Source organism: Ictidomys tridecemlineatus, chromosome 10 (assembly GCF_052094955.1).
Source record: "Ictidomys tridecemlineatus isolate mIctTri1 chromosome 10, mIctTri1.hap1, whole genome shotgun sequence".
Classification (NCBI taxonomy): Eukaryota; Metazoa; Chordata; class Mammalia; order Rodentia; family Sciuridae; genus Ictidomys; species Ictidomys tridecemlineatus.
Window position 1 is genome coordinate 131570023 of NC_135486.1, and position 70167 is coordinate 131640189.

At 51.2% G+C, this 70167-nt stretch overlaps 2 protein-coding genes and 2 long non-coding RNA genes across 10 annotated transcripts in view; 1 reads left to right on the forward strand and 3 right to left on the reverse strand.

The window, feature by feature from the left end:
* Positions 1–18970: 18970 nt before the first annotated feature.
* LOC120887321 (uncharacterized) lies at positions 18971–22320 on the reverse strand. Of its 2 annotated transcripts, none has more exons than XR_005730519.2 (3): positions 22034–22320; positions 19595–19821; positions 18971–19178 (listed from the first exon to the last, which is right to left on the reverse strand). It is a non-coding gene; the product is annotated as an uncharacterized LOC120887321 (long non-coding RNA). The 2 variants fall into 2 exon arrangements; XR_013427029.1 differs by lacking the exon at positions 22034–22320 and adding an exon at positions 20817–20973.
* Positions 21026–40671, forward strand: Gprc5b (G protein-coupled receptor class C group 5 member B). Of its 3 annotated transcripts, XM_040277389.2 has the most exons (5): positions 21026–21216; positions 30149–30264; positions 30519–31549; positions 39264–39424; positions 39905–40671. In XM_040277389.2, the coding sequence occupies exons 3-5, from the start codon at positions 30544–30546 to the stop codon at positions 40037–40039; spliced, it is 1302 nt and encodes a 433-aa protein (XP_040133323.2). In that variant the 5' UTR covers positions 21026–21216; positions 30149–30264; positions 30519–30543; the 3' UTR covers positions 40040–40671. The 3 variants fall into 3 exon arrangements, with proteins under 3 accessions (XP_040133323.2, XP_040133322.2, XP_005323771.1); XM_040277388.2 differs by lacking the exon at positions 30149–30264; XM_005323714.5 differs by lacking the exon at positions 30149–30264 and having other exon boundaries at positions 21028–21216; positions 40580–40671.
* LOC144367539 (uncharacterized) lies at positions 23628–27008 on the reverse strand. The gene is made up of 3 exons (XR_013427030.1): positions 26548–27008; positions 24038–24177; positions 23628–23901 (listed from the first exon to the last, which is right to left on the reverse strand). It is a non-coding gene; the product is annotated as an uncharacterized LOC144367539 (long non-coding RNA).
* Positions 40672–43472: 2801 nt separating the features above from the next.
* The window catches only part of Iqck (IQ motif containing K), a 120738-nt gene continuing 94043 nt past the window's right edge, over positions 43473–70167 (reverse strand). For all 4 annotated transcript variants that reach the window (XM_040277396.2, XM_013357877.4, XM_040277395.2 and 1 more), the window contains one exon: positions 43473–44470. Coding sequence is in view for 2 of the 4 variants with exons in the window: in XM_013357877.4 (XP_013213331.2) it covers positions 44415–44470 (56 nt within the window). In the remaining 2 variants the exon portion in view is untranslated. The remainder of the gene's footprint in view (positions 44471–70167) is intronic.

A 70167-nucleotide genomic window follows, 5' to 3' on the forward strand; every position in this document is an offset into this window, starting at 1 on the left:
CCACGGGTGCACCTGGCCTGCAGATCACCGACCTCAGGGGCAAGCTAGAAGCAAGGTCTCAGGTGGCAGGTGCCATCAGGGAGCCAGGAGACCCCTGGGCACTCTCCCCACTTTGCCCACAGAGCGAAGCAGCTCGGCCTTCCTGCGCTGGACTTTAGTCTAACCCACTGCGGAAGCCACCTCCATTTATATCCCCATCGATTTTCTAGGTCTATTTTTATTATTCCTGTTCCCGGTGAGGGCTGGATATCTTTGGGGGCTGAGTTCCTCTCATAAATAAGTAAACATGTAGGTAAATATGAAGGAGAACTGCTAACATCTATTAAGCACTGGGTGCCGCGCCAGAGATGGCCCCAGGGCCTTTGCTCCATGGCTTTATTTTGCCATCACAACTACCCAGTGGGGGACCCCCATGTTGCAGAGGAAGAAACCAAGGGTCGGAGAGGTGAGTGGAGGAGAGGCCGTGGAAACAGTCCGAGGGCTCCTTCCAGGGCTGGATGTGGAGTTGCCGCGTGACCCAGCAATTCCACTGGTGACACGCACCCAGGAAAAATAAACACCAGCTGCAGAGGGAGGCTGCTCCCAGGAGTCCAAAGGGAGGAAACCCACACGTCCATCGCGGATGAAGGGAGCGTGAAGGGCCACGGAGCCTCGTGGTAAGCGCAGGGACCAGGTACCAGCGACAGCATGGATACACCTTGCAAATACCAAGCTCAGGGACAGACGCCAGACGGAAAGACCACCCAGTGTACCTCCCGATTCCTCTGAAGCTTCCAGAAGAGGCAACTCTATAGCGACAGAAAGCAGATTGGTGGCTGGTTGCTGGGGGCGGGGCCCGGGCGGGAAGGCGTGGCCCAGGGGGAAGGCGTGGCCCAGGGGGAAAGCGTGACATGGGGAGGCGTGGCCCAGGGGGAGGGCGTGACCCGGAGGAAGGCGTGGCCTAGGAGGAAGGCGTGGCCTAGGGGAAGGCAGGCCCAGGGGGAAGGCGTGGCCCAGGGGGAAGGCGTGGCCCAGGGGGAAGGCGTGGCCCAGGGGAAGGCGTGGTCAAGGGAAGGCGGGGCCCAGGAGGGAAGGCGGGGCCCAGGAGGGAAGGCGGGGCCCAGGAGGGAAGGCGGGGCCCAGGAGGGAAGGCGGGGCCCAGGAGGGAAGGCGGGGCCCAGGAGAGAAGGCCGGACCCCTGCAAATAGCCGTAGAGTTTTTTGGGGGTTTTTTTTGCAGAGGCGATAAAAATGGAATTAGTGGAGATGGTTGCATGACATTATGAATACACTAAAACCCACTGAGCTGGACATTTTAACATCATGAACTTTATGGAAGTGAATTATGTCTCCATCATTAAAAAACAAAAAAAAAGGGTTTAACCTCAGGCCTCTGACTCAAAGCCTGGATGAGCAAGTTCCGAATTTCCGAATAGTTCACGGGAACAAGACCCAACTGCACCTCCCTTCCTGGGTGCCCGCCCGCCTCTGGCCTCAGTGACTGAGCTCCTGGAGTCCATGCCAGGCTGCACGGGGGAGGCCAAGTGTCCAGACTCGGGGCCAGCAGCCCCGCGATCCTGCTGCGCACCGTGAGCCTGCGGCCCCCGGCAGAACGGGTGAGCTGCTGCGGTGAGCCGTGTCTTATGGCCTTCAGGAGTCGAGTGGTCAGTGTGCTAATTACCGCTGCCCACCCGGGGCCCACTCACCCATTAATGCCAACCAGCCGATTCCAGGAGGAAGAGCCGTGGGGCCGGCGCTTAGGAATCTCGTGGGCTCCATGAGACTAGATCAGATTCCTAACCACGTGGGCGCCCACCCAGCCCCGATCTTCACGGCTATAAAGCAATCCCTACCCTGCAGCGTCCACCCCAGCTCTGCCCCGGGAAGTCCCCAAGTTCAAGGTGACATGCCTGGTACAAAGGACCCAAGCTTCAAAGCTAGAGTCTTGGGGTCAGGTCCTGGCTCTGGTGCATAATGAGCAGGGCCTCGGGCCCATCCGTGTCTCTGAGCCTCAGTTTCCCCATTCTATCAAGTGGAGCCCCCCTGGGAACAGGAAGGTGCTGCTATGTGGATGTCACTGCTTACAGTGGCGCTCGGCACGTGGTTATTATTAAGTGTGTTCTCGGATCACTGGGGTCATCTCCACGTCATTGGGGCCAGAGAGGGAGACTCACGGCTCTGGGCACCCAGAGGCTTGCTCACGCAAGAACCCGCCCCCGGCCACTCTGATCCAGGAGAAAAGCCCAAGACTCTGCATTTTTGATAAACAGTTCAGAGTTTGAGACTTAGAGAGTAGTTCTCTGTCCTGGGTACACACTGGAGTCCCTTAGGAAAACAGCTTTGGTTTTGTTTTGGGTTGGGGGGGGGTCGTTTGGTTTGGTTTTTCTGAATGCCTAGATCCTAACCCCCAGAAATCCTGATATCTTGGGCCCTTCTGTGTCCAAGACATCAGGATTTCTCAAGTTTTCCAGGTAATTCTACTGTGCACCCAGGGCTGAGCGCCCTGCTGTAAGCCAGTGGTTCTGAGTCAGGTCCTGGGACCCACCGCCAGGAATATGTTAGAAATGCAAATTCTCCATCTGTCCTACCCCAACCCACTGAATCGGAAATCCTGGACCCAAGACCCAACACACTGGTTTAATAAACCCCCAGGTCATTCTGATGCACACTCAAGTTGAAGAGAAACACACACACACACACACACACACACACCTGACACCCCCAAGTTGCAAGGTGAGGGGAGGTGCCTATCATTTTTGGCCCCACCCCAAGATTCTGATCCTAAAGTACAGGATGGCTGCCTGGGCATGTGCCTTTGAACAAGGGTCCCACGTGAGTCTTATCCTCTGGGAAGTTGAGTCAGCAAAGAAACATTATCAGCTGGGCCTGATGGTGCACCTGTCATCCCAGGAACTCCGGAGGCTGAGGCAGGAGGATCGCAGGTGCAAGGCCAGCCTCAGCAACTTAGCAAGACCCTGTTTTAAAATTAGATAGATAGATAGATAGATAGATAGATAGATAGATAGATAGATAGAGGGCTAGGAGTGAAGCCCCCTGAGTTCAGCCTCCAGTACAAAAGAAAGGGGAGGGGAGGGAAGAGGAAACATTAGGTAGAGGATTGACACCCCCCCCCTCCGCAGCCTCTTCCCACCTTGCACAGCCTCAGACCTCACTGGTACAGCCACTGGAGGAACATGAACACTGTAATGTTTCCGTGTGTGTTTACTGAAGTTCGGGCCAATTTAATAAGAACCTCTGTGCATGGGGTCTAGAGACCAGCATTTTCTTTTTTGGTGGGGGGGAAACCAGGGATTGAACTCAGGGGCCCTCGACCACTGAGCCCCGTCCCCAGCCCTATTGTGTATTTATTTAGAGACGGGGTCTCACTGAGTTGCTGAGTGCCTGACTTGTTGCTAAGGTTGGCCTTGAACTTGTGGTCCTCCTGCCTCAGCCTCCTGAGCTGCTGGGGTGACAGGCGAGAGCCACCATCCCAGGCAGCTTTTCTTAATATTTTTTTGGCGTTTGGGATGGAACCCAGAACCTCACCCAGGTTCTCTGAGCCCCGAGAACCCCCCACCTGCCCCACACCCCAGGTTCCTGCTCTGGCTCCCCCCAGAGTGTTCCACGCCTGGTCTAGCTAAAGACCGAAGCTAGACAAACTCCCCACTCTCCAGCTCCTCCCGCCCCTCTGGCCCTCAGCCCTGGGGGCCTGGCCTCCTGCCCAGGCCCTCCCTCCAAGCACTTCCACCGAGTCCTTCAGGAGCACAGCCCCCTCCACCGGAAGCACTTCTGGAAAGCCAGCCCCACGCTGTGCTCCATCCACACTCCTCTCACTACCCAGCCGAGCCTCGAACTTATCACCCTCAACTGGCTCTTCCTGAGCCACCCAGGGGCCTGGACATGTGCCTTTGAACAAGCGGCCCCCTTGCAGATCATTTTGACAGTAAAAATATTCCCTGACATTTCTGAAAACACTCCCTGGAATCGGTACCGTCTCTATGGAGAAGTACAGGTTCAAACAGAAGATGGCTCTTACTCCCTCTCCCCACATTTTCTGTTTCAAATGCTGCTTGTGAGGATGTGATGCCTGGAGATTTGGCAGCCATCTTGTGACCAAGAGATAAACACAAGACTTCACAAAGATCCCACCCTAGAGCCTCGCAATCATGAAGTCACTGGGCCACCCTCTAACTGCCTGTGTCCAGACATCCCACCATATGAAGGCCTTGCTTGTCCAAGACCCCACTATCTGAGTTTTCTTTTAGTTGCAATGGGATACATCTTTATTAGTAAAGCTAGGTCCAACAGGCCAGTGTGGGTACAAAGAACCAATTTAAAACATCCAGGCCATAAATGACAGGACGCCCGAGATCTTACTTTAAACCCTCCCACTTGGGGGCCGTGGGGGTGGGGGGATAGCATGTGGAAGAAGGAGTGGGTGGGTTTGATCAATTTGTAAATAAAATCTTGAGAAACCCCTGGGAGGAAAAAAAAAAATTCTGAATTCTTGCTGTGGGTGTCGATGAAATAAGACGGCAAATCTTGTGAACTGTTAAATCCGGGGGGAGCTGGACACACTAGACACATGGGGTCCGGTTTTGAAAATCACCGCAATAACAATTTTCAAAAGATGGACCCGAGGCAACCAGGCGGTCGTTCTATTTAATTATTTATTTATTCGTGTATTTATTTGGGGCCGGATCGAAGACTTGGGGCTGCTGGTCAGAGATCCGCGTTCCTAAAGGGGTCCCGTGGCCTTTACCCTCTGGAGCACGCTCCCCAGCGCACATCAGGGGGGCCCAGGGTCAGGGAAGCAGGGGGACGCGGTGGCAGACTTTGGCTCAAGCTCAGGTGTTGCCATTCACCCGTCAGGGACCCTGGGCTTCACTGAACCTCGGTGGCCACGGCCAGTGCGCCAGGGTGACAACAGCTCCCTGCCCTCAGTGACAGCACCCACGAACCAGGGACAGCGGCTTCTGAGGGGTCACTGTTTGTTAAATCTTCGCTGCTGGTTTGAAGACCGCCTTCTCCACGTTCCCTGGCCACCCAGGGGGGTGAGGATGTCAGACCCATTTTCCTCGGGAAGAAACTGAGGGTCACCAGTCCCAGGCCCACCCCAGCAGCAGGGACAGACGGGCCTTCTGATCCCACTCCTCAAGGTCAGCTCTCGGGACCCTCCATCCAGGGCTCCCCACCCCACCCCACTTCCAGGGAAGCGGAGGAGGTGGCGTGGACAGTGAGAGCCGGTCCAGAGATCCGAAGGTGCGATTCTGACGCACTCAGCTGTGACGCCTGGGGTCACTTCCTTCCCCTCTCTGAGCCCCAAACTCTTCATCTCACCCACACCCTAAATCTGTGATCATGGGGGGGGGGGGGGAGGATGCCCCTGTCCTCCCAGCCCCAATCCTGAGCTGCAGAGAGCCCTAAAGCACGGAGACGCCTGCTCTTTGGAGCCCAAAGTTGCTGTCCTTTCAAGGACAAATAGCCACGGACCTGCCTTAGTTAACCACCTCCACCCCGAGCGCCCCAGGCGGCAGGAGCCTCATCGGTGGGAAACACTGCCACCCTGTGGCCACTGCTCGCCACTGCAGGCCTCCTCCCGGGACTTCAGCCTTCGCCCAGACTCCCAGGGCTCCATCTCAAGACGCCTCGTGCCTCGGCTCAGAGGTGGCCTCGCCCCACCCTATTTAAAGTGGCAATGCCAACCTCACCCGTCCCATTTTCTCCACACTGTTCCTCACCATCGGAGACCACAGACATTGGTACCTTTGGTCCACATGTCCTTCACCTGACCTCTCCCTCCCAATTAGGATGTCGGCTCTCTTTTTCTTTTTGATACTAGGGATTGAACCCAGGGTCACTTAACCCCTGAGCCACATCCCCCAGCTCTTTTTATCTTTTATTTAGACACAGGGTCTCACTGAGTTGCTGAGGGCCTCGCTACGTTGCTGAGGCTGGCTTTGAACTTGCGGTCCTCCTCCTCGGCCTCCCCGGTCGCTGGGGCGACAGGTATGCACCACCGTGCCCGACTTAGGATGTCCGTTCTAAAAGGACAGCGATTTTTGTCATCTCGTCCTCCACACCTGGGACAGTGCCTGGTCCCTAGCATGTTGATCTGTTAAATGGGTGAAGGGTTCCATGACTTGGAGAGGCTGTTGGACTCTCTGAGCCTCAAAAACCTCAGAAGAACCCTTTCTTTACAGGCCTCGGTGAGGATCCAACGAAGGCTTAATCATGGAGCCCCACGGGGGGTTGGGTGAGTGTCCCCTAGAATCAAGCCTGCTCCAGAACGTGTTCCCATTTATTAAGCAGGGAGTGTCATGACACAGATGTCACTGCGGTCATGTGCCAGGTACAGGTATTTCAGTCAACAAGGTGCACCACCCCTATGGTCCTGGGCCAGAAGTTTCCGCCACCCAGTGGCGCTGTGGCCATCGCGGTAGGTGTAAGTGACACTCCAGGATGTTCACGCGGCAGCGGAGTCGGCTAACAGCGCCTGTCTCAGAACATAGCCATCTTTAAGAGACGCTTCACTGCAGGTGAGACAAAGTCCCAATGCACAGCACAGGCCCCAGAGCCAACGCCCGGCATCCTTATGAGATGAAGAGAGGCCAGGCTCAGTGGTGCATGCCTTGTCATCCCAGCAGCTCCGGAGGCTGAGGCAGGAGGATCGTGAGTTCAAAGCCAGCCTCAGCAATTGGGTGAGGCACTAAGCAGCTCAGTGAGACCCTGTCTCTAAGTAAAATACAAAATAGGGCTGGGGATGGGGCTCAGGGGTCGAGTGTCCCTGCGTTCGATCCTGGGTACCAAAAAAAATGATAAAGAGAGGACACAGAGACACACACTGGTGCTCAGAGAAGAAGCTCTGTGAAGTCAAAGGGAGCCTGTGGGATGCGGCTGTAGCCAAGGGACCCTGGCAGCCTCCGGAAGCCAAGAGGCCAAAAAGGACTCTTCCCCAGAGCCCCCAAAGGGAGCAAAATCTTCATGACACCTTGATGGTGGGCTTCTGCCCCCAGAGGTGGAAAAGATCCCATTTTTTTTTAAGAGAGAGAGAGAATTTTTAATATTTATTTTTTAGTATTTGGAGGACACAGCATCTTTGTTTGTATGTGGTGCTGAGGATCGAACCCGGGCCACACGCATGCCAGGCGAGCGCGCTACCGCTTGAGCCACATCCCCAGCCCAAGATCCCATCTTTGTGGTTTTAAGCCACCTTGAAGTTCACGGTACTTTGTCACGGCCGCTAACACAGTTTCCTATTTCCCAAATCACAGGCGTTGGTGACGGAATTACACGCGCATCCTGCTTGGTGCAGCTGCGCCCTGCACAGATTCTGCACAACACCATTTTCCTCTGCAATACTTTCTCCTCTAAAAATACATGCTTCACCCCACACTAAGCACAACTGTACACATGGCCAGAGTCCCTCCAGAGTCCCCTCGCACTCTGCAACCTCAGTCGATGGGCTGGCTCATGCCTGGCCACCTCTTCCTCAGGGATCCTTGAGTTTGGTGAACAAACTTGACCAACAGCGAGAGGGTGAGAGGCAGAGCAGTAAGGAAGCCAGGTCTGCCGGGCGGGAAGTTTCCCAGAGAAACTTTACTCCTTCGAGGAAAGAGTGTGTATTAGTTCCATACTGCTGCTGTAACAAGTGTCCACAAGTTTCTCACATATTTACTCTCTTAGAGTTCTGGAGGTTGAAAGTCTCAAGTAGGTTTTCCTGAGCTGCAAGTGAGTGTGTTGGTTAGGACTGGTTCATTCTGGAAGCTCCAAGAGCAGAATTCATTTCCTTATCCTTTTTAACATCTGGGGGCTGCCCACATTCCCTGGCTCCTGGTCCTGGATGGGAGGAAAGATTTATTTTCTCAACTGTCTCTTGGCTCATGACTGAGGCCTCTATAATAAAAGCCAAATCATCAAGAGACAAGTATATGAATCACTATTATTTTATTATGTATTATGTTCATGTGTAAGTTTTATGTTACACTTGAGCCTTCAGAAGTTAAAACCCAGAGGAGAAACCTGGGCACTTTTATGCTCAGTTTGATGAAGAGTGGACAGGTGTGGACCAGCATGACTGGGCACAGGGGGCCTCAAGTGATGATAATAAAGGGGGAAGGGTGCTTGGCAAGACCCCTCTTGGCCAAATTCTATGAAGGCCTTTATCTCCAAATAAGGTCACTTTCAAAGGTCCTGGGGCTTCCGCCTTCCATGTAGGAACAGGGGCGGGGAATGCAATTCAGGCTTGAATGGGGCAGAGGTGGGATCTGAACCTGAGCCATCTAACATGTCATTGCAAAAGAGATGGAAGTGACTGTAGCGACCCGCGTGGCTTGCAAGGCTGTACTCCAGGCCTCGCACCCTTGGAGGGTCCCTCCCAAGCGGCCTTGACCATGTGACTCACATCAGCCAATAGGACGTCGGCGAGCATGAGGTCTGCAGGGCTTGCCTTGCGCTCCTGGCGTTGGGGCGCTTGCAGGAACCCAGCCCCTCGGGTGTAAGGAAGTCCATGCCGGAAAGAAAGTCCACATGAACACAGGGACCCGGGGCAGGAGGGTTGTCGTGGACTGTCCAGGCCCAGCTGAGCCACGGTGGGCACCCGCAAGCCCTGTCCAGATTGCGCAGCGGGGAGCAGCCAGGTCAGAGGCTGTATTTAAGCTGCTGCCTTGGGGACTGGGCAGCTCAGTGACACCCACTGATATCACCCACCGACTTAGACCTTCCAGCCTCGGGGACAAGGAGACCACAGCATCCTCTGATCTGCCTATTTACCACCTCGCCTGCTCGCCCTGTTCCTCCCAGGATTGGACCAACAATGAGCGAATTAGCAAACAAACAAAGAGCTCTTCTTATGTTCCCACACACTGTCAATCACATGGTGCATCCTCAGAAGGTAGGTGCCCTCGGACACCTTGGGAATGTGTCATAAATGTGTCATTATTTTTTTTTTAGCATGCCCCAAGCCAGCAGGACAAAAGGAGATGGCGCCCCCAAGTGGGAGTCGCTGAGAATGGCGCAGGAGAGAAAGGACAAAGGAGGCGCCTTGGTTCAAGTTGACCAGAGGACACCATCCAGACCGAGGCTGAGCATCCAGAGTCTCCTGAGGCAAGCAGGGGATGGACATTTTGTGACAAGAGGGGGCATGGGGACAGGACAGCTGCCTCTGCTCAGTTGCAGACCTGGGCTCCACGGGGCATTGGGGTCCCGGACCCTAGAAGGACCATGTCCAGGAGGCTCCCAGACAATGTCCCACTAAACTTCAATCCACAGCCCCTTTGGGGTCCTGGTAGAGACATGAGCAGGCAGAGAGAGGAGCCTCTGTGTGGGCAGGAAGAACCGTGGCAGATACCGGAGGAGCTAAGGTGGTGTGGGGAGACCCTGCAGTGGGAAGTCAGAGCCTGAGACGACAGGGACAGTGACTATGGGCTCAGGACCCATGACGCCCATCTATAATCCCAGTGTCTCGGGAGGCTGATGCAGGAGGATCGAAAGTTTGAGGCCAGCCTGAGGAACTTACAGAGACCCTGCCTCAAAACAATCAAAAGGGCTGGAGATCTAGCTCAGTGTAGGGTGCCCCTGGGTTTAGGCCCTGGTTTTGCCAATACACATGACCTTGGCCTCCTACATGATGGTGTCAGGAGGCACTTTGAGTTTAGATGAGGTCCTGAGCATGGTGCTCCGAAGATGGGATCGTTGTCCTTGGAAGAAGAAATAGCCCAGAGCTCTCCTGTCTGTCTGTCTGTCTGTCTGTTTCTCTCTCTTCTTATGTGGCAGCCACCTGGAAGCCACTAGGAACGCCCTCCCTGAACCTGGTCACGTTGACACCTAAGTTTGGAATTTGCAGGCTCCAGAACTGGGAGAAGTGCATTTGGTGGTTTAAGCCAACCAGCCCCTGGCACTTTGTCACCGCAGCATGAACGGGCAAGACGCCTTCCCACACCATTGTGCGTTTTCATCCAGGTCTCTGAGAACTCGAGGCTGCCTCAGAGCCTCCGACACCCACACTCGCCCACATATTCCCTTCGACCCCTGTCTCAGAGGGCAGCGCCTCCCAGAGAGGGAGAGGAGGATAAACCACGGAGACTCGGGAGGCTCCAGGTGGAGCCCGCAGGAGGGGGCCGCCTCCCCTCACCCACCGCTCTCCCCTTCCAGAAGGACGTAGGAAGCCCCTTCTCCAGCCTGCGACCCAGGGAAGTGGGAGGAGAGAGGCGAGGAGCAGCGTGATGGGCAGTGTAGGAGATGAAGGTCAGCAGGGAATTTTTTGCCTTGGAGTCGAGAGAGAGAAAGTTCATAGAATATACTGGAAGATCTGAAAATGCACCCTTGCACCCACCCCCACCACCACCATGTGCCCCCAGCCCCCCGTGCATACTCACCTGTTCAACCGCTGCTCCCCCCGCATCCACAGAGGGGCCGTGTCCAGAGGGGCTCCCAGCCTGGGGCCTGCTGTGCCAGAAGGGCCCCCCCCAGAGAAAAAGCCACCCAGACGCTGAGTCCAGGGTACAAGCCCAGACTCCAGTTCTGCTGAAGACCACCCCAATACACGGAAGAAGTTCTAATCTCTTGGTCTTCGTCCATGGGGTGGATGGCCACGGGGTCAGAGGACAGGTCTGCCACAGTGAGACTGTGTGAGAACCACACGGGACCCGGGGGCACAGGTGGAGATGGGCCCAGGGCACGCGCAGAGCTGTGGCTGCTGGTGTGTCCACCAGAAGAGAGCTGCACCTTCCTCACCAAGCCGGCCAGCTGTCCTCCGTGGGAACGTTCTCTATCCCCCCTGTGGAAGTCAGCTTTTGCCACCGTAACCAAAATATCTGACCAGAACAATTGGTTTCAGATATTTGGGCCACGGTCAGCCAGCGCCATGCTCTAGGCCCAAGTTGAGGCAGAACGTCATGGCGGAGGAGTGTGGTGGAGGGAATCTGCCCTGCTCTAGACGGCCAGGAAGCAGAGAGAGGGGAAGGGGCTGGAGGGAAGATGCACCCTCCCAGGGCTCACCCCTGGGGATGCAGCCCCTCCAGCCCAACCCCACCTGCTGCAGTCACCACCCTGTCAGTCCGTTCAGACTAGGATGGACTCATGAGGTTGCAGCTCTCAACCATTTCACCTCCTGCATTAACTCAGGAGCTTTTAGGGGACCCCTCATATCTAGCCATAATATCCCCTGTATGAGGTTATGGGTTCCCTAGAGGAACAGAATCAACAGGGAGTGTAATTAGAAAAAGGGGACTTACTAGGTTGGCTTGGTGACCAGAAGTGGGTAGTCCCCAGTGGCCGTCTGCAGGCTGGAGAGCTGGAGGGACCAGGAGCTGCTCAGTCCCAGAGGCTGAAGCCCCAGGACAGGAGGGATCAAGGTGCTACCCTAGTCTGAGACCAAAGGCTTCTGGAGAATCACTGCAGAGTCCGTTTTGGAAGAGCGAAGAAGCCAGAGTCTGAGCTCCTCAGACGATCACAGCAGCAATCAAGACCCTGGTTCAAGAAGAATTGAACTTGCATCTGTTGCTGCTTCCTTGTTCTTCCGACTTTTATTCCATCCAAGCCATCATCCTATAGGACGGGGCTGCCGGGGCTTAGGGAGGGTCTCCATTTCAGTTGGCTAGCCCAGATGCCAATCATCCCTAGACACGCCCTCATGGACACACCCCCAATCCTCTTGATCCTTGGCATCTCTTAATCCAATCAAGTCGACAATTCAAATTAACCATTACACATGAATATCCAGCAAAAAATAAGCAAATTCTTAAATGGCAGTAATTTTATTTTAAAGAATTTGTGTTGTTACAAAACCTTCTGGATCTTTATATAATCTCAATACAGAAAACCTGTAAATCAAGATCAAATAAATAGTTTTAGAAAATGCCAATAAGTACTTTTCCTGCAGGGCTGTTGATCTACAGGGAAATTTTTGAAAATAATCTTAACTAAACAACAATAATGAAAGAGTGATACAATTGTCAATCCTGGGAGAAAAAAAAACTGGTGCTTAGAAACTGTTTTTTTAATAAAATTTCTTGTGTGAAACTGATTTTAAGAATACATGGTCAGGTTAGTTATCTAATTAGCTATCTAGGTTGACAACCAAATACAAGGCAGTACTGAAAGTATTATAAAATAAAATGCAACTATGTGCCAAAATGTTAAGGGTACAGTGTAAAATGTTTAAATCAGAACTTAAAGCCATACTTAACTATTTCAAGTACAGAAATGTAATATAAATTCAATAAAATGTGTAATAAGAGAAAACAGTTCTTTCTCAGTGGGATGATCATGGTGAATATGTTTCACTGGAAATGTATAGAACTTTCTGGACTTTTCTATGATCAGGATGTGTTTGATTTTTTTAACTGGGGAAGATATTTCACTACAAATGATAGTCATGAACCACATGACAACGTTTTGGTCAATGACAGGTGGCGTACACAACAGTGGTACCATTATGTCATCTGGTGACATCATAGCCATCTTAGTGTGTGGACGGGCTCTATGATGTTCTTGCAATAGAAAAATCTCCTACCCACGTGCTTCTTAGAATAAAACCATTGAGCAACACACAACTGTATATTAACACGAAAATAGAAAGTCGGGTGCTGCTTGGTTGAGCACCTGCCTGGCATGCATGAGGCCCTGGGTTCAATCCCAGCACCCACCAAAAAAACTAAATTAAAAATTAATTTAAAAAAAGGAAAAAGGGGAAAAAAAGTGAAAGGGTGAAGGTCACAGTCTCCCAGCACCTCCTCTGTCCCTCTGCAGCCACCTAGATCCTCCTGGCAGTGGAGATCTGCTGAGGACCCCAGCGAGATTTACTCAAATGCAGACATGCGTCTCTGCAAGTCCTGGATCTACTCCCTCCCAACAGACAGAAGGAAAGCACGGAACAACTTTTGGTGGCCCCCCCAGCCGAATTCCTGACCCTGGCAGGCCACCTAGCCACCCTCCCGCCCTCCTCTAGGCTGCCTGCTCCCTGGGCACCGGCCTTTGCCTGTGCTGTCCCCTCCGCCTGGAGCACCGATTCCCTGCTCTCTCACCCAGCTGGCTGCCAGCCACCAACAGAATCAGCATAGGTGTCAGCACCTCTCTGGAGTCTCGTGACGCCCCCAGCCGGAGCTAAGAACCCCTGTTCTGAGCTCCCCCGGCCCCATGCTGCCTCCCTCTGATCTCGTGCCATGTGTATTATAATTGTCTCTCTATGGCCATGTGGCATTCCTGAAGCTCATCTCGACCACTGAAGTGGGCTTCAAGCAGAAAAGTCACCACAGTATGACGAGAAAGTGTGTCAATATCCATTGTGCTGTTACTCACTCAGCCTGCATACATTGAGCACCTGCTGTGTCCCTAGAAGTTCCCAGGCCCTAGCCCTTCTAGCCGTGCAGCAGAAGCAGGCTCTGTAATAATCAAGGTTCTTGCTTGCAAGCAACAGAAACTGGCTCTTGTTCATTAATCAGGGAAGGAGTTTGATACAGCAAGACTTTCAGAGGGGCCAGCAGAGTGAAGGATGGCGCCTACAGGACGGGGGCACTAGGGGAGGTGACAGGACAGAGGAAGCCCCGTTTGGCCTGCCCTAGCGCCCCCCTGCATGGTGGCCGCTGGTGACAGCAGACACATTCCGTCCATTCTGTCTTTGCTCCTCCTCCAGCTCCTGGTTTCTTCCTGTGCCCTGACTCACGGTGCCATCCTGGGCCTCCTCTCCCCCTGTCCTTGTCTTTACATAACTGTCCCCTGTCCCAGGGGTCCTTATGTAACTGAGTCACCTCAGGCTCCCAGGCCCACCTCGCAGCTCCCACCTCAGCCTCGCCTGTCTGGAGGAATCTTTCACGGTTGGCTGGGCCTCGCCATTGGCAAGAAATGTGAAGAGAGAGAGGAGGAGGCCAGTCCTCACCCCAGCCAGGGGCCTGCCCACGGACCAGGCTCACCTGGCGGCAGGGGACCTCAACAGAGGCCTCTTCTGCAAACCCAGGCCCCTGTCCTCAGCAGGGAACCCCGGTGGTTTCTGGGTAATTGCTCTTTCTGGGGTTCAATTTCAATGGGGAAGTAGTACACCTCATAGGGCCATCATGAGGATCAGGAAGTCTGTATTATTTGGAACGGTGCTTGGTAAACTGCAAATGCCATGTAACTGTGGGCTATTCTTTTTAGAAAGATGTTTCTAGAAAAGTGTGGCTCAGATGGTGGTTCTTGGAAACCTCTTCCATGTTAATATTCATAGAAGACAAACATGCATCGTGGCACACACCTGCAGCCTCAGCTATTAAGGAGGCTGAGGCAGGAGAACTGTTTGAACCCAGGAGTTCAAGGCCAGCCAGGACAACATAGAAGGACACTCTATCAAAAAAAAAGGGGGTGTAGGGGTGGAGCTAAGGATAGCTCAGGGCTCGAGCATTTTCCCGGCACGTGCAAGACCCTGGGTTCAGTTACTCCAAAATAAAAAATTAGCCCAGAAGGCTCTATGTACTTCATGCAAATACTCTGGATCCTGCTTTTAGCAAAGCCAGCACCCGCTAGGGGCTTAAATGCTTCTGTTGGTCAGCTTCGCCTCTGTGGGGTTCATGGTTTCAGAGGTCTCAGTCTAGAGAAGGTCCACTCCATTGCTCTGGGCCAAGATGAGGCAGAATATCATGGTGGGAGGGTGTGGTGGATGAAGACTGCTCCCCTCATGACAGCCAGGAAGCACAGAGAGAAGAGGGAAGGTGCTGCAGCGAGGAGGAACCCTTGGGGCAGCCGCCAGTGACCTCCTCCAGCATGCCCCACCGTCCTGCAGCCACGCCCACCGTCCTGCAGCCACGCCCACCGTCCTGCAGCCACGCCCACCGTCCTGCAGCCACGCCCACCGTCCTGCAGCCACGCCCACCGTCCTGCAGCCACGCCCCACCGTCCTGCAGCCACGCCCACCAACCTGCAGCCACGCCCCACCGCCCCGCAGCCACGCCCCACCTACCACCTGTCAGTCATCCAGGCTAGAATGGACTGATCAGGTTCCAGCTCTCAAGACCCGTTTCACCTCTAATATTCCTGTACTAATATAGGGGCTTTGGGGGTACACCTCATGCCCAAACTCTTACAGTGCTATTGTTTTGGTTTAAAAGAATTTGAGCTGGGCAGAGTGGCGCTCACGTGTAATTCCAACGGCTCGGGAAGTGAGATAGGAGGATCGAAAGTTCAAAGCCAGCCTCAGCAAAAGCGAGGCCCTGAGCAACTCAGGGAGACCCTGTCTCTAAATAAAATACAAAATAGGGCTGGGGGTGTGGCTCAGTGGTCCATTGCCCCTGAGTTCCATCCCTGGTACTAAAAAAAAAAACAAACCTGGAGGAGGTTATATTGGCAATCAGATACCAATATCAACCTTAGTTAAATTAGAACAAGGAATTTTTAAGATTCATTTACTTAGAAACAATAATAAACCCATTACATGTTAACATTAACTCTTTTATTAAAAAAAAAATCTGTATTTTCCAAAACAAAAAATAAGAAGCACAGGATAATTACATTCTTGAAAATCTCTCTGAAGTCTGACTTAATTGAAGACAGCTGGAGCCTTACAGCTGCTGCCATCAGTCTGTAGCCCCAGGTCTCGAAGCCACTGCGCACTCTGACCGTGACCTCATATTTTAATATTTTCACCCAGTTTATATTCAACCAAAGGAACCACAAAGGAAGAGGAGTGAGACACCAGTTTTACCGTCTTGACCCAAATCCCCTCTGAATCCTTCTAAATCCAAACAGCAGCACCTACTCCCTTCTGCACACTGGCTGTGCTCCAGGTCAATGGACAGTCCTTTGACGGAGGAGTCCCTCAGTCACGCTCACTAAGCTCCTACCAGTGGGGACTGTTGTGGTCACCCTAACCGCCACCCCCTCCCCCGAGCAGATGCAGAAACTGAGACACAGACCAACCAAATGACTCCTCTAAAGTCACATGGCCATCCAGAGGTTCTATCCATGTCACCTCCCAGCTGGCTTAGCCATAGTCTGAGCCTGACTCAGTCTTCCACGGCTCGCTGGGCCCCATCCCCTGGGATCCTAACTCACTGGGCCTGGGAAGGACCAGGAACCCTTTATCCACGCTCCCTTTACTCCTTCGCTCTTTCATCCTTTCTGACTCAGACGATTGCAGCGAGCAGCCAGAATTGATAACAACTGGCCTTGCTACTCAAAGTCCAGGTCCTAGGACCTGGGACAACCCGAAAGTTCAATTGAATGCAGAACACTCTCCATCCCTCTGAACCAGATTTGCATTTTGGCAAGAGCCTCAGGTGATTCATGGGCAACCACCGTGTGAGGGGAAGTGCTGCTTCTAAGAGGGTGTGGGCTCAGGGGTCGATGGCAGGATAAAACAGTGGTTAGAGCGTGGCCTCTAGGACTGGCACAGCTGGGCCTCACCTCCAGCTTCTCTCTTGACCTTGACCTTGGAGCCCACACCACTCTGAGCTTGATAACCGAGTGAAGATAAATGTTCCGAGATTTCTGAATCTCCACTGGGAAGGCTCAGGAAGACCTATAAATAAGTAACCTGGAATTGCAACAATTCAGTCTTACTTTATACAGTGGTGACAGTCAGAAGCCCAGAAGTCACCCTCCTGGGTGGCTGGGTGGGACTCTGGACAGGCACATTGCTGAGTCAAACCTCTCCTGGCTGCCCACTCTGAGGAGGGACACCTGGGGCAGATGCCGGCTGCTCCTGCCTCAAACCCCTTTCTCTCACCCTCCGTCTTTACTGAGTCTTTTTGTACCAAGTTGTCACTTCCCAACTTTCTTTGCAAGATGGGAGGCTGTGTGACCCTTTCTGACCACCTGCTATGGCTCCAAGGACAATTTTCTTTCTGATTAACAAAAAGGCTCCTGGGAGAGCTCTCTTCCCTGAACACCTTTCACACATTGGAAACTGTCACTTAAAGACTTGATACTTGGTGTGCCGTGGCAACTATCTTGTGACCATGAGGTGCCCAGCTAAAAACAGCAGAGCAGAAGGCTGGAAAGCATCTGGGCCCTTGTTGACATTGTTGAGCAACAAACCAACTGTGAGATCACCCACATCTCGGCTTGAATGATAACAGAAATTCCTACTGTCGAGGCCATAACAATTGTCCTGTTATTTGAATGTTTCCTAACTAACACTTTTGGGGCATTGGGAGCGTGTCTCCACAGTAGCCTCACAGGGAACCACAATCGGGTGACCCGATCATGGAAGTCAATGCAGGAAAGGAAGAGTCGGTGGCTGCCACGTGGTGACTGAAGCGGACACACTGACTTGTAGCTGTCTGTGGGGGTGTCCTGCTGTGCACCCCCAGAAATAACTGGAAGAGGAGGATATTTTGCAACAGTGACTAAATCCTCGAATACAGACTGGGTAGCATAAGTCACAGGCTGAGGCATGAAAAGCATTGAAAATTTTTAGCAATCAATTGGTGATATCTGTCACGGCCACAAAATGGTGAAGCGGTAGCAATGTTGGGTCCCACCTCAGTTCTCTCAGTGCCCCTGACTGCTCGCTCCAGGGATGCATCCAGGGGTGGAAACAGCTGGAAGTCTCCCATCCCCACTCCAGGAGGGGACAGTCAGGAGCTAGAGCCTCTGAGGAGCCCGAGTCCCTTCTCGGCCTTGCCAAGGAAGGGCTCCCAGGTCTCCAGGAGGAGTGTCCAGCCTCTTATACCAACCAGGAAGCCCCGGAAACCAGGATCACCTGGCCTCCTCCAAGGAGCCACCAACAGGGTCTGTCTAAAAACCAAACCTGGGTTTTGTCGTGTGCAAAACAGGAGACACCTACCGAAAGTCCCGTGATTTAAGTAAAATGATCCACCAGAATGCACTGGCCACTTCAAAGCCAGGAGCAGCAAACCCCTCTGGGAAATGATCTCCTGATTCACTAACAGAAAGAGGGTCGTGAAAGGTCTGAACATGGAATACGCACGCCTTTGAGGGTTGGCAAGGCTGGGGTTTGATTCCTTTTAGTCAACCAGTATTCAGTGAGTCCTTCCCTGTACAGGTCACAGGAGAACCCAGGCACTGACCTGACCAACTCCATTTGTCTTTCCACCCCACCCCCGCCTTGGGAGTCACTTTCTTCTGCAGTTTTCTTGGATTCCAGGAACCACAGGTCTGATTGATCAGCATCTTTAGGACAAGCAACTCAAACTTACCCCCATGCAACAGGGAGCCTTGCGGAACAGATCACCGGCAGCTGAACGGCCCCACCCCCAGCAGGAGCAATTACCCCAGGAGCAACCTACGTTGCTCCTTAAGCATTAGGAGCAATCATCTCATGTTGGGAACCGAATTGTCCCCTGAAGTGATAATGACTTTCCCAGAGCTCCCACACCATCACCTGACCAAGCCGATCTAATCCTCCAGGTAGAGCTCCCAACCAGGGTCTTTTCCTATAAAACCTCAAGGTTCCTGTCAGGCCCTTGGAGACAGATCTTTGGTCACCTGTTCTTCCCAGTGTGGCCACGCTGCTTAAATTTCCTTTCCTGCCCTTCATAGCCGCTTGCCCTCTTTGACTGGCATTTTGGGACAGGTGGCCAAGTCTGGTCCGCTGGGGTCCCTGGATCTGAGGCCTTTGCCCTAGGACTTTGGTAACACAAGGATGAACAAAAGACGTGGGTTTGGGGTTTTGTCCTCATCCAGCTTAGGGATGTGCTGTGTAAACAGTAGCCACTGGCCACATGCAGCTATTTAAATTTAAATTAACTGAAAGGAAATAAAAATACCAATCACATGTAAAGTGCTCCGTAGCCACGGGGCCACTCTCCAAGGCTGGACATGCAGCAAGCCCTCCAGAGACCTCTGCGGGGGGCAAAGGGTGAGGGCTGTCTGACCTTACAGCAAATGATACCAGTTGAGCCACTAGATGAGGACAGGAGCCAGACGCCTGGATTGGATCCCAGTTCTGCTGGCTGATGAACTTGGCCTGTACTGAATCCCTCTGGGCCTCAGCGTCTTCATGGGTAAAATGAGGCAAATAATGGTATTTGACCGAAAGGATTGCTAGGGCAGTTAAATAAGTTAAAAGATTTAAAGTCCTTAGAACAACTCTTTACATACAGCGAGCACTATGTAAAATGCTAGCTATCTCGTGGACACTATCATCTTCCATGGGTCTTTGAACATTTTAGGGAGAGAGGGAGGGATGCACCTGCCACTCATTCTACTTCAGTTTCACTCTTTGCTCTCCAAGTAGCAGCAGCATCCAAAGTCATCAGAATCCCTCTGAAATAAACCCAGAAAAGGGATGTAACCATCACTATCATATTAATCAACTCGTGCTAAGAGATTTCCACATATCAGATCCCTGCACGAAGCCCTTGACCTGTGCCCCGCGTTTACCCATAGGAGTGTACTATTAAAACAATCTCCCTTTTACAGATCAGGACCCAACCCGCCCACGTTTACAGAAGGATCTCGAGGCCAGTTCCACTGGATACCACCAGGTGGCAGTGGCCATCCACTTTCCAGTTCCGCAGTCTGGCGGGAGTACTCTGCAAACGCTTGATGAGCGCCAACTGTATGCCAAACACTATTCTAGGCGTTCACAATATACGATTTCAGCAAATTCGGGGAAGAGGGAAGAGGTCTGCCTTTCCATTTTTTCCTTAAGAATAAAAGGTATTCGTGGAAATGCTTACCTAAGGGACACGTGACCTGATTGGGAGAAAACTGGCTTGGAGAAAATGGAACTGACAGCCAGAAGGGTTGCGAGTATTTCGGAAGGTCAGCGGTCCCCAAAACTCAGAGACTATGACCATCCCTGGAAGGAGTGTTACTCTTCAGCCCGCCTGCCGCGGAGGTGCGGTCATCTCCCTGTTGTGTCTTCACATATTTTGTGGCTGGGATTAGGAAGGGTGGTGTCAGCCTGAGAAATCAAGAATGGGGAGAAAAGAGTGACCCTCAACGACCCGTTTTTTGTCCCCAGAAAGAACCATCTGAGACAAGCCCCAGCTTGCAGATCCGAAGGTCACCCAGGGAACCAGCTCGAAAGGAGTACTGAAGCTCAGACACACACACACACACACACACACACACACACACACACACACACACACACTCCGCCAGCCTGGTCGGGGCAATGCCAACCCCAGGCCGCCCGGTGAACGAGGAGGGGATTAAGTGCCCAGGCTGGAGGTTGCCCTGGACCCCTTCTTCACACAGGTCCCAGCAGTCCGGTGGACACGTGCCCTGGTTGTGCCCTCTGTCTGCGAATCTCACAGCTGGAGGCTAGAACCTCTGAAAACGTGCGCTGGAGAGAGTGGTGGACGCGTGCGTACGTGGGTGATGTGCGCGGTGGTGGCGGTGGGAATCCTGCGTACGACCCACGTGAGGGGTGCACCATGTTGACGTGTGGGGGAGGTGTTTGGAGTGGACAAGGCTATGCGTGTTGAGCTTAGTTGAGCAAAAGGGCAAGGACCTGTGGGAGCGGGGTAGAGGAGGGCAGGGAGTGTGCTCAGTAGGGACCACCCTAGAGGAGTCCGAGCTGCGTGTGTGCCTAGAGGTATACCCGGGTATACCGGTGACTTTGGAACGCGCGGCAAGATCCTCTCTGCGTCCTGGACTCGGTGCTGCTTACGAACCCACATTGGAATGTATACCCTGCAGGAGAAGGCCCCTGCCCCAGGGCCCCCGTGGGAGTATGCCCCAGAGTGTGTGTGAGTGTGTGTGTGTGTGTGTGTGTGTGTGTGAGAGAGAGAGAGAGAGAGAGAGAGAGAGAGAGAGAGAGAGTGTGTGTGTGTGTGTGTGTGTGTGTGTGTGAGAGAGAGAGAGAGAGAGAGAGAGAGAGAGAGAGAGAGAGAGTGTGTCTGGGTTGGGGGATGTTTCTGCAACTGGATCAACTTGGGGGTGGCGCGTCCGTACCGTTTATGGGTGCACTGTGACTGTGGGGCAGTGTCTTCGCATTGGGGACGCCGGACGCTGGGGGTCATCCCAGCGCTTTGGGCAAGGAACGGAGAGCTTGCCCGCCTGGGTGCTCGCTGACAGCGCCAGGACTCGCACCCAACAGCCCGCGGGGGCCAGGGGAGGGGCTTGGAGGCCAGGGGCGGAGCCGGCCGGGGCGGGGGCGGGGCCGCGGTCGCTGCAGCAGCGCGGGCCGGGCCAGGGGGCGCCTCGCGCGGCAGCGGCTCGCCAGGGCAATGCAGTGAGGCTGGATCGGCAGGCGGGCGTGCGCGCGCGGAGCGGGGGCCGCCACCGCGCTGCAGAGATGTGACTCCGGCGGAGGGCCAACTGGAGAGTCGGCGCTGCGGGGCCGCGGGGGTCGGTGAGTGCGACCCGCGCCGACGCAATGGAGGGCGCTGCGGGGACCCCAGAAACTTTTCCCGCCTTAGGCTTGGGAAGACTGCGGGGGTCCTGGTCGTGTGCTTCTCTAACTCCCCTCCTGGGGTTAATCTGCGGGGGGTTGGGTGGGGGGAGATGAAGGATTCGGGTGAGGGGAACCACAGTGCGGCGGAAGAGGAGCCGCAGAGGGCGGGGCAAGGGAGGAGGGGCTGGGGACCTTTATCGGGGAGGGGGACCTGCTCCCCTCCAACTGGAGATCAAGTCTCTGGGGAGGGTCTGGGGTGACCTCAGGTAAAGGCAGCTGGGAGCGTAAGGCAGTCCTGGCGTGCCCGAGTGACTCGTGTGAGCAGAACCTTGGAGAGGACCCGGGGGTCGCGTGGCAGGCGGGCCGGGGATGACTATGGACAGGACAGAGCCCAGAGAGCAAGGGCCAGACTCGGGGGGCGAGCAGCCAGAGGCACCTGCCGTAGGGCCTGGGGGCCAATCTCGTAGCCGGCGGTGGCCGCACACTGCTGGGCAAGGTCGGGGGCGGGGAGAAGGCAGGGGAAAGCGACCGAGCCAAGATCTGAGGCTGGGGGACAAATGGGGGGAGGCTGCATACAATGGAGGGGGATAGTTTCCGTTTCAGACGCGGGGCACTTGGCCTCTGAGAAAGGTCGACCAAGCTAGAGATAAGGACTAACCCTGTGCTGTGTCCCCACTTGTGCGGGGACATGGACTCCCAGCCCCATGGAGACCCCACACATCCCGGTGTCCCTGCTGCCTGGGCGGATAGGCCAGAGCACGGCCGGAGCCCTCACCAGGCTTCGCCCCGGGGAACGGCTTGACCAGCCCTGGAGGGGCGCGGCGACCTTGCCCCAGCGACGCTTCAGTGCAGCGGACTCCTTCCCCAGCCCTTGCTCTGTCACACCCAGGCCTCGCCGATTCCTTCTTCCTCGTCCCGGGTTCGCTAAGGGGGCGGCTCCTTGGAACGCGGACAAAGGCCCCTGGAGTGTGGCGGGCAGCATCCTCCCCGCCTGGGGCCCCAGCACACGCGCCACATTGGCTGTCCGACTGCGCCAAGATGGGGGGCACCTGAGCAGAGCCCAGGAAGCACCGGGGGGGTCTCTGCAACGACAAGAGAGGTGGGGGAGGGGCCTGGCACAAAATCCCGGGCGCTTCAGCCAAGGAACGTTTTTCAGAAGTTTCTTCGGTGGGGACTAGGGGCTTTCGGGAGTAGCCAGACTTCGGTTAAACTGCATGCAAATGGCATGTAAATAGAATGCAAATCGGCATCTGCTGGTTGGGAGCCCTCCCAGTTTTCTATCCAAACTGTGGAGTGAACATTGTTTCCAAACCGTTCTCTGCTCTTAGTGAAAAGGGGTCAGTTGAGTTGGAGGAGGAGGAGATGCGAGGAGGAAGGACTCGCCGTCTGGGGCCCAGGCAGCAAGAGGCACAGTTTTTTTAGAAACACAAGCTCGAAATCGATATTGGTTATTTTTTAAAAATATAATTTCAACAAATGTTCTGGTCGCAGAACAGGGTGTAAAAGGGACTGGCTCTTGCTTTTATTGGGGGCCGGGGGGCGGGGGGGGGGGCGGAGACTGAAGGGGTCGGTCAAGAAAAACTAAGAAAACAGGAATGGCAAATAGATACCACACAGTCTCGCCATCGGGCTGCCCAGAAAACAAGACAGAGTGATGTAAAAGAAAGTGACAAGGGTGTATATGAGAAGACTTCTGGCAAGTGACATTTAAGTGGAGCCCAGCAAAATGGGGGCCCACCATCAGGAAGGAGATCTTGGGGCAAGACTGAACCAGGCGAGGCGTGGAGTAGCTCAACAAAGGCCCCGGTGGCTGGGGCAAGGAGGCAGATTTGGGGTGGGGGTGGGGGAATGGCGGGCACCAGCCAGATCACCATCTTTGCAGAGGTGCAAAAGAGTTTAGGGCTTATTCTGTTTGGGCTAGTGAAGTCTCTGGAGGAGGGTTCTGAGCGCAGAGCCTCGGGATCTGAGCTTTTCAAAGCCCCCTTGACCTAGACAAGGAGACCCACAGATGACAGCTCCCAAGGCACAGGGCACCTCTAGGGACTCTGTGCCGTCTGTGGGGACCACTTTGACCCTGGCCAGCCCTTTGAGCCACCTGAAGGTGTGCCTGAGCTGTGGAGACCCACTCCTCACTTTGTAGCAGTTCTTATCCATCCTCCCCAGAACCGAGAGGCCTTATAGCACTTCCTGCCCAGAGCTTCTTCTGGGGTTGGGACTTAAGTCACATTTTCTTCTTAGAATTACAGCCCTAGAGGAACGGTCCACTGTGGAACTCGCAGCCAAGGATGCAATTTGCATTTAAATGATTGCTTTTATTTAGAGGCTGGGAGCTGCTTTGCATATTCATAGAGCTTGTTCTTGCAAATCCCCCCCACCCCCAGCCCAACTAGCCCCCCTCACAGAGCCCTCCCAAACAGCCCCGTGTCTAGTCGGGCGTTGGGAAATGAAGATTAGGAACTTGGAAAAGATATCAGAGGCGGGGACTGTGGGATCTGGGAAAGAGCTTAATGTCAGGAAACCTTGTAACTGTTTAATCCAGCCAAGCAGGAAGTGCACCGTGGGTCCCAGTGGGAGTGGGCCGGGACACCGTGTGATGCTGAGGTGGTGGGGAGACTGGTTCCTCCACAGCCCCTTCCTGGGCATCTGCCAGACATGGGGGAGGGTCAGAACAGGGGTGCAATGGAAAGGCCTTGGGGGGTCAAGGTCTTGGGGGAAAATGGGTTCTCATCCCACCTTGGCCTGTAAATTCCAGTAAGCCTCTGGCCAAGTCCCTCCTTACCTTCCTTGTCCCAACAAGAAACTGGAAATCGAGAATCTTTTTAAGAAGCAGATACCCCTCGCTTCCTCTGGGCCAGGCCCCAAGCCCAGTACTTTTCCGGTACTTTTCATATCAGCTTAATGAAGGTTGTTCGGTGAACCCTGTTTCATAGACAAAGAGACTGAGGCTCAGAGAGGTTAAGTAATGCCCAATGTCACAGAGTTCGGTCAGATTCCCCTCTTCTGGCCTCCCTCCTACCGAGGTCTTCCACTCTCCTGGAGTCTGAAGGGACTAGAAACTGTGCCAGGTATCCATCTGGGTACTGAACTATTAAATATGCCCAGGGCTAGGAAAGCTCCCCCCCCCAACTCTCTCTCTCTCTCTCTCTCTCTCTCTCTCTCTCTCTCTCACACACACACACACACACACACACACCTGCTTATTTTCTCTTTCCCTTCCCAGTTCCAGTGCCTCCCCCCATCTTTAGAGAGGGTGGAGTTGGGATGCCTCTTGACCTGCCAGGCACAGGGAGGGGACCCTGGGTGTAGAACAAAAGTCCTGCAAACCCTTGCAGAGAGCAGTCTAGCCCAGGCAAGGCCAGTCAGAACGGGGTGTTCCAGAGTGGGTTTTGTTTCTCGGGTCTCACGGGTGGTTGGGAAGAAGGGGATCCTGGGTCCTGGGAGAAGGGCTAGTGTCTGGTCTGCTGGAGTCCCCGCTTTGCCTCTGCAAGAGGGACCTCGGGTTTCAGGGCCCCCAGGCTGGCCTTAGGCCTCCCAGGGCCTGGGTCCTACCCTCCCAGCAAGGCTCCTGCTTAGAGCAGCTGCTGAGGGGGAGCAGGGGCTTTTGGGGTTCCTCTGGGTAGACCACCCTCAGAGGCATCTACTCTTCCTGCCACCTCGAGACCTCTTTGCTTAGTGTGTGCTGGGGAGATTGGACACCAGCACTGGACAAACTCCCCGGGAGCCTCTTCCTTCTCCGTCTCCATGGCAACTGCCCCTCCTAGGAAATCGGTTTTGGAAGAACTCGCTGCTTTGACAAGCCAGTATTTGCCCATCTTTTTTATTTACTTAACATATTTTTATATAGTGCTTGCCCCATGTTAACTGCTATCCTAAGTCCTGATTATTAATTATCTTAAGCCCCACCACAACCGCACAAGGTAGGCACTGGCGTCACCCCCATTTTGCAGATGAGGCAACTGAGGCAAGAAAGACTAAGTCAGCTACCCAGAGTCGCAGGGCGCTAGCAGGTGACACAAGACAGTGCTAGGTTTTGGGGGGTCTTTGCTTTGGTTTTTACTTGGTTGGTTGTTTTTTTGTGGTCCTGGAAATGGAACCCAGGGCAAGCCTACATGCCAGGCAAGCCTCTCCCACTGAGCTGCACCCGCCGCCCAGGGGCAGGATTTGAAACTGGGAGGTCTGGCTGTGAGGTTCACAGCACGCTGGAAGGAGCAGGGCTGGAGAACCCGGGCAGACCTTGCTGTCCTCACATGAGGGATCCTGCCTGCATTCTTTCCAGCCCCTGCCTGCCGCCTGTGTGTGTGTGTGTGTGTGTGTGTGTGTGTGTGTGTGTGTGTTGTGCAGTATATTTAAGAACATCTGAATGAGTCACATTTCTGGGATCCTGGCTGGCAGCAAAAGTAATTAGTATGTGCGCCGAGTCTTGCCTCGTTCACATTTATTCATTACTCCTCTGGAGGAGCCGCCCGCCCTCATCCCGCGGATTTGTTGCCTAGTATCCCTGGCCTCCCAGCCAGCCAGCCTGGAGCTGCCTTGAAACCTCTAATCTGGTTTTGTTCGGTTGGGGGCTTTCTGCAGAGCTGCCCGATTACTGCAGGTGAGAGAGACACCAGGTGGCTAATTTACCAGGATGGGGGCTCACCTGGTGGTGGTCACGTGCACCCGGGAGAGGGCACTGACTGCTTGGTCTGGCTCAGGGCAGGGCTGGTGAAGCGGAAGAAAGGAGATGGCCCCCTGCTGTCGTGTCCCTGTGCACCCTGCCTCAGTGTGCCCAAGCGTGGCCTGCAGGGCTGTGGAAGCGTACCCAGCCCCTGAGAATCTATTTTCCTAATGAGCTCCCGGGCACTGCTGCTGTGGGCATCCTGTGATCAAATAACTGGGCATGAACACCCACCCTTGCAAGGTGACGACAGTAGGGTTAGAGATGGCTTTTATGAATCCACTCTCTCGGCGACTAAGCACCAGAACAAAACAGCCCAGAGCCTGGGCTGCAGCGGGGAGGAAGAGATCAAAAGTGCAAAAAAATAAAATAATGGAAAACCGTGATGCAGGCTACAAAGACAGTGGTCCATGGAGCTGGCCCAGCGCGGTGGGGGCCAGGAGAAACTCACTTAGATTCACTGGCCAGTAAAAGTCTCCCCCAAGGGACACTCTGCAGAAAGAGCCCAGGAACAGTAGTACCATTGTTCGCCAATGGGCTCCACCTTTGTCCAAGGATGACCTTGGACAAGCCACTGACCTCCCTGAACCACAGCGTTATCTCCTGTCGAATGGAGGCAGTCAAGTACTCACCCTGAAGGGATGTTCCCTAGATCCCCGGGAGTTAAGGAGCAAGGGTAGTGTGCACAGGAGGGTGCCCGAACAGTCAGCAGGGACCATGGTTGTCCATGACGCCGAAACCCCTGGAAATCCTACATGAGCCAGTGGCCTTGGCTTCCAGGGGAACACCTTGTTCCGTGGCGTGGGGTGGCCGTCGCCTCATGGACATCCTCCTCGCTCCCGGTTGCCTTCAGTTTCATCTGCGCACTTAGATTTTGACCAGGGAGGCCTTCCTGGGGAAGGGGGGCTGATTGAAGGGGGGGAATTCGAGGACTTGACAGTGACAGAACCCCAGCTCCAGTTGGCTTAGTTTGCCCTGGGGAAGCAGCTACGGCTTCACCCATCCCATATGGCTCCAGCCGTGGGAGAAGGGGGGAGGACTCGGTGCTTTACTTAGCTATTTCCTCTGGGTGAGCTCATACCCGCTCTCCCCCCCCCCCTCGTGATGGGAAATGTATCCCTCTCCAGCGTCGGGTCTGGGTCCCTCCATCTTATCAGCCAGCACAAAGAGACACGCTCTCTCCAGTTAACGCCAACCAGAATCCTGGGGTCGATTCCCACAGGTCTGGTCCAGGCCATCTGCCTTCCTGTGAACCAGTCAGTGTGGCCAACGGGGAGGACCGAGGGGCTGATTGACCAGGCCTGGGCCAGACGTCCAGGCCGGGTGCTGAGGCTCAAGGCAGCTTCTCCAAAGAAAACTCAGGAGCTCTTCACAGAAATGGGAGAATGGACGCCGGGCAACGTAAACACCAGCTGTCCCGGAAAGAGGAGTGGGTTCCACCTGCAGGAATGGAAGCAGAAAGCAAGAGTGAATCCGTTTCCTGTGTCAGCCAGGAGGCAGGAACTGGTGTCCGGGGGTCACAGCCGTGAACACTCTGCGCGGTTTCGGTAGCGCAGGCGCCGTGATGGTGCGCCCATCATCTCTGCAGGTTTCCTGTTGTGGCTTCAAGGCCCAGCGGGGAGCAGGAGGAGGAGGAGGGAGGAGCTGGGGAAACCAAGTCCCATCCGCAGCCAGACCTGGAAAGAGGAGGACCTCTCCTGAGACCGTGAGCAGACACAGTTAGAGACGGCCATGTTCTTCTTGCAAGGAAGGGCCTTGGGGTGCAGGCCTGAGGCTGGGGCCTGGCAGGCTGGCTGCCGTCTTCCCCTCCTGCTCTGCTCCCGTCTAGACCAGTTTTCCCAGCCTGGGCACTGCTGGCTTTGTGGCCTGGATAATTCTATACGGCGGGTTTGCTCTTTGCCTTTGTGTGTAATCAGCAGCATCCATAGTCTCTGTCCATGTATCCAGTTGGGCTCCTGTCCCCAGTTGTGACAAGTGAAAATGTCCCAGAATGTTGGCAACTGTCCCCATGGCAAATTGTCCCTGGTTGAGACCCCCCTGGCCTAGGGGTACATGGGTAGGAGGCATTGAGGGAGGGGTGGTGGTCAAGACCCCACAGAGGCTGCCTGAGGGTTTGGGTTGGGACTCTCCTAGTCAAGTTTGCCGTGATGAGCTGTCATTGATGAGATCCACCCCCGGGCCCCTTTACCCTGTCAGGGACTGGTGGCATTTGGTTCTGACAGATCCAGTTCTTAGATTCTAATTCCCAGCATGATTCCCAGACCTGTGATCTGCATTTCTGTCTCGGATGATGTTTCTGCCGAGGGACATTGGGACATGCCCAGCGAGGGTGCAGGGAGTCACGCCATCGCGTGGTTTTAAAATGTCAGGAGAGAAGTGTTTTAATGTGTTGGGTTTTAAGTGGATCGATGTAAAGGACTGAGAGTCCCTCCAGCCAGTCCCTGCACAGGCTGAACCTGTGGACACAACCTAAATGGCTGTGGCCGGGCTCCAGCGAGTGGACTGCCGGCCGGTGGTCCTCACCCCTGCCTTGGCCTGGGCGGGAGGCCGGGGTGCTTTTCTGAGGAGCCCCTCCCGCCTGCTGCCGCCGGCTCGGAGCTTGCCTTCTCTCCTTTGGAGGCAAAGGCGGTGATCCCGCCACCCCAGGCACTGCCTCCTGGAGCAGCATCAATAATGGATGCCAGTCAATGGCCTCGCGGCCAAGGCAGGATCTGAGATGCCCCTGGGATCTCCGTCCAGGAGCAGAGAGACAGGGGTCGATACTGCATTTACTTAAGAAGCCCTGGGGACAGGCGGATGCTGTGGAGAACACGGCCAGTTACAACCCCACGCGTGGGCTCAGTCGAGGACGGGGGTCCAGCTGGCTGGGAATGAGCATCGAGCCCAGAGGTGCCGGCTCCGGCTGTCTCATGCCCAGGCCCCTTTCAAAGGCAGGGAGCTGGTGGCAGAGAGACAGACCAAGTCACGTTCCCTCAGGGTTTGCTGAGCGCTCCTTCTTGCCAGGTAGTTTTGGACAGTGGTCCTCATCCTGTAAATCCCCCCCCGCCCTGGCCAGGGGACATTTAGCAGTGTCCAGAGACATCTTGGATTGACGGTCACAATTGGAAGAGGGGACGTGCTACTGGCATCTAGTGTGCAGAGGCGGGGCTGCTACTGGACCTCCTACACCTCACAGGACAGGCCCCCACAACCAAGGGTGACCAGCCCAAGTGCCCATCATGCCAAAGTTGAGAAAGCCCGGTCAACTGATGAGCAGGAGACAATGCCCCAGCCCTGCCACGTCTTTCAGCAGAGGAAGAGAGGAGAGGGGGAAGGAAAGTTTGAAACAGACCAAAACCCAAAAGGGCAGTTACAATTAAACGGAGAAGGAAGTAGATCAGAAGCTGCTGGAGAGAGGAGGGGAGGTGACCTTGACCCAGGTCTCAGCCGGAGGCTTTAAAGCAGAGCCTGGCGTGTGGAAGGAGCAGCTTTCCCTGCCCAAGCAGAGGAGGCCCGAGGGCAAGAGGAGACTGGAGTGAAGGCCCTGCCCGAGGCTGGCCTGTGGGGTCCAGCTGGCCTGGGGTGAGAGAGGGTGGGAGGAGGATCCTGCAGGCCTCCCTGGGAGGGGAGGGAGGAATGAAGGGCAGATCCTCCAGAAACCCTTAGAGGAGGAAGATGGGGTATTGGAGGGAGCCAGAAGCAGGGAACCAAGGACGACGGCTCCTTTCCGGTGGCCAGTCCCCCTCGGTACCCACAGAAGTGCCACAGTTCCCGGAGTCTGCAATACCAACATCTAGGGCTCCCTCCAATCCCTCACCTGGGGCCTAGGCCGCTGCCCGGCTCCCTCAGTCCTCCCTAAATTACTCACAGCGCCTTACACAATGTAAACAGTTGTCACAGCACGTCACCTAGGGGACAGTAACCAGAACAAACGTCTGGGCACTTTCCCCATAGCCTCCATCCGGGGTGGGCCGACTCCATGGGTACAGGAGGAGTGACTGGACTGTCCCCAATGCTGGGGAACTTCTCAGAGGGGTTGCTTCCAGGAGTTGGGTTGTGTGACCTGGTGCCAGTGTCACCCGCTGGGCACCCTGTGGGTCACCTGTAAAATGGAGGTCACAATAGGACCCGCCTCATGAGGAGGCATTGTGAGGCTCAGATGGGCCCAGTTTTTGGCTGGAGTGGGATCGGGGACTGTTGGCTGAGGGTACTGAGCGGGAAAGGGGCTGATGTGTGCCGTCCTTGTCCCCCCAGCACGGCGCCTGGCCCCCCGCCGTCTCTTGACGTTTCGTGGTGGTCCTCTGTTTTTGAGGAGGTTAGAGGTGGTGCAGAATCTCACATTTAAAGAATACAAAGAGTGTCCAGGGAAGGTGAGTCCCCCGCCCACCTGGCCCTCCAGCCACAAGTGACAGTGATTCACGGTTGTTCGAGACACGGGGGGGTGCAGGTGGCAGGCGGAGTCCCCCCACGAGGGGCCCCAAGACCTGCCTTTACCCATGTGTCTCCAGGGCACCAGGTGGACCCAGGGTTGGAGATACGGTGGGTCTTCTTCAAGAAGTCAGGAGAACGGGAACCTCACGATGAATTCATCTTCCTCCCCAACCCCCCCCCCCGCCTTTTCTAGAACGTTCCTGGTGCCAGAGAGAAAGATGAGAACCCACCAGGTACTCGCCCTCCTCCTGCTCGTGGCGATCCCCTCCGCGGCCTCTGAGAACTCCAGCACGTCCCGGGGCTGCGGGCTGGACCTCCTCCCTCAGTACGTGTCCCTGTGCGACCTGGACGCCATCTGGGGCATCGTGGTGGAGGCGGTGGCCGGGGCGGGCGCCCTGATCACACTGCTCCTGATGCTCATCCTCCTGGTGAGGCTGCCCTTCATCAAGGACGTGGAGAAAAGGAGGCCCGTGTGCCTCTGCTTCCTCTTCCTCCTGGGGACCCTGGGCCTCTTTGGACTGACCTTCGCCTTCATCATCCGGATGGACGAGACCATCTGCTCCATGCGCCGCTTCCTCTGGGGGGTCCTCTTTGCGCTGTGCTTCTCCTGCCTGCTGTGCCAGACGTGGCGCATCCGGAGGCTGGTGCGCCAGGGCACGAGCCCGCCAGGCTGGCAGCTGGTGGGCCTGGCGCTGTGCCTGATGCTGGTGCAGGTCATCATCGCCACTGAGTGGCTGGGTCTGACGGTGCTGCGAGACTCGAAGCCGGCCTGCGCCTACGAGCCCATGGACTTCGTGATGGCCCTCATCTACGACATGGTCCTGCTCGTGGTCACCCTGGCCCAGGCCTTCTTCACGCTGTGTGGCAAGTTCCTCAGGTGGAAGCTGAACGGGGTCTTCGTCCTCATCACATCCTTCCTGTCGGTGCTCATCTGGGTGACCTGGATAACCATGTACCTCTTCGGCAACGCCATGATAGAGCACGCGGACAGCTGGAGTGACCCCACCCTGGCCATCGCGCTGGCGGCCAACGGCTGGGTCTTCATCGTCTTCCACGCCATCCCCGAGATCCACTGCACCCTTCTCCCTCCCCTGCAGGAAAACCCACCCAACTACTTTGACACGTCTCAGCCCAGAATGCGGGAGACGGCGTTCGAGGAGGACGTGCACCTGTCGCGGACCTACATGGAGAACAAGGCCTTCTCCATGGACGAGCACAATGCAGGTAGAAGGGGCAGAGCTAAGTGGGGTAGGACCTCAGGTCACTTGTACCACAAAGACTATTATTACCGGTGGAGATAGGCAGCCCCAGACCCGGGCACCGTCCTAGCAGAGCAGAATAATCCCCGACGTTGGCCCCTGGGCCCACACTGGCTTAAAGATGGATTTTTTAATTTAGCTGTTTTGTCTCCCCTCCCAGTTTCTTACTCATGATATTACAAAAATTCAGCTTTCTGGCTTCTTTTGAAAAGTCAGGGTCTGGGGCTATGCAGGAGGCACCCTGGGTATGATTTCCCATCACTGCCAAGAAAAAAGTTGGATCTGGCAGCAACACGGGACTGACCTTCCCACGGCTCTGCCTGTCACCCTTCCCGAGGGAGGGGTGACTGCACCAAGATGGGGGTCACCTGCTGCCCAGTGCTCTCTGTCCCCTGCCAGGCTCCTGACCCGCCACCATACCACATTCACATGAATTCCCCGGCTCCCCAGGAGCGTTTTGAGGGTGCAACCCCTGTTCTTGATGGATGCAGGACGCCATTGGGGGGGAAATGCTCCTGCCCCCTCCCCTACCTCCGCCACCAGGAGTGTTCAGGTTTGGGCCCTGAAGTTCCACGTCTAAGTTCAAATCCTGGCTCTACCACTTCTCAGTGTGCAGCTTTGGGCAAATTACATCACCTCTCTGAGCCTCAGTTTTTCTCCTCTGTGAAATAGAAACAATAAGAAAATGTACCTCGTGCAGCCAACCATGGGAAGTACCACCACTGAGCACCAGGCTCCCCTGGTACCTGGCAGGTTGTATGTGCTTCTCAGTTGAGTTCCCCTGAGAGTGGAATGTGAGAGAAGGGCTTGGATGTGGGTGGTCTACTTGGGTGGGGACCGTGCAAAGGGGGGTGGGCAGGGAGAGTCGGTCACCCACACCAAGGGCATTGATGATCTGATGGCCGCTGTGGAGAACTGGGCCTCCGAATGGAAAACGAGCCCCTGAATCAGCCCTGGAAGGACAGGAGGCTGCGGCACCCACCACCGCCACCTCCCATTCCCCAGGGTCCTTACCGCCCGCCATAACTCCTGGGGAATGGGCTGAACAAATTCCACCAGATGCCAAGGCAGAAAAACAGATTTGGTGGGACCTGAGGGGACCTCATTTGGGAACCTCACACTCTCTCTCCTACCGCTGAGCTCAAAGGTGAGGTCATAGGAGTCCTGGGGATGCCGTACAGGTACCCCAGGGTCCTGCCGTCAATGCTCGAGAGGTGACCCTTAGAACCATCACTTGAAGGGGGTTGGCGAGGTCTCCAGGACTTGAGATGAAATAAAATGACCTTTCCTCGGGTACCTGAAGACGCCTGGGGCTACAACATTAATAACAACAGATAAGAACAGCAACCACCGTGCCTTTGCCGAGTGCGGCGGCGGGCACAGACCTGCCAGGCACCGCCCTGACTTGAGCCTGTCCCACCCTTCAGTGGGGAGGAGGTTGGCCCTGTCAGCGTCTCCACTCTAGAGATGAACGAACAGAGGGAGGTGCTAGGAACCTGTGCCGTGGACACACAGCCAGGCGCTGGCCCATTCCGGATTGTCAGGGCTCCCTCTCGATGTTCACCCTGCTGACTGGGGCCCAGTCGTGCCACGGGGTCAACCCCCCTGCGTCCAGCACCATGCCCACCTGTCTGTCCCCCTTTCTCTACGCCCCTTGTCCTGGCTGAACCCACAAGAGGGAACACCTGTGGCCACCTCTGGATAGGGCTGTGGGTTGCCAGGTGACCCTGATCCCAGCTCCTTTCTTCTTGTCGGGAAGGAAGCTGAGTCGTGGAAAGATGCAGCGGGGAGGGCAGTGTCGGCCCAGGTTGGAGACCGCTCCCTGGGATGCTGGAGAAGATGGGGTCAGGATGCAGCTGACCCCCTTCAGGGAAAGTGGTGGGCAGAGGCCAGGAGGCTAACCAGTTCCTGGAGTCCTGTAGAGCCACCACTTTGCTGGCTCCTCTGGGAGAGAGGATCCTCTTTGTCTGAGACCCCTGGACTCCAAGGTAGCAAGAACTGAAGTGGGTGAAAACTCATGCAGTCAAGTTTTCCTGGAGAACTGGTCTGTTGCCTTGTTAGATTCTCAGAGGCGTCTGTGACTCCCCAGAAGGTCATGGCCCAGAATTGTTGAATGTGTTGGTTTGACCTTCTTGCAGTAAAGCCAGCACTACCCAAATTTCTGGGCCCTTAAAAGCAAGGACAGCCGGGCACGGTGGCGGTGGCGCACACCTGTAATCCAGGGGCTTGGGAGGCTGAGGCAGGAGGATGATGAGTTCAAGGTCAGCCTCAGCAATTTAGAGACCCTGTCCCTAATTAAAATATAAAAAAGGCCTGGGGATGTGGCTCAGTGGTTAAGCTCACCTGGGTTTAATCCTGGTACCAAAAAATAAATAAAATAAAAGCCAGGACAGCCCCACTTCACTGCGTGCCAGGCACCATTCTGAGCATTTCGGTGGTCCATCTCCTTTCATCTCTACAGTAACACCATGAGGTCTGTTTTGCAGGCAGGAGACTGAGGCACAGACAGGCTAAGTGACTTGTGCAAGAGGCAGAACCAGGGCTTGAGCCCAGGCCTCCTGACAGAGCCCACAGGCTTGCCTACTCCGCCACAGAAGTACCTGCCTCTTAAAGCACGTTAGTGTCTCATCTCAATGACACGTCAGGGCGGCTCTGTATTTTTGGAAATAGGAGGATTGTCAGACCCATTTTGCAGAGTGGAAACCGAGGCCCTGGGGACATCAGGTGACTTGTGTAAGTTCAACATAGCAGAACAGGGAGGGGAAAAAACTAATTTTTGGAATCCCATGGTACTATTTCTTGTAAAAATGTAGCCAATAATTCATATCCACAGAAGATCCAGAGATTCAAGGGATCGGTGGCAACAGTGTCAGTGCTAACACAGGGGCGATGGAGGGTCTGGGAGGTACCACACCCCCAGCCCCATCTGTTTCACATCCCATCTGTTTGGAGGTGGTCCAAAGCCAAAAACAGGTTGTCCTTCCATTTCGCCTGTGTGTGTGTGTGTGTGTGTGTGATGCTGGGGATTGAACCCAGGGCCTTGTGCATACCAGGCAACCACTCTGCCAACTGAGCTACATCCCCAGGGCCCATATATCTCTTTTCCAAAACAAAAATGCTTTTTTTCTTTCTGATGGTAGAGGAGCAGCAAGAATTGTGTAGAATCAGAAAAGATTCATGGAGGTAAAAATACGAGAGGTTGCTAAAATCCCCACTTCCCAAAAAGAGCTACTCCCGAAGGTTGGTTCCCGCCTTGCCAGACATCTCTCAGGGCGCATGCGCCGCACATCCCCCGCGCTCCACGTTAGGACAGAGCGGCTCTTAGCCAGGCTGCGCGTTGCCACCACCTGGGCTGCCCAAGGAAGTGACCAACGCCTGCAGCCTCCATCCGATTAAGTCTGAGTTTGGAATTGGGTATTTTTCAAGCTCGCCAAGTGAGGCTAAGACGGATCCAGGTTGAAACCACTGGGCCAATTGGTGGTGCGTCTCGTCCCGCCGCCGTCAGTGTTGGGAGGGCCTTTCCGAAGCTCCCATCAGGTGCCCCGATTTACTCTTCTGGTCTTCGACGGGTCCTGCTCGCCTACAGCTCTCCGCGGTGCTGCAGTAGACGTCCTTACCCTTCAACTTTCTGCTTTGGGTCAATTAACTCCTTGCAAAATAGTTCCTCTCCAAGGGCTGGGGTTATACGCATGTGCCACGCGTGCCCCGCCATGGCGGGCGTGCATGTCCCGGCACCCCGGAAAAGCAGACTGGTTTACTGTCCCCCGCTTGATAACTGCATGACAGCCACCGCCATCCGCACCCCCGCCCCCGCACACACACACGCACCTGTAGCACCCTTCTGGGTGTAGTCAGAATTTGTTTTTTAGTGGCCTACTTTTGGATCATCCCAAATGTGTCTTCCACCAACATTCACGGGAGACCAGGCATGACAGGCCTCAGGCAAAGCCAGTTCCCTCTGAAAGCTCTCCCCTAGAGGCTGAGCTGGAGTCCTGGCTCCAATGGCCTTTATTCTAGAAACTCTTGCTTGGCTGGCTAGGGACCATCTGGGCAGGCTCCCTTGCCACAGTAGGAGCAGCTGTTGGTATCTCCAGTGCTGACTTCAGCCAGTTTGTATTTTAGGAACCTGGCCCCATGAGGGGCCCCTTACCCTTGAGCCTTTGGGTCTCAGAGACTAGCCAGTCCCCAGGAGCTGCAGTTGACCCTGTTTCTCTTAGCACCTGAAAGCCTGCAGCTTTTCAGGCTCCCTTGAGACTCAGTCCTTCCCTGAAGTGCCAGGAGATGGGAGGAACCTTCATCGGGCTGTTCCGTGGCTTGGCCAAGCCCCAGCAGCCTCATCACATATCTCCTTCCCTCCCAAGAGAGACCCCAGATATATATACAACTTCACCAGCCTGGGATTTATTAATAAGTACCAACAAGGCACAAGATATGCAATAAAAGGTAAAAATGGGGGGTGTAGCATCTTGGATCACATCTTAGAAAGCTTTAACAAGGTATATTAAACGTTCACCTTCCAAAGGAGCTAAAAAGAAAAGTATTTTCTTCTGTTAGGACTTTGGGCTCTTGAGTCTCATTAGGACCAAAGGCTATTTAAACTGACTCTTTGGCTGGGATGCAGCTCAATGATAGAGCACTTGCCTAACACGTGCAAAGCCCCTGGTTTGATCCCCAGAACCACAAAAATACATGAATAAACTAACCCTTTGCTTCCTGCTGGAAGATCCTGAGTTGACTTTGGTGGCAGGGCCTCACTTGCAGAGTCTACAGGAGAAAAGGCTGGCATTTGAACTATGAGCTCTGATTCCTGCGTGCACCCCTTTATGGGTGAGCACTGCTTCCTTTTCGGATCTGGCCTGGGTTGAATGAATCGACTGTGCATTAGTCAGGCCTTTTGAAATTAGTTGCAAGTAATTAAAACAAATCCAATTTGAATAGGCTAAAGCATTAAACGAGCCAAATGTACTGGGCAACAGGCTCTGGGAATGGTTAGGTTCTGGAGACTCAAGTTATGACAAGATTTGGTCAGTCTCCATCTGTATTTGGGTTCATGGTCGCCCACAACTCCAAAGGGGTGGAAAAGGGGGACATGTCCCAGGAGACTAGAGCAAAATCCCAGAGTTAATTTTGATTGGACACGAATGCCTTTCCCTTGAACCAATCAGCGTGTTCAGGGAGATGGGAAGCCCTGATTGGCCAAGCCCAAGTCACGTGGCCACACTGAGCCCTGGGAGATGGCTGTTGTAGCCAGCACTGAGGGGGCTAGAATGTTAGGAGGGCTATTCATCAGCAGAGGAACCACAAGTAGCCACTACAGAGAGGGCCCCTCTGGCCAAGGCACCCCACAGATGACAGCAGAGTCAAGCCTTTGTTTCGTGAAGAGAATGTGTTTGGAGGCCAAGTCCCCAGCTGCAGCTGCTGGGTCTCTGCATTACAAGGAAAGCTGCGTTGGCCTTCCCTCTCCCCAGGCAGGCCTAGGCTAGGAGCTGGGGTCAGCATAGACTATCTCCCACTTGGGTGCTGCTCCCTGCCACTCCATGGACACCTCCTAGGAAGGGCAGCTTCTCGCCCAGCACCATGTGTAATGAGTTGCTCCAAGGCCTGGAGATGCCTAAGCAAGAAGTTTTTCTAAATGGGTCTTGGAACATATGTTGCCTACCCCGCTTCCATTTTTTTTTTTTTTTTTGCCCAGTCTGGGCTGAGTTGTCCCTAACATCACTTAATTCAAGTTATTTCTAAGTAATAAAGTGTGATGAAACACATAGTATCTGGAGCCAGTGTGGTGTGATAGTTATGAACCCAGACTCTTTGTAGAGTTTGAATGCTGATCTATCAGCCCCTTACTTGCTATTTAACCTTGAGAAGTTACTTAACCCCTCTGTGCCCTAAGTAAGAGTATAAGTACCTATCATGCTATGAAAATTTAATGCGAAGAAAATGAAATGAATATATATAATATGTAAATTTCATCATGTATATATGACAGTACCTGGCTCCTGGTTAGTAATCTATGAAGGATAACTAAGGTGATTCTAGCACCTGCCCCCAAGTGATTAAAAAAAAACAAAAAACCTCAGGCTGGGCACAGTGATGCACACCTGTAATCCCAGCAGGTCTTGGGAGGCTGAGGCAGGAGGATTGAGAGCTCAAAGCCAGCTTCAGCAGTTCATCAAGGCCTTAAACAATGTAGCAAGACCCTGTCTGTCTAAAATACACACACACACACACACACACAGGGCTGGGGATGTGGCTCAGTGGCTAAGTGCCCCTGAGTTCAATCCAGGGGGCCTATGGGATGGAGCCCAGGAACATGCTAGGCAAATGCTCTACCACCGAGCCACACCCTGTGCCCTGAGTCTCTTCTTAGCAAAGTCAATTTAGTACTTTCGTACTTTCAATGAAGATGAAGAACCATCTGACAATTGAGAAGACCCATCTGACAATTTGATTATTTTATAGAGTTTTTCCTTTTTTTTTTTTCCCTCCTTTTTTTCCTGCAAGTGCTAGTGATCAAACCTGGGACCTCATACATAGGAGGCGAGTGCTGTATCACTGAGCTACACCCAGCCTCGTTTTAAGTTTATGGGAAAAAAAATCCTCTCAACCTGCTTGAGTCACATATTTACCGCAGTTGATAAGGCAACATGAGTACATGATTATTTAGCTGTGTGTGGTGCCGGGGAGCAGCCCAGGCCTTGCACATGCTAGGCAAGTGCTCTACCACTGAGCCGCGTGCATCCCAGCCATACAGTCCAAATTTTAACTAGACCTCACTCTTTGTATTCTACGGATCTGTGCGTTTTGACAAAGCACATCATGACATGTGTCCACCCAGTGGTATCGTACAGAACAGTGTCACGGCACTGAAATGCCCGCACGCCTCCTCTTCATCCCTCACCCCACACCAACCCCTGACAACCAGTAATCTTTTACTGTCTATAGTTTTGCCTTTTGCAGAACACGATGCGGATGGAGTTCCCCAGTGTGAGCTTTGACAGACTGGCCTCTTTCACTTAGCAATAGGCATCTGGGGTCCCTCCATTAATTTGGTATTTCTTTCCCAACAAGGAAATTTGACTCCCTTACAAGTACAGCAAAGAGCACCACTTAACCACCTTTCAGAGGTAAAAAGTGCTACCTTATATTGTCATCATTGCTTCAGATCTCTGGGGACGGCCGCTTGCCAGTGGTGACAATATGGCCGTGTTCTTGGCGGTTCCTACCTCTTGTGTGGATCCAGAAGCAGTGACCATTTCTGAATGGTGTGACATTGCCCCTGTCGTGAGTGGGTGGCATTCTGCAGTGAGGAGAGGAGCTCTTTTGTCAAAGGAGACCTGAGGGCTGCAGAGGGGCTTGTCACCCAAGGCCTGCAGGGGCCCTGTGTGAGGGATGGGTCAAGGGTCAACCCTGGAGCCCCCCTTCCCCCCATAGCCTGAACCCTGGACTCTACAAACTTCCCAACCCACTGAGAGGGGTCAGGCTCCTGAGAACAAAGCCCCTTTGTGACTTGTTTTGAATCAGCTTGTGACAGAGGGGCGGGGCGATGCGGTGGCTGGGCGGGGGGTGCCCAGAGCGCTGTTGTTGATGCAGGAGTGAAAAAACAAAATTGTGTCTCTTTTCTTTTTTCTCTTTTTTTGGTGTTGTCGGCCTGCCAATGGCTCCCTCCCCTCCCCCCTCAGCTCTCCGGACAGCGGGCTTTTCCAATGGCAGCCTAGGGAAAAGATCCCCCGGCAGCCTGGGGAAGAGACCCACCGGCAGCCTGGGGAAGAGACCCAGCGCACCCTTCAGAAGCAACGTGTACCAGCCAACCGAGATGGCCGTTGTGCTCAATGGTGGCACCGTAAGTATCAAGATGTGATGTTTGGGCGGGAAGCCCGAGAGCTTGGGGTGTGGGAGCAGCTTCCACGGGGCACCCTTCTCTGGATGCCCCCCGGTAGCTAAGCGCATGTAGTGCCGCCATTCTCCTCTCCCTGTCCCCTCTCCCCACTTTTCTGCACACACCGGGAATCCACCTGTACCTAGTTAACCACCTCTAGATTCATCTGGAAGAGGACCTGTTCTTGGGGCTCTAGTATCCAGTGGATTCTTTGGTTTCCACTAACACCGCCCCCAGCCTTCTCCCTGGGAGGTTGACTTGAAGGACAAGGCCACCAAGACAAAGCCCCCTCAGGTTTTGCTAGACTGAGTCCCCTCCCCCCCCCCCCCCCCCCCCCCGTCGCACCTCTGCCCTCGTGCCCCAGCTGTGTACTAGTTTCCCCACCCCAGCTCCCTAAGGGACATCTTAAGGGACGGAGTTGATGGCCGTGTGTCCCTCCGACAGAAGCAGGTCCGCTCTCTGATGCCAAACAGACCCGCAGCAGAATCGCCACCTTTCCATTCGCCTCGTGGAATGACATCGCTGTTTCTCCACATCCAAAGACCTGCTCTCATCCCCATGTTTAATTTCCAGACATAGCTACATGCTTCTCAGAAATGACGCTGAGCCAGTTTACTTGTGTAAATTGGATTTCCATCCTTTATTTCACGCGCTGATTCCATAACCTTTTTTTTTTTTTTTTTTTTTTTTTAATGGGAGGCAGGGATGGTCTTGACCTCTTGAGGGGACTTGAGTTTCCTGACCTTGAATGATGTGCTAGGCTTCGGTCTGTGTTGGTTTGGAACATGCTCAAGACAGAATCACAGATTGACATTCTAACACCCCCCACCATCTCCTGGGCTGTTTTACTGTCCCAGAACGAGATAAGCCGGACTCCCAACATGGCCTGAGTGTTATAATTTGGTTAGAAAAGGTCCCATTGGTTACTCATAAGCCCTCATGGATCCTTCAAGGATTAAAGAAACAAATGCCTTAGGGCTAGAGGGTCACAGCCCACGCTGGGCCCATCTGGGGAAAAGCCAGGTCACTTACCTTTGGCACGTTGTGAGCAAATCGGTGTCTGACGTTGACTTTGCAAAAGCACGGAGTTCTCAGTGTGTTATCCTTATGTTATTACAGATCCCAACTGCTCCGCCATCTCACACTGGAAGACACCTCTGGTGAACGACTTTTTAAGTTCCCGAGAATAAGAATCTCTCTTACCAATTTCATTCCCTGGCCGTGTCTTTCTTGAGGGAGAAATCAGTAACAGTAGCCGAGCAAGGCCGCCTCTCAGCCAGGAGCGCTGGAGTCCTGGGCGAGGGGGTCTCCTGTCCCTGTGAACACTGATGACCTAAAAAGCTAACACTGACTGCCCGCCCCGCCCCTGCCACACACACAGACGCCCTGGTCACGCTCAGCAGCCTCAGTCCCCGCACACTAAAGCCAAGCTAATTGCAAATAGTACTAGGCTCATCCAATGTGGCTGGGGGGCCTGCTCCACCCTGGGGGCCAGGCTGATGTGGGTTGCTTAAAGGGGGGCCCTACCCCATTCCCCTCCCTGGCAAGCTCTGGGCCCCAGGTAGCCTCTTGGAGATGACCTTGACCTTGAGGATGACTCATGGAGCCCAATCCCTGGCTGGCCTGGTGGTTTGCACATATCAGGGGAATTTAGGAGGCTGAGGGTTGATTCCAAGGCAAGGCCCAAACCAATCGTGGCGGGGAGCTTTATGGCCACTCGTGGTGGAGGGGCCCTGGCATGTGCCAAAGAAAAGGAGACTCTCCAGGCCTTGAAGGAACCGCCACATTTAGTTCCTTCTATGGGCCTCTTGCCCGAGAGCCAAGGGCAAGAGAACAGGCCCCACGCCCTCCTTGGAGAGTCATAGAAATGCTCTGGCTGGGGACAGCCACCCCTCCCTCCCGGCCCCCGTCATCTCTGTCTTCCTGCACTTATGGGTGCCCCGCCAAGCCCTTTCCCAGTTTTAATCCCACATTCGTTTTCCAAAACTTCAATGGGGCAAACAGCTTAACGCAGGAGGCAGGTTGCAAGGCCAGGCCCGGCAGGTTTGCCCCCAGCAGGTTTTCGCCTGGCAGGGCTCCCCAGGGCTGCCCACTCGATGGAGAGAGAGCGGGTCCGGCTGCGTGGCAAGCAGTGACTTGCTGGGTCTTTCCTGTGGATTTGGAGAAGGTTCCAGGGCAGAGTGAATCACGGGAGGGATTCTTGCTGCTTTGGGAGGGTGTGGGGGACATTCCTACCTTGGTTTTCTGCAGGCTCCATGAAAATGGCTCTCTTCACAGCCCCTTGTTTCTGTCATGGTTTCCATCTGTCCTGAGCAAGTCATTCCTTTGTTATTTTGCATGGCAAACATCCGGGCCTTTCAAAAGCCCATGTTCTCTGCACTGTTTGGCCGGCAACGGTTCAAAGCCAAGGGTTTTAACCTGACGGCATGGAATGTATAAATGAGGATGGGCCTTCTGCATATACTGTAATCTCTACGTCGCTTTTTCTATAAAATTACCCTTAAGCCTTTAACCTTTTAAGAAAACGGAAAAGGTGTGGGGGTGGGGGTGGGGGTGGGGCTGACCTCTTCGTGAGCCAGTACCCCCTGAGCTGACTATGATTTAATAAACCTGGTTTTTCTCAAGGCCCTAGTCTCTGATGTGTCCCCTCCCCACTCTTCACCCCGCTACCCCATCCCTGCAGACCACTGGGAAACTAAGGTCAAACCGGCCATCCCTGGGTACCTGCAGCTAGTATCTCTCCTGTGTTAACTGCATGGGGCCGGGAAAGCATGGCAGACAATGTCAGTCCTTCCTGGACCTCCCAGAAGCACCCACCTGCCCTGCCCAAAGCATGTGCTTGCTTCTAGGAAACCAGATTCCAGTCCTCTCTGCTCGAGGATCACCACTGGGTGGGCTGAGAAACTTGGAGCCTGGCGACGGGTGGGAGGGAAAGAAGCTAGGGGCTCAGTGGGGCAGGCAGTGATGCATGCAGACCCCGAGCATCCTGCAAATAAATCAGCCTCTGAACGCCTCGGTCCAGCCCAGTGAAAAACGACAGCGTTACACATTCTCGTGCCAGGAGATGGTGGCTCATCCCAGATCTCTGGAGTCCTTTGGAGCTTTCTGATACCATCAGTGACACGGTCTGCAAGAGCCCCCCTTGCAAAAGGGAGGAGTTCACACCATCTCCTTTTCTAAGTTCTCTCTTGTCCACGCGTATAAAGGTGAGCACAGCAGAAATGGCTCTCAGGTGCAAAGTTGAGTTTCTGCACCATGAAAACAGAACCATTTTTGGCTGCAGGAATCCTCACTTAATGAGACTTTCCTCCCTTTTAAAATTCCTGATAGGTTATTGCGCTTTGGGTTTTGTTTTATTTTGGCTGTTAGGCTCAAGGTGGGCTGGATGTTCTTAGGATGGGACAGAGATGGGGGCGAGGGCAGGAGGGAGAGTTGGCTGTCTTCTCCAGAATTCATCTTGGCTCACCGAGGTTTAAACCCAGGATGGAAGGCACCTCTGTTGAAGATCCATTCACGCAACCAGGACTTGTTTGGGGGAAGGGCCCCGAGGCAGCAGCTGTGAATAATCCCTAATTGTAAGCACAAGTCCCCTGTCCAGTTAGAAACCGCTTTGGGACTGTAACATCCACTCTTGTCCTCCCATTGAACGGAAAATTGTCATTCTGCCCTAGATGTCCCCCCGCTAGAGATGGAGGGTGGGTATAAGGGAATGAGCTTCGGGAGCGTTACAAATTGGGAAGTCCTGTGGGTTCCGGTGTTTCCAGGATTAAGGTCTGGTGTTGGAAGTTGGGTGACCGGTGCCCGTTTGGGGCACAGGTGCCGACAGGACACTGATCAAGGGCACGCTGGATGTTTTTCTAGGTTGGCCAAGGCTGGGTGGAATGCCTCGGGCCGAACCCCAGGCTAAAAGGGGGCATAGTGGCTTTTATAATCCAAGGATGCAACGATTATACCAGCTTATGGGTGTTCTCAGCAGGTGCTTTTTATTAATTGATTAAAGAGCTAAGGCTCATTTTTGATAGATAATATATATTTATTAAATGTATTAATGTGTGTTTTATAATGGACCTTTATCTTCCCTTGGCTGACTTGCTTACTTATAAAAAAAAATTATTCAAGAAATTTTAAGACAATCAATGTGTACCATACATGACTGTATATAAATATTATAAATTTAAAAGGTTGTTAAAGCATGGGCAGATAGGTTTTATTTTCAAAATGCTGTTCTTAACACAAAAATAAAGGCTTTACTATTTACTTAAGATGTGTGGGAGCTTATCAAAACGACTCAATACCACGACTGGGCTTTCGGCTGAGACTGTGGCATTTTGAATGAGAGAATCCTGGTTAGCAGCAAACCACAGAACAAATAAGGGCAATAAGTTAATTAATTTACCCATAGAAGCTGGAACTTTCTATAATACTTGGGAAACTCGACAACAAAAAATCCTTTGTGATTGTTGTCTGAGTTTCAGTCTCTCATCTCGGGCCTGGGGATGTAGCCCAGCAGCAGAGCACTTGCCCAGCATGTCCAAGAGTCTGGTTTTGAGCCCCAGAACTGCAAAACCAAACAACAAACACCACAAAAGAAATTCAGAGATTTGAGACCTAAATATGGAATTTTGCAAAAGTGGAACAACAGCACTTCAACTTCTCTTGGGACTAGATTTCCATCATATGTTTTGCTAGCAGTTGGCATAGTATGCTCCTGAAGCACTGAAGAAACATCTAGAATAAAGAATGAATTTTGGGATAATGCAGAAAGTTAAGACAGGTATTTTTCTAAAGTATTGCACTAAGCATGTTTGTGACAAATCCTATTTTGTGCAGAAAAGATTCTGTTTTCACATGTACTGAGTCTTGTCATTAAAGAAATCACAAGAGAGAAAGCACAATTTGGACATTTTCCTTGCCCGGGGTAATTTGCGCTGGAGGGAAGAGATCCCGGTGATGGTCATGGTGCTGGAGTCTGGTGGGCTGGCTCCTGGTACTCCTCCATGGTGCATTTCACTGCAAAGAGATGAAAGAGAGTCGGGATCGATTTCCATACCTAGACAGACTTGTCATCTGGAAACCAGAAACTGATGTGTGGGTGAGGCAGTTGCAGCAAAACCCAGAGACAGCCTGCTGGCTCTGGCCCCCCAGATCCTCGGGGAAGAACACAGAGCCATTGTGCTCCAAGGGCTGCACCTGAAAACCCAAGCCGCTTCCCCACAGTCACGGCCACTCTGAATTCAGTTCAGAAAAAGGTCGAAAGAGAGCTTTGCAGGTCCAGGTGCTGAAGGAAGTTTTACTAAAGATGATGACAGATTCCAGGCTCTCAGCTCAACCCAGTCTGTCACCACATGCCCTGCTCCCCTCCACCCCCCCCCCAAAAAAAAAACTTGGGTATTGCTGGGGTCAATGACAAGGTCAGAAGAGAATCGTTTCTCTGTCCATGTGGACAAAAATGTGATCCTGGTGATTTCCTGAGTCTGCCAAACAGGAAAGTTAGTTGGACACAGCCTGGCACTTTCTAAAAGGAAAGTTAATCCCCCCAAAATAAAAGCTACTCCCCAAATAAATATAGAAGTTCATCCCAGGGTGGGCTGGGGACATCCTTTTGGAAAGGATTCTCTCTCTCTCTCTCTCTCTCTCTCTTTCTTTTTTAGTAGCACTGGGAATTGAATCCAGGTCCTCAGGGCACATGTTAGCAGGTGCTCTGCCACTGAGCCAGATCCCCAGCCCAAAGACATTCAATTTTTAATGTTCTTGCCACCAGTGTCCAAGTGCTTGCCTCCGACACAAATGCCTAAGAGTGGGGTCGCGGGCTCCAGCTATTCCAGTTATTCGTGAAGAGCCCTGTTCTAGCAGAAAGTGTTGAGGTCATTACCAAGTCAGTTCATCTACCCCCTTATCCTGATCCCCCACGACTAAGGGCATATACCAGCCAGACGCCCGCACAGCGGAGAGGTCTGTTCCCATCACCAGCAATTTGGGTATTTCCTAATGAAATCGGGTGGACATTGTCAGCGACGAAAATGTCAGGCACACGAAGATTTCCCCAGGATTCTTGGGCATGATTCACTTCAAATAAATCAATTCCAGATCTTCAGCTCTCAGGCATGGACTTGGCCTTGGCAGGTCCTGTGAGTCCTTCAATCTGTCCTTCCCTTCCCCCTGTCCCTGTCTTGGCCAGGTGCTGACCGAGAAGGTGATTTGAAATGCTGAGGGCATCCACACTCTCCTTGGCTTTCCATGTTCCACTATTTTTTTAATAGTGATCAAAATGTCTAACGTGTTTATTTGGCTTTGTGCACTCACACTGTACAGGTCGTGCGTTCCAAACTGAAAATCCAGAATTTAAATGCGCTAACATTCAAAACTTTTTGAGAACTGACTTCATGCCACCAGTGGAAACTACACACTGTCAAGGTACTGATGCACAAAATTATGTAAAATATTGTACAGAATCACCTCCAGGGGATGTGTATTAAAAAAAAAAATAAATGAATTCAGTGTTCAGACCTGGGTCCCATCCCCAAGATATCTTATGATGTAAGTTAAAATATTCTGAAATCTGAAACACTTCTGGTCCCTTTCAGCTAAGGGATAGTTAACCTGTATTAACTCAAACCAAAATCATTTTTCTTCTTGGAGCCTGTGGTCACAGGACCTATTTTTTCAGTGTCAATATGTATCTTTTTGTTCTCTGTATGGACGCTCTAGAGGCAGCCACAGTGAAGACCCTCCCTGCATGCAGACCCCATTAATGTGACACTGATCCTTCACAGCCAAGGACACTCCGCTCCTAAGTGCTCTCCCAGCATCCCTCACGGGTCCCTGGTGGGTGGGTGGCGTGGGGAAATGCTCATTTCCACTCTTGCCATTGTCATGGCCTGCCGCCAGCTGTCCACGGCTGCCCAGCACAGAGCTGGGAAGAGGTGTGCACACGGAACGCCTCTGGGCCACCCGCTTCCTCGTGGGGAGGACCTGGGTGAGCCTGTGCAGCCTCGGGCGGAACTCCAGACCCGCCAGATGGCTCCCCTGAGTGTTTGGGGGACACAGGGACATTATTGGAAATGCAAATTCAAGGCGCCATTCCAGATAGAGAATCAGAAACCAGGGGTGGAGCCCAGCAATCTGCATTAGCAGACCCTGGGGGGGGGGGTTCCCAATAAACATCAGTATGAAGTTTGAGGCCCCCCCGGACGAGGACGACAGCTTCTCCCTCTGGCTATATTTAAGAATCATGTGGTCACTTTCTGGAATTTATTGGTATCTGAGCCTCACCCCAAAAGTCAGCCGTCTTTGGCCTGGAGCCTGGGGATCCATATCTATAGTCAAAGTTCCCGTTTAGCCAGGGCTGAGAAACAGACTTGTGCTGGAATCCTTTAAAGGAGGCTCCAGAGGTGTGTTGATAGGACCTCCAGAAGCGTCTAGAAGCCCCCTCAGGTTCTAAGCATTCCAAGCTGGCTGCCTGTGAGTCACCTACTGTGCAGACGCGCTGCAGGCTGTGGGTAGGCGGAGGGACACTTGGCTTGGGGAGGAATCCCAGCCCCTGTGTTTCCTTTTCAAAGCAGAGAGTTGTCTAGAGCCAAGGGACAGGGAATAAGGGTGGGAGGGAGCCTCACAGAGGAATCGGCTGGGGGCCTGGGAAGTCCCCATCCTCAGTCCCACTCTGCATAGATGTCAGTCTCTGGAGGTGCGACCGTGCGGGAAAGGGTGTCATCAAGTGACACTGAGTCTGATGAGGAATACAGGCGATTACACCCTGTATTTCCTGCAGGAAGCCCGGCATGGTGTCCTGGGAGAGGGGAAGTAGAGGCCATGGCAGGAGGTAACAGGAAACAAATGTCCGTCCACAGCCACTGCATAAACAAACTGTGGTGGGCCTGAGCGGTGGTTCTACAGCAGTGAGCAGGCCTCAAGGTGGATTAGCTTAGCAACACAGAGAGACGATGCCAGGGAGGGTGATGCCTAGTGTGTGATTCTAGTTAGAGCAACTCTAGAGGCCGAGAGAGGCATTCAAAGGTGAAAAGCCCCCTCCCCCAGAAGAAGCAAGAGAGAGGACTTAAGGAATCAGGGTAAGTGGCTCCGTGGGGGTGGGTGGGCTTTAGGAGTGCTGGGCTCAATGGGGGAGCGCTTGCCCAGCACGGGAGGCTCTGGGCTCAATTCTGAGCACCACATGTAAATAAAGTAAAGGTCCATCCACCACTTAAAAAAAAAAAAAGAAGTGCTGCCAGTGTTTCCTTGGCTGGGTGATGCACATGGGTGTGCCTTATATGTTTTATTGTCCCTATTGTGCGTCTATTTCACCACCCCTCCCCGCACACACACACACACACATAGACACAAAGGTGAAAAGAAAGAAACCAATATTCTACTCAAAATTACAATGTCAATCAATAAAAGAAGAGTACTTTAGCCGTTTGGGGAAGAAGGGGTGGTTTGTAAGTGAGCTAGCGCTTATCTGTCGCTGCAAGGATCATAGCGGATGTCTGAAGTCTTGCTATAGGAGCCTATTAAGGATACAGGGTATCCACCTGAGAATCCAAGGTGATTGTCTCCGGGGTGACACGGGGCGGGGAGTGTGACATGGGGCAGTGACGAGGATTGAAGGTGCTCACAGCAGGGTTGGCTTATCATATGCAACATGTGACCCATGAAAATTTTATGCAAGGGTCAAACCACTGGGCGCAGCAGCACACACCGGTAGTCCCAGACGGAGGCTGAGAGGCTGAGGCTGAGGCTGAGGCTGAGGCTGAGGCAGGAGGAGAGAGAGTCTGGGCAAAATAGTGAGAGCCTGTCTTTAAAAAGAAAGGAAAGAGAAAAAGCTTGGGGGCCTGGTCTGGGCAGAACCCAGCCTTGCACGGGCGTCCTCAGTGGAAGGACCCAGGCAGGTGAGAGGCTGGGGAGACCCGGGCAGGGCTGCTGGAAGAGCCAGTGTCCACCCGAGTCTAGAGCATCATCATGGTTGGCTCCCAATTCCATCAGACAGATGTCTCGGTGCCCTGTGTCGTCCTTGTCCCCCTTGGCAGCCTGGTGCCCAGCCAGTTCCGGAAGAGCCGGGAGAGTGGAAAATCCCCGAGAGATGCGCCAGCCCTTGAGCTTCAGTTAAAGGAATGTGACAGAAGGGCCTTGCATACTAACGAGCCTGCGTATGCCTCTGCTTGGGTGCCCTCATCCTCCCCTGTTTGGTAGGTGACAGCCCCAAGGAAAACCTTCCAGCCAGCCGCACAGGACAGAGAGCATGCCTGGTGCTCAGGGAGGGAATCGGGGACCTCAGGGTCATGCAGTGACTCTCGTTGGCCAGACAGGAGACAAAGGACAAGCTGGGGCGAGGATTCAGATTCCTGGGCCCCCCACCAGGCCTCCAGAATCATCGCACCCCAGGCCTGGGGATCAGCATGGGCCCCTCCGCTGCCTCGGGGGGTCCTTGGGATCCCACAAGTTTGGGGAAGAGTGCTGTCACCCGAGGCCTGTTGAGTCCACCGTGGGCAGGTTTGAGGATGCCACCAGCCAGCTGGGGGCACTGGGAAGAGCTCGTGAAACGTGTCGGGTAACGCACTTGGCATGGCGTCTGATCGGAGTTAAGCACTCCAGAAATATTGGCTGCCGTGGTCCTTAGGCATAGCCTCTGCCCTCAACTAGAGGGGGAGCCGGAAACACCCGGGAAACTCTAAGTGCCAGGAGATGCCCACCAACTGCACAGGGAGCTGCCTCTGTGGATGCTCCTGCCTCTGCCTCCCGAGCCGCTGGGATTACAGGAGTGCACCATCGCGCCCAGCATCATGGGTTTTTTTTGGGAGGAGGGTTTGCTCAGATGGGGTCTTGCTATGTTGTCGAGGCTCATCTCAAACTCCTGGTCACAAGTGATCCTCCTGCCTCGGTTTCCTTAGTAGCTGAGTAACTGCATGCACAGTTGGCATTCCTGCTCTTCACCTCTAGAGGATCAAGGTCTCACAACTGCCTCCTGCTAGGGTGGCACATATTTCTATCACCAAAGATGTGACATCGATGTACACAAGACCCAGGTGTTCACCACCCTGTCACCCACCACAGAGCAGCTTAAGAAAAACACCCTGCAATCAGGCAATGACTGTAGGGATCTGATCATTTATAAACTTGACAAAATGGGATGTGGCCTTGAAAAAATGTGACATTGCCAGGTGTGGTGGCACACGCCTGTAATCCTGGTGACTTGGGAGGCTGAGGCAGGAGGATCACAAGTTGAGGCCAGCCTCAGCAATTTAGCAAGGCCTTAAGCAACTTAGTGAGACCCTGTCTCTAAACAAAAAATAAAATGATGTGGCTCATAGTGGAGTGCCCCTGGGTTCAACCTCTGGTACAAAAAAAAAAAAAAAACTCTGATGTTTTTGCAAAGTTCGAATAATGAGGAGAAATGTCAAGGGCACGTTGCCTATAAATTTTGATGAGGCAAATTTGAACTGCTGTATGCCAAGTTAACAATGTCCCCAACAGAGACAAGGACAGGAGCTGAGACACCATCTCCTTACTGTGGTCTTGGAAGCCAACCCTGGTGACGTCTCCAGAGAGACACTGGGATCCAGGTTCTCCTATTGGGCATTCCTGGCTCTTGCTCTTGTCCTTCCTGCCTTTGTAAAGAAAATAAAAATGACCTTCTTCTTTTAGAAGAAGTGGGTCCTGCGTTACACTCCTCCTGGGTGAGGTCTTCATAGCACATACCCTAAATGCGATTCCCTGCACATAATGACATTCATTACCTCCAAAATTACATCCACGGCCTCAACAGAGTTATAGCTTAGCATCTCCCCCTTTAAAAAAAGAAACAAAACAAAACCTAAACAGAGAAAATGAAAGGAAACAGGTAGATTTTTGTTTTTCCAGATGTTCTACAGTGTTCAGCACACGTACTCCTGTGCAATCAGGAGGGGGAGGGACTTTCTAAAGGAATCATTAGAAGGTATCCAGACACAAGAAGAAACATCCTCAGGGGACCCACGCCCAAACGGTACCACTGCACCCAGTCAGCACCCAAAGATGCGGGGAGGTGAGACGTGGGGCCTCTGCCAGTCGGAGGCTGCAGGAGGATTGTGGCCGCTGACTCCAGTCCACCAGATCGAGGGCTGGGAGACTGAAAAGGGCCTTCCACTGTGATCCCATCTTGGTAGAGGGGTCTTCTTAGAGAAATATTTGTAAGATTTTTGCTAGAAAAAGCTTCTGATTCGTGAGCTGCTAGAAAAATAAAGTCCCCCCACCCCCAGGATGCTGCTCCTGTCAGGCTAGACTCTGGGATCCAGCGGACTCTCGATTCAAGCCTGGTTCTGCCAGGCAACACTCCACCTCAACCCCATCCTCAATGTCTTTACTTGCACTATAGGCACACGCAATAATCTCAACTTCAATTCCTTAGAAAACTTGAATGAAACCACCATTTGACCCAGTTATCTAATTCCTCAGTTTATAACCAAGGATTTAAAAACAGCGAACTACTATGACACAGCCACATCCATGTTTATAACAGCTCAAGTCACAATAGCCCAGCTATGGGAACAACCTAGGTGTCCTTCAATAGATGAATGGACAAAGAAAGTGTGATGTATATATATATATATACACAATGGAATATTACTCAGCCATAAAGAAGAATGAAATAATGGTATTTGCTGGTAAATTGATGGAACTGGAGACTATCAAGCTAAGTGAAATTAGCCAATCCCCAAAAAAACAAAGGCCAAAAGTTCTCTCTGAGTTGTGGCTGTTAACCTAAAACAAGGGAGGCTAGGGAAGGGATAATAGAAATCCCCTGGATTAGACAAAGGGAAGTGAAAGGAAGGAGTGGGGAGGGGAATAGGAAAGACAGTGGAATTAACTGGACAGCACTTTCCTAGCCTTGTTTTGAATAACGACCAGGGTAACTCCACATCATGTACAACCACCAGAGTGGGATCCTAAATAGAGTAAGTTATACTCCATGCATGTATAATTTGCCAAAATACATTCTACTGTCATGTATAACTAAAAGGAGCAAATAAAAAAGTTTAAAAATAATAATCTCAACTTCATTGAGTCCTGAAGGAGACGGTGCTTTGTACCTGTGGTACCAGTGTCTGGTACATGTACTAGGTGCTCAACAAATGTGACTTCCTTTCCCCCCATGGTGGACCATAGAAATAAAAGTTGGGTTGCAACTGAAGAGTTCCCTTGGCATCATTTAAAATTCCCAAGATGTCACCCATCTGAAGGATCTGGTAAGCTCAGCTGCCAAACAGCCAAGAACTGGAAACTAAGCCAAGAAGACCAAAGCAGGTGTCTGAAACGGGCTTCTAAACTCTTCATATTTATCCTGGGGGCCTCGGGTCCCCTTCAAGCATGTGTGGTGTGTTCATTTCTTAAGCATCATTCTGGCAAGTGAACCCATCAGATAGTCTAATAGCTTAACTGGATTTGGGAATGAAATGGTGTCCCTGTGGCTGACACCAAAAGGTGTCCCACATCATTAGTCATCAAGGAAGTTAAAGCACAGAGATAGTTAACGTGAAAAAGACTCATCACACCCAGTGTTGGTGAAGAGGCAGAGCAGGCGGACAGCTCCGCATCACTGATGGGAAAGTGCAGCGGTGCAGCCACCTTGGAAAGTGACTTGGAAGTATCTGATAGAACTAAGCAAATGTACACCCTCTGACCCACCATTCCAAATGCGCCACCAAAGGGAAAAGGATCTAAGAGCATCAGAGTAGCAGGATTTCTCATAATGGCCCCAAACTGGGCACGGTATGAGTGTCCATCAGTAGGTGAACGGGCTTACACACTGTGCTCACATTCATACAGAGGAATATTTACACGGCATTGGGAAGAGAGACTCAGTGCTGCCCACAGCTGTCCAGGCCCATCTCCTGATGTAACGCTCAGCAAGAGCCGTCAGTCACAGAGGCCTGAGGGAGCCCCGGGGTGCTGGACACGTGCCCTGTGCTGAGCCAGGTGGGGTCACGCGCAGTAGGCACACGTGATCACGGAGCTGTTAGCTCTGGCCAGTGCATCCTGCTGGGTGTGAGCTGAACCTCAACCACAATAAAATGAAATAAACTTGGAGGAATGGGGTGGCAGGGGGAACAGGCACAGAAACCTGAGGACCCTTCAATTCAGACCCCAGGGGAAGAGCCACACAGCTCAGCAGTGGAATATCAACAGTACCACAGAACCAGCGGGTGCCTGGTACAAGCCCGTAGTCCCAGCTACTCGGGAGGCTGAAGCAGAAGATGGCGAGATGCCGAGGGCTGGGGGCCTCCTCCTTCCCCTCCTCCTCCTTTTTTTTTTTGGTTGGTTTTGAGATTTTTCTGGTTCTTGGGATTGGACCCAGGAACACTCCAGCACTGAGCTACAGTCCCAGCACCCCTTTTTTAATTATTAATTTTGACACCAGTTCTCACTAAGTTTCTGAGGCTGGCCTTGAACTTGCAATCCTCCTGCCTCAGCCTCCTGAGTCGCTGGAATTACAGGCGGATGCCACCATGCCCAGCAGTTTGACGTTGCCTGGGCAGCATAGGAAGACCCCATCTCAAAAGCTACAACTAAACCTCCAAGACAATATCACAGAATTGATTTTTAAAAATTGAATTCCCAGATACGGGACACACATTGATCTTCTTGTGTAACCCTCCCAGCCAACTCTGGAGGTAACTGCTATCATGATTCCCATTTTACTGACTAGGAATTGAAGCTCAGAAATGTTAATTAAGTTGCCCAAAAGTCACAGAGCGAAGGAAATGACCAGGTCAAGGTGCTAACCCTCATCTCTTCATGTAAGAAACCCATGGTCTTAATTACCTCAAGGTAAGAACAGGGCAAAATTAGCAAAGCAGGGGAGTGTACAGTATATATTACCAAGATTTGTGTTTTGTTTTGTTTTACTGGTCTAAATTTTTAAGTGAAATTATTTTTCCATTATAAAAGGAATATATGGGGGCGGGGGGCTGGGGTTGTGGCTCAGCAGTAGAGTGCTTGCCTAGCACGCATGAGGCCCTGGGTCCGATCCTCAGCACTACATAAAATAAAATAAAATAAAGATGTTGTGTCCACCTAAAACTAAAAAATTAAATATTAAAAAATAAAATAAATAAAAGAAATATAGAGTGATTGTAGAAAACGTGATTAACACACACGTATAAAACTCCACGTCCCCCTGCCCCCGCACTGGGAGAACAGATGGTGGAAGATTTCCTTTCTGTAAGAAGTAAATGTTGACATCGGGGTCAATGTCAGGAGCCTGGTAAGTCCACCTCCAGCTCCTCGCGGCACCAGACGTGGAGCTGAATTATTTTTAGGGAAGCGGAGCCAACGCGGGAGCCACGAGGCAGAGGCACCCAGGGAGAGTCTGACAGCCTCCGTGTGCAATAATTGCAGTTTTCTGTTGTTGACTTCTAAAAACAGCTCCTGAAGTCAACTCGCACGCAGCCAGGCTGCTGGAAGGCAGTGTTTTAAAGGGGAACATGAGCTGCCGGGGAAGAGCAAGACTGAGACAGAATCATGGGATTTTCAAGTATTGAACTGGGAAGGACCTTGATTCCCGGAACGGGAGACACTTTGAATGAAGAGCTGGTTTTTGTAGGTGAGGAGGAGGACAGAGGAAGGGAACTGCAGAGGCAGTCAGCAATGCTTGTTGCTAAGAACACACCTCTGGAGGGAAAGGGATCTGGTTCTCCATGGCACCATTTATAACCAGTGACCCACAGAAGACTCTCAGCCCGTGGACCTCAGTCCCATCACCCATAAAGTGGGGATGTGCTATGGTTTAGATAAGTATCCCCAAAGCCCAGTGTGTTGAAGGCTTGGGCCCCAACTCGTGGCTCTACTGAGAGACAGTGGAAGCTTTAGGAGATGGGTCCAGCGGAAGGAAGTTAGGTCACTGGGGACAAGCCCTTGAAAGGGATATTGGAGCCCTGGCCCCACCTCTCCCTCTCTCTACAACAGGTTCCCTGCCATGTGTCACCTCACCACAGGCCCAAAGCAAGAGGACAAACCAATCCTGAAATCTCTAAAATCATAAACCAAAATGAACCTTTTTTCATTTATAACATGATTATCTCAGGTGTTTGTTACAGTAACAGAAAACTGACTAACACACAATAGGCTAGTAAGAGTTTCTTTTCAATAGAGTATAAAGCCAGGCATGGTGGTGTACAGCTATAATCCCAGCAGCTCCGGAGACGGAGGCAGAAGGATCACAAGTTCAAAGCCAGCCTCAGCAAAAGTGAGGCACTAAGCAATTCAGTGAGATCCTGTCTCGAAGTAAAACACAAAATAGGGCTGGGGATGGGGCTCAGTGGTTGAGTGCCCAAAGTTCAATCCCCAGTAACCCCTGCTCCCCCCAAAAATAGAGTGCCAGAATGAAATATGCTGGTGCATATTGCACAACACATGGCAAATGTTCAATATAATTATTTCTTAATTATGCAAGAAATGCAGGTACTATAGAAAAATGGAATAGTATTTCAGTCAATATTTAAAAATTTCTTTAAATAATTGAGTAAACCTGTGTGTTATTCATAGTACTGATATCTCCATATGTTAATCTTTTCTTTCTACATTTCAGTTTACAAGGGTAGGTCCATTTCACAATCAGTCAAACCGCGTGGGGACTGGAGTTTCGGCACAACAGTTAAAACAGCCACCATCCACTAGGTAGTCCTTCGAAATTCTGTGTCTTCAAAAGCCTGGTGAGTCATGGGCGTGAATGAACACAGACAAACCCCGCCAGCCACGTCTTATGACTTTTTAATTTATTTCTGCGTTCTCAGCTGCTGCTGCCAAGACTGAACCTCTAGAAATATCCCAGGCATTCTGAATGAGCTTAGGGTATAAACAGTTCCCATCCCTGTTCAGACTGGCAGAGGCCCTGGATATTAGATGTTGCCTTTAAGAAAAAGAGAAGCAAGAAACAAATCCTGCCGTTTATTTTTAAACAACTCCTCCACAAGTGCAATGAGTTAATGAATAATGGAGAAATTATCACAATCTGTACTTGGGGATTCTCAGGCAGATTTTCCTCATCTTGATCCCTGACTCGGAACCCAGGCAGACGGGGCCCAAGTCAAGAAATTCCAGGGACGAAGAAATCAACTTATCAAGCATCGCAGAAAGGATAGGCTAAGGAACATTGCAAGAGCTTCCTCTACCGTTATTTCTAGTCGGAAAGCCCCCTGGTGCCCTGGAAAGAAAATGGGAATGTTTTCAACCTCTCACTGAGGTCGACCCAGCTCTCTGCATACAAATCTCTGTTTTTAGAAAGAGTGCTTCAGTCCACCTATGCCATTTTTACTCTGTAAATATCCCCTAAACGCATCCACTTCTGTCCATTCTCACCCCCACCACGTGGTCGGATCCGCGCCCCACCTGCAGCCACACTAGTCTCTACACAGCCCTGCTGATGCTCGTGGGATCCACTCCAAAGTCCTTGCTAAGGCCCAGGGCCACTGCATGTTTGCTTCTCAACAAGGACCTAAGCAATAGATATTTGGGTCTTTGTTCTGGTTTCCTGACATGCAGTTCCTAAAACCCTGGGAATCTCTGTAGTGGCAAGTGTCTTTTTGTATGCTAATGAGGTGACTGACCGACAGCTGGGGGCTCCTGGAAAGCCTCAGAATCGGGACTGGTTGCCAGGGGAACCTAACTGAAGGGTTGAACCTTCAGCACCACCCCAAGCTCCGTGGAAGAGGGAATTGACCACCAATGGCCAATGATTTAACTAACCATGCCCACCTAAGAGGACGAGGTTCAGAGGGTGTCTGGGTGTCGAGTACCACCTGAGGTGCTGGGAGGGAGGGTGGCACTCCCAAGAGGACAGGGAGGCTCTGCACCCTTCCCACATGCCTTGCCATGTGCATCTCTCCTATCTGTCCCCGAGTTACACCTGAGTTACAACCTGGTAAGTACATCGACTTCTGAGTTCTGTGAGCCACTACAGAAAATGATTAGACCTGAGAGGAGGTCCTGGGAACTCGGATTTTAGCTGAGTTGGAAATCATTTGCAGGTCCCCTGGGGACTTGCTATTCCCCATCATATGAAGTGGAAGCAGTCCTGTGAGGTTGAACCCTTAAACTGGGGCGTCTGTGCTAACTCCAGTTAGTGTCAGCATTGAGCTAAATCCTAGGACTCCCAGGTGGTACCGGCAGAGAATCAGAATTGTTTTGTGGGGGTGGTGATGGGGGAGGGGCAACAGACTCTATGGTATGATTTAGATCTTAAATGTCTCTCAAAACTTTTTCACTTTTAAAGTTATTAATCTCAGGTATTTTTTGTCACAGGGATGGAAAACAGACTGATACAGAAAATTGGTACTGAGAGTGGGGCCATGCTGACCAAGTGGTTCAGAGGCCTTTGAACTAGTTCACATGAGGAGTTTGGATAAGCAGCGTAGAAAAAGCTCAGAATGCTACAAATGAAGCTTAATGGGTGATTCTGGTGGGAGCTCAGGATATCAGAATGCCGATAGGAAAACAGACAGTAAAAGCTGTGCTCATAATGTTTCAGGTGGGAACCAGGACTCTACTGGGAACTAGAGGAGAAGCCATTCCTGTTCCATTCTGACAAAGAACCAGTCTACATTTTGTCCATGCCCTGAGACTTTGTGTGAAGCCGACTATAAAGGTGATGAACTAGTTTATCCGGTAGAAGAAATGTCCAAGCAGTAAGGCACTGAGGCTGTGGCATAGTTATTGCTGGCTGTTTAAGCAAATGTACAGTGAGAAAATTGGGAGCAAAAAGCAGAGTGGAAATATTTGGAAAACTTAGCAGTTTTGCCAGACGAGGAGTGTGCATTTAAAGTTACAGCTAAGGAGGGTGTTGTGCTAAAGATGCTGAAGAGATCGGAACCATTAAAAGGAAAGAAAGAAACCAACTACTTTTGACTGAGATAATAGGAAAGATGCCTTGAGAGCATCTCAGGAATTGGAAGATCCCACTCATGGCAGGCTCAGGGCATAAAAGTGTAGGCTCACTTCATGAGACTTTGCTTTAAGAAGAGAGTCCTGGAGGTGCACCCATCAGACTTAAGAGCCATGAGCATTTTTGTGATGAAATTTTAGAAAAGGAAAGCACGAAGTATTACACCAAATTTACTTTATCTATAGATAATAGGGTGGTATAACACATATCAGGGGAAGAAGATTCAGGTAGGACTACAGTCTGTACTTGTTGCTTCTGGGTTGACTGAGATTAGTAGTCCAGAAAGTTCATACGTAAGCAGGAGGTAGTGGCACCTAGGAATGTGATGTCTGTGGATTTTAAGTCAAGGTTTTGAAACATTCAGGAATGGGTAACAGGCTTTTATTGGCTTCAGCCAATAGCTGTTAATTAGTTAATTTCCTTTATCTCTCCCCCCCCCCACAATCCTCTGGCCTGTGTAATTAAATTTAGAAGATATTGAAATTTTATTTTATCAATGATAATAATAATTATTATTATTATAAGTAGGATTACTGAATTCCAGATGTTGTGGTAGGCCATGTAATCTTGGAAACAACTCCATGATGATATTATTATCCCCATTTTTCAGGTGAGAAAACTGAGGCTTAGAAAGATTCATGACTTTTCTAAGTGAGATCTGATCTTCATTTATCTGCCTATTCTGCTGATTTTAGGGAAATCATATCAAAATTTGAATTAAAAGATTAACATTTTCAATATGTAAAAAATATCTTCAACAGCTACACAAATAAAAATTAAACTCTTCCAAAGTCATTTCTGGGAAATATATCTTAAAACACTAATCTGAAGAGCATACACTGATTTAGAAATGAAGCTGGCCTCAGCAGCAATATATTTAACCAAATGATATAACCAATCATGTGTAAAAGAGGTTTATAACACGGGGGAGAGGTTTATAATGTAGAACTAAAAAAAGCAGGAACTCATGAAAATAACTACCCTACAGTACGCTCCTACAGATCATAAAATCGAAAAGAGTGGTATTTAAAAAAAAAAAAACTCAAAAGATGATGGTAAGTGGAGACTTAAGGAACCATCAACAGCCCAAAGGTGTTGGGGTGGGGGTAGGGAACAAAGTAGGTGACCTCACACTTTCCAATTTTAAAATCTGTGAGATACTGAATAAGGATGAACATACAGATCAATTGAACCAAATGAAGAGCCCAAAAATAAACCTTTGCACTTATGGTCAATTGATTTTCAATAATGGTGCCAAGAGTATTCAGTGGGTAAAAAATAGTCCTTTAACACATGCTGCTGAAGCAACATGCACAAGAACGAGGTTAGACCCTCACCTCACACAGAAACAGAAATCGGCTCAAAACGGATCAACAGCCTAGCTGAAAGTGCTGAAATCTTCGACTCTTAGGGAAAAGTGAGTCAAGATTCCTGACCTGGGGTCAGTCTGGATTTTTAGATATGACAAAAAAAGTCCCAGGCAACCAATGACAAACAAACCGGACATTATCAAGTTTAAAAGCTTTTGCATCTCAAAAGGCACCGTGTTAAGAAGGAGAAAAAAATTCACAGAATTACAAATCATATATGCAATCAGGGACTTTTATCTAAAATATCTAAAGAACTCTTACTACTCAATAATAAAAACTAACAATCCAATTAAAAAGGACAAAGGATCTGGACTGATATTCTCCAAAGAAGATATTCCAATGGCCAACAAGCCCAGAAAAGATGCTCAACAGGGTTGACCATCAGGGAAATATAAAGCAAACTGCATGAGATGCCACTTCACACCCACACACCCAGCAGGATGACTTTAATCAAACAGACAGACAGTAACAAGAGTTGGCAAGGGCGTGCAGAAATGGGAATCTTCTGGTGGAAATGGACTCTGGTTCGGCCACTCTGGGAAACGTCTGGCAGTGCCTCCCACTGTCAACCCTAGAGTTCTCATTTGACCTAGCAAGTCTGCTCCTGTGTTCCCAAGGGGATGGAAACCTGCGCACGAAGGTTCGCAGCAGCATTATTCATCATATCTCCAAGGAGGGAAAAGCCGCAATGCACGGTACGTGCACTAGATCACTTGAGTCTCTGCAGGATCGGGGAGGGGGTGCTTTATCGTTCCCATTGTCCAGAGGAGGCAACTGGGAAGCTCTGAGAGGGTAAGGAGCTTGTTTCAAGTCACGTGGCCGGTGAGATTTTGTATGGGAGCAATAGCTCAAGTTTTTCATGTAGGCTTTGAGGTTGGGTTATTCATTTTATTTTTTAGTTAACAGATAAACAATCAGGAAGGTTAAATGCATTGTTCACAGACACGCAGCTTAGAAGCCTCTAGCCAGAGTTTCAGAGCAAGTCTTGGGACTCCTTTATCTCTACCACTAATAGCTGCTCATTCTGAAAGCTTCAAATGTCACTTAGAAACCTCTTAAATGACAAGTCTCTGAATGCTATGAAAAGCAAATGAGGGCAATTCCAACGCACCCAGCAGCAACAGAAGACCCCTGAGCCTCCTCCGTCTCCCTCCTACTTGAACAGGGGCAAAATCAGTCATTTTAAGAAGTTTTCCTACACACCAAAGTGTAATAGATGACTTTTTAAGGTCTCATGATACTTTTCTATCTTTTTCATAGTGAGAATGCATTACTTTGATAAGAGGACAGGTTTAAATTACATTAAAAGGATCTGGACTGTCCTTTTTAACACCTAGCCTCCATAACTCTATGCCTTTAAATTTTTCCACATCCTGGCCTAATGAGGGCTGAATCTGAAAATTGGCAAGACACATTAGCCGTCCAGATCCTAAATTTAGATTCTAAGGGTGAATACTGTGTGTCAAATACGCATGCGGAGAGGAGGCAGGGCAGTTTGGCAGGCTGGATCAGGTCCCTCTAAGCCAGATAACAGGCATAAAGGGGCATGAGCTTTATTCCCTCAGCAGTAGAATCAGAGGTTAGGTCTTGATGAGCTGCCTTCAAAATGAACAGCAACAGATTTTCCCTGAGCATTTTAGTTCCATAAATAACACTCTTGCACTGCAGCATAATGAGGGAGGGAAGAGAGAGGATTCTGGAATCTCTGATCCACCCTGCTACTCTCTGGCTATATTGTTTAACCTCTCTGTGCCTCATTCATAAAATGGAAACCTCAGAGGGTTGTTATGAAGATTCATTGAGTTGCTACTAGTGCCATGCTCAGGAAAATGATTACCTCATAGTAAGCATGCAATTTCCCGGGGGAATTCCGTGTTATTACAGAAAATATGAATAATCAGAAAAGAAGAAACAATCGCCCACATTTCTTTTAGAAAAAAAAAATAGGCAAATATCAACCTATCTATCACCTGCTTCACTCTTACTTAGAAATCATCACTATTAGCATTTAGGGTTATTTTCAAACATTTTTTTTGTCTTTATTCATATATACTATGTGTGAACTATCTTCTTCTTTTGTTTGGAAACAGATCTGTATACTTGAGATTGACCTTGTCCACAGTGCTTACCAAGCTGAATGATTTGTGCAGAAGATCATTCATTCAACCAACAGATATTTCTCGAACATCTCCCCTGTGCTGGACCCTGTTCCAGGTGCTGAGATCACAGCCATGAGCCAATCAGGAAGGACAGGGGAGTTCCTGCAGCCAGAAGCCTGGCGTTCTAGTGCAGACCCACAGAAAATAAGCCAAATAAATCCCTAAAATCCTGGGTGACTCAGAAGACCTAAATACTTAAAGATTATTATCACAAAGAGACTTGGTAAGGGCAGGAACACAGCGAACTGTGCACCCTCACAGATGCTCAGCAGGTGCCCAGGGGACATGGAAGGAGTGGGGCTTCCTGCCCCCTGGACGGCCTCACCCCCTGTCCTTCATGGCAGTGATGGCTGAAGGGCAGCCACATTTCTTTACTCCCCCAAGTCCCCGAGGAGGAGATCACACTAATGCTAACTTCCTGATTGGTCCCCACCCAAAGGAGTGTGTTGGATCCACTTTGGGGATGGGTCAGTGCTTTCTGACTCACCAGCAGATAAGCTGTGAGATGGGCACACACAGGGTAGAGGGAGGGGGCAGGCAGAGTGGCCAGGTAGGATCCACGGAGAGGGTGACAGGAAGCATGGAGACACGGGGGGCTGTCCTTCCCTGTAACTGCTGAATGGCGTGAGCTAGGACTCACATACCGAGCAATCGGCCCGTTGACAGCGCACAGTTCAGTGGGCTCGGGCGTATTCTCACACGTGCCACCACGAACACTGTCGATTCTCCAACATTACGTCACCTGGCAGAAGCCCTGGACCTTTAGCTGCTGTCCCCTCAGTCCTGCAGCCCCAGCCCTAGGGCAACTGCTCATCCACCTCCTGTCTCTAACCACGTGCCTGCTCTGGACCGTTCATGTCACGGGGTGACACAACAGGTGGCCCGTGTCGGGCTTCTTGGGCTCATCTGTGTCACCCAGGCGTGGCCTTTCATCTCTCGCTGCGGTGTGACCTTCTGAACTCCTCTTGCTCTTTTAAAGAGCATAGACTCCCCGCTCCCCACAGGAAGACGGAAAGGAAGGCTGGGAGAAGGGCAGGGCGGGACTGGAGTGGTGTCCACCCAGCGTCCCCATGCCCAGGCAGGACATCCCAGAGTGAGCTGATGGACGGTGGGAGCTGTCACTCATCAGCCCGTCCGAGCTGGCGTGAACTAACTGGGCAGGCGGGGTGTGGCTGGAGGAGGTAGGACACGGGTGTGTGCCCTGGGAGGGGGCATCTGCCCTGCAGCCCCTTCCCCTTGCCCTCCTACTTCCTGGCCACCATGAGTGGCCCTGCTGCCTCTGCCACACCCTTCCTGAGGCATGACGTTCCGCCTTATCTTGTCCTAGAGCAATGGAGTAGCCGACCGAGGACTCAATCTCTGAAACCGTGAGTTACACTGAACTTTTCCAGGTTTTCTGGTCACGGTGGTGAGCACCTGCTGAGCACAGGTGGTAAGCTCTAGGCTCCCCCAGCTCTGTCACTCCACAGTGTGCGACCCCAGACACACAGCTTGCTGCTCTGAGAGATGGGAGTTTCTTCTCACTCCACCTGCTGTCAGACTAGAAATGACAGATGTGAAGTCCTGGCTCGCCGTAGGCCCTCATGAGTTAGAGCCATGACAGGGACCACAGCAATGCCATCCCGCGGCTGCCACAAGACAGGACATGGCAGGTGCAATTTCCCACTGCCCTCCCCCTGTCAGTTCCAGCTTTCTTTCAGAAAGTCACCTCTGGGTGTGACAGACCCAAATGTGGTGACAAGAGGGGTTCCCAGTACAGAATATCTTCTTCCCGTCTTCTCAAACATGTGGTCAACTTCACAAAAATCTCCTTTCAACATTCAACATTCCCATCTTCCCCCCACATGCCCCCGCTCCTGCAGTGCTGGGGACGGGACGGGGCCTTGCACACGCTAGACAAGTGCTCTGAGCCCCGAGCCACACCCCTGCCCGCCCCCAGGTCCTCTTAAATTCCCAAATACCCAGTCCACACTTCCTTCTTCTCCCTGCTGACCTCTAAACTTCCGGTCAGTCTCTGGGCCTTACCCATCCTACCCAGTTCTCCTCCATCTTACACGTTCACCATCTATTGTTCTTGCCCTCGGTCTTGAGATCAAAGTCCCCAACTCAACACCCACCACAGGGACAATGGCAACAGATCTCTCTGGGTCTGGAGCTGCCCAGCAGGAGGCCTCTTTCTGGAAGGGAAAAGGCCCACAGCAAGCACCAGGAGACGCTCTGTCTTATTGTCATAGACATTTCCTGTCCACCCCTTCCATTGCCAAAGCCGCAGGCAAGGCCCACCAAGTTAGTGCATTGCAGAGCTGGGCCATGAATTCAGATCCCTGAGTTTTTATCCAAATGAAATTGCATTGGTGAGAAAAGTCACACAAAGGAAGAGTTTGAATCCAAAGCTATTACCTGGGATCCTGTAGTTAATCCACAGTATTAGGGTTTGGCTAAAGTGGTTACAAGGTTCTCCACTAAGAACAAACCCACATAATCACCTCTCTGGTCTCTGACCTGATCCAGCCTTGAGAACCACTGCCATGGGTCAATGATCTAGAATAAAAACGTCCTTTTTGAGGACATCTTGAAACTTTCATTAAAACCAAACACCAGTGGTTGACCATTCACTTTGTGCTGGCCACCTGTTTACTGCCACACCTGGCTGTCTTATCACAGGAGCCCTTTGGGACAGGTCCTAATTGTCCCCAGGTAGCAGGGGAGAAAACAGTCTTAAGAGGAGGAAGAACTTGCCTGTGGCCTCTCTGGTGAGAAGAGGCAGGACCCAGGTTCTGGCAGCTCCCAGATCCAATATGCTTAATCGTGACTCATATTAATCGTATGTTGAACAATTTGCCTAATAATAATAATAGTTTCCTTTTGTTGATCATGTATTATGAGCCAGATGCTATTCCAGTTAATTTAGTTCTCATAGAAACCCTACTCGGGACTAGGGATGTGGCTCAGTGGAAGAGTGCTTGTCTCACACCAGGGAGATCCTGGTTCAACCCCCAGTGCTGCGAACAAGCAAACAAAACAAAACACCTACTGTGTGGTAACTAACGTTAGTGCTGCCATTTCTTGCTCTACAGTCACAGAAAGATTAAGCCACCTGCTCAAGGTTGCCCAGTTGAGAAATAGGGAACTTACTCCAGCCTGGTCATGACCCTTCCAGAGGTTTGTAGAATTATCTAGATCTTACAATAACCTTCTGCCTCAGCATAATTACAAAGAATAATGCTAAACAGACAGATGACAGAATGAAGCTAATGAGGTTGGGAGTGCTCATTTACATAAACTTACATTCAGGATCTTGAATTTTGGGAGCAAACCATTAAGAAAGGAAATCATCTTCTATTTACTTTTGTTTATTTATTTTTTTAAGAGATGTTGCCCAGGCTGTCCTTGAACTCCTGGACTCAAGTAATCTCCGTGTCCACCTCCTGAGTAGCTGGGACTACAGATATGTGCTATAGAGTCCTGCTTATGTTACTTTTTAACCTCATCAGAACAGTCTAGATCTGCAAGCGTTTCAATAGAAGCCCTGTTCTAGCTGGACAGAACTTCTGCAAGTTTTAAATGAAAAGATACATGTGAAAGTTGATGTCATCCAAACTCCCCCACATGCTGGGTGAGTCTTAAAAACAGAATTGATGGAAGTAATACCAAGTCATGAACTCGCTAGATATATCCTGGTCAAATTTACAATTCTTCCATGGGTTAAAAAGGAGAAGGAACTAAGGTTTGAGGAGACAAGAAAGAAAAAGGTTTAAATGAAAATGACAGATTATAGATATATTTCTTCTTCAACAGCCACGGTGTTATCAAAACAATGAATCACGACAAGGCATACTAATTCTTATTTTACGAGGAGGGAAAATGAAACATAATGATTACATGACCCAGCAGAAGTCTCCCAGTGGGTTGGTGGCATTAAGTACAAATTGATGCAACATTTTTTATCATAATTTGGTGATTGCTGTCTAAATTTAATACATGAATGTCCTTTGACAGAGCAATTCCACTTCTAAGAGCTTGTCCCATGGAAATATTTCTATAAGTAACAAGAACACGCTTACAAAAGTGCTTCTGGAGCATTGTTCATGATACAAGCCAAACATCCATTCATAGGGATTGGTTAAAAGTGTGGTACAGGCCTGTCATTCTTCTGGAGCCACTAACAATAATGAGATAGACCTGTATCATTGGTATGAAAAGAGGTCCATGATATGTTGTCAGCTGAAGAAAAAAAAGCAAGTTAACGTACAATAACCATAATATAAATATATTATATAAATATATGTGCTTATACATATTTGTGTGCTGATAGTAGGTGGCACTACAGGCTGACACGCTCAACAGCGGCTGCCTCACTGGAGGTTGGACCTTTCTTGCTGCATGAGATCTTCTGTTTATCCTCACCAAGGGTCTCAGCTAATTCCAGAACCAGCTCCTGAGCCACAGCCTAGGACACTCCCCGCACTGGGTCCCCTTGGGTGGCAAAGCTCTTCTCTGCTCCTCACCTGTAAGGCTGGATGCAGATAAGAATGTCCTCCTCCTTGTTCACTTGACCTTGCCTTCCTGCTCTAATAAAAACATCTCCCCAAAATATAAGGTATAGAATCCTACAGCCTTCAGGTGGGGACTCGGCCTCCCCCACCTGGGAGCCTCCCCTGTACCTCTGGCCTGCAGTCATTTCAACGTCCATGCACGGTGGGAAGTGTGCCAGAAGCTGCTGCTGTCCAGCTGGGGGCTGGCAGGTCTCCAGATGGGAGGCTCTGCACTGGGCACTTGGGTTCCTGGGTGGCCCTTAGCTCCTTGGCATCAGGCAGATCTGGGTTCAAATCCCTGGTCTCTGGCGCTATGGGCTGTGTGACCTTGAGCAAGTCTTATACTCTCCCAGCCCCAGTTTCTGCATCTCAATGTGAAGGAGGCATCTTCTCTGAGTTCTGAGCATCACACTGAAACATGGAGTACTAGGCATAGCATGTACTGAGGCAGGTACGTGCTCCATCAATCACAATCACGCCTTTGTTACAGGTCTTCTCTGCTCTCAGAGATGCACCCGGGAACAGCATAGGAACTAAGTCCTGACAGCATCCTCAAGACACAAGTAGGTGGTGTGGCCAAAATGAGGAGCTTATTTATTTTAATATTTTTATTGGTGCTGGGGCTTGAACCCAGGGCCTCGTGCATGCTAGACAAACCCTCTACCATTGAGCTGCATCCCCGGCTCAAGAACGTCCCTTAATCCACCGGCAAATCCTAATAGCTGGGACTGGCCATACAATCTCTCTCTGGTTTCTATCCCTTGCTTGGGCTCCTAGATGGGAGACACTGAAGCTTGGTGTAATGTGCTACCCCCCCCCCCCCCCCCGCGTCCTCTCTAAGGCTGAAAAACCAGGTTTCAGTTCCTAGGAAGCGGTACCAAACAGCAGTGCTGTTTCCTTTATTGTTGTGGCTTCTAGGAAACTAAGGGCCGTATTTCTGTTTATTGTAGGAACATTTTTGACGCCATTATTCACATTGCATAACGTGTTAGGGATGGGCCCAGTACTTCCTCAACCAGTGGATTGTCATTTTTTCTTATAGACACTGAATTATGTAACAGGTTGTATTTCCTCTTTGCCTTTTCTCTTCTAAGAAACCTCTGTGTTGGCCAGAGGGTACAAACTTTCAGTCATAAGAGAAATTAATTCTGTGAATCTAAAGCAGATCATAGCAACTATAGTTAATACTAGATTGTTTACTCGAAATTTGATAAGAGAGCAGATTGTAAGTGTTCTCACCCCCCCACACCCACACCCACACCTGCACTCACACACTCACCCCAAACGAATGGTGATAGATATGTTAATTAATTTGGTTGTGGTGATGATTATGCAATGTATGCACATTAATTAAATCATCACATTGTACACTTTGAACATACACAATTGAACATAAAACAATTTTTGTTTGTCAGTTAAATATTTAAAAATTTAAAAAATCTCTAGCAAGCATAGTCCTTGAAGCGAGTACTTTACTAACTGCAGTTAGTGGTTTTCCTTGTTCCCAAATATTAATTTTTCCTTGACTCAATTGCTGTATTTACTTAAAAATCTTATATTTTATGTGTTTCTGTAACTATTACAAATCTCTGAAGTAGGGAATAAACAGTTAAGGAAATAAAAAGTAAATAATCCATTTCCTTTGACAGGTAAATAATCAATTTCCCTGCCACCATTTCCTAAAAAATCAAGTGATAAAGTAATTTAGAGATTATTTGTAACCGGACACGGTGGTGCAGGCCTGTAAGCCCAGAGAACTGGGAGGCTAAGGCAAGAGGATCCCAAGTCCAAGGTCAGCCTCGGCAATTTAGTGAGAGCTGTCTCAAAAATAAAAATCAAAAGGGCTGGGGATGTAGCTCAGTGATAGAGTACCCCTGGGGTTCAATCCCCAGTACTGAGAAATAAAGAAAGAAAAAAGATTATTTATATATATATAAATACACATACAGTGTTAAGAAATTTATCTAATGGGGGGTATGTGTGTAATATAATCTGATTTTATAGGAAAATGTTTTTATGGTTTCCTTCTCTCTGCTCAAAATGAGATTCCCAAATAAAATGTGGATATTCAATTACAAAGCACATTTAAAAACACTCACTGACTATATGAAGCTAAAATATGCTATTCTTCAAGACAGGATTTTTACTGCATCTCAAAAATGACTTAGGCATCTTCTTTTGAGTTGCACTGGCTGAAATTCTTAACACACACACACATTTAAAAATAATCCCCACATCTGTCCCGATGGATAGAGACTGGAGGATAACTTCACACCATTTCTGTCCTAGAAGAGAACTCGGCTCTGACTTGGTGTAACATGAGATGGGTTATATACCACCGTGATCTACCCGACAGCTGACACTGCTCTCCCTAGACCTCCTGTCTGCCCTGAGGTGCTCCAAGAAATGAACTTGGCAAAATTTATTCATGTTCTAAATACCAATGACAATATGGGTCATAAAGTGATGTGTCTGCCGGATTTGTACATAGATGAAGCTCTTGTTTTTAAAAAATAAAGTTGAATTTCATTTGCAGTGGCTCTACTATGTTTTGTGGCAGGTCTGAAGAAGAGCTAGCCTGGGCGTCACGTCACTTTCAAATTGCTGCATTTGTGGTGTCATTGTCATTGCAATGTCACCTTGGCTAGGGACATATATTTTTTGCAGTGCTGAAGAGGAGCCCAGGGCCTTATACTTGCAAGGCAAGTGCTCTACCACTAGCAGTATCCCCAACCCTAGGGACATAAATTCTCTAACCCTTCCCCCCACCCAGATTCATGAGGTTGAAAATGGGAAGTCACTCAGGTGCATAACATCATAACAGGATTCCGCTTGGAGATACCATGGAGGAAACAGAGGGTTCTACCTCACCTGGTGAGCTGCAGATTGCATCCTGCTCCTTGTGATTCAGCCCCTACTGGGAAGCCTCAGTCAACTCAAACATAAGCAAAAAAGAATCCTGGCACACAATAATAATTTAGATATACCAGGTCCTGCTCAAGAAGATTCTAGAAGTTTGGGTCTGATGATAAAATCCAAGAGAGTGGCTTGTGGGGCTGGCGTGCAGCTGACTAGCATGAATGAAGTTCCGACCTGGATCCCCAGCACCACAGAAGAAACACAAAGAGAACCTGTTTCTGCTTTTCCCCTCAGAGATGTGTAAAAACACTGGACAGAGAAAGGGAAGACCAGGGCCTAGCCCCAGGCCCCACTGCTGTGTGACGGTGAGGAACTTCTCAACCCTTCTGGGACTCTGTCTCTGTCTCTCTCTTTCTCCTAGTACTGGGGATAGAACCCAGGAACACTTTACCACTGAGCTACATTCCCAGCACTCCCCCCACACACCCACACACTTTTTAATCAGACAGGCAATTTAGCTAGGGCTGGACTTCAACTTGCAATCCTCCTGCTGAGCTTCTACTTATAAAATGAAGCCCAAAGCTTCATACCCCAGATATGTCTGTGCAGACCATCTGCTCAGGACCAGGCTTGGTGCAAGGCAACATGACGAATGAGATAAACACAGACTCAAATGGAACCACATGGAGCTCAGAGTGTATCAGAGGAAACCAACACACAATTGTTAAATGCACAATATTTCAGTTGTGTTGATAACTAACACTGATGGGGACTATGTATCAGGATTAAAGATGATCCTTGGAATCCTGTAACAACTATGTGAGACAGACAGGTCCTATTATGAGAGCCATTTTATATGTGGAAAAATGGATGCTTAATGAAGTTAACTAGGTCAGGGTCGCGTGGAAAGAAGTGGTAGTTTGGATTTCAAGGGCAACTTTTACTTTTTTTTTTTCCCCCAGTACTGGGGATGGAACCCAGGGCCTTGCACATGCTAGAGAAGTCTCTACCACTGAGCTCTGTCTCCAGCTCCCCATTTTCTCTCAAGTGATCCCAGACTTGGAGACGACCTTCAGAATTGGCCATTTCACAAAAGGGCGTCTACCACTGTTCCACACTGGGGCTTTTTCTGAAGACCCCTATTGTTCAGAAAGCACTGCTCCTGAAGCCCTAGGAAGGCCACAGGCAGACAGCAGCAGGTGGCCAGATTTGACTGCTTCCACTCTGCCCTCCTGCTGGCCCGTAACGCCATTCAATCTGCTCCGCTCTCCTGGCTCCAGAGCAAGCCAAATCAACCCACAGCAAATCAACTCCAAAGAATATGGAAAAATAGCAATAAATAGACACTGTACTTCCCTTGACCTTTAAACTGATTATAGCCCTGATTGTCTTCCAGTTCTGAAGTGTAATGAAGTGGCAGTTGTGCATGGGAGAGTGGCCTGGGCTGAGCCAGCGGTGATCGGAGCCCGAGCTGCTGCTTTATGAGGGATCCCCAATGGGATGTGCTCCTACTCTGTAGCCGTTTCTGGGTATTGACTCATTTAAGCCTCACAGTTCCGTTCATGAATCTCATTTTTACTTATGCTCACTTTGTGCCAGGTGCTATGCCAGGGGATGAGACAGGCAAACCAGATCTTTTTCTCATGGAGCCTATATTCTTGTGGGAAAGACACAAAATTGCCAGATAAACAAAACCCAGAAGCCCAGTCAAGCATCAGCTGGACTTGCCTTGCTGCTCAGAGCTGAGAACTGGATGCTTAGAGGACTCCATGTTTTTGTGGCCTGCCCCCCACAATACGGGGATCACACCAGGGGGGACTCTACACTGAGCTACATCTTCAGCCCTTTGTAATTTATTTTTTTGAGACAAGGTCTT

Excerpts from the sequence above, each read along its gene's own strand:
- Gprc5b (XM_040277389.2), top strand. The coding sequence starts at position 30,544 with ATGAGAACCCACCAGGTACTCGCCCTCCTCCTGCTCGTGGCGATCCCC. Across the intron at positions 31,550-39,263 it reads CATGGACGAGCACAATGCAG|CTCTCCGGACAGCGGGCTTT; the intron begins GTAGAAGGGGCA and ends CTCCCCCCTCAG. Across the intron at positions 39,425-39,904 it reads TTGTGCTCAATGGTGGCACC|AAGCAGGTCCGCTCTCTGAT; the intron begins GTAAGTATCAAG and ends TCCCTCCGACAG.